We start from the raw sequence: 69,671 nt of genomic DNA, 5'->3' as shown, positions 1-69,671 counted from the left end.
GACTGGTTGTTTGGCCGCCTTGAGTCGATTCATCTCTCGTCTCGGTGAAAAGGCCTTGCCTCTTTACCGATTGATGAAGAAATTTGATAAGTTCGAGTGGTCTGAAGAAGCTGACGCAGCGTTTGTAGAGCTCAAAGCCCTGCTTTCCACCAAGTCGGTGCTCGCTACGCCAATCAGCAAAGAGCCTTTACTGCTTTACATTGCAGCCACTGGTCAAGTTGTCAGTACAGTACTCATGGTCGAGCGAGAAGAGGAAGGAAAGGCTTACAGGGTTCAACGCCCAGTTTATTATCTCTCTAAAGGTTTGACTCCGTGCAAGCAACGCTATCCTCATTATCAAAAGCTTGTCTATGGAATTTACATGACCATGAAGAAGGTTGCACATTACTTCTCTGATCACTCTATTACAGTCGTCAGCGACGCACCATTGTCTGAGATCCTGAATAACAGAGATGCAACTGGTCGAGTGGCAAAATGGGCGATTGAACTCCTTCAACTGTACATCAAGTTTGAGGCAAAGAAAGCTATCAAGTCCCAAGCAATCGCGGATTTCCTTGCCGAGTGGATTGAACAACAACTACCGACTCAAGTTCACTCGGAACATTGGACTATGTTCTTCGATGGCTCCAAGATGCTAAACGGATCAGGTGCTGGAGTAGTATTGGTGTCCCCCCGTGGAGACAAGCTCAATTACGTTCTCCAGATTCACTTTGATTCCTCCAATAATGAAGCAGAATACGAAGCACTTCTATATGGGTTGCGTATGGCCATTTCACTCGGCGTCCGTCGCCTCATGGTGTATGGCGATTCAGATTTGGTGGTTAACCAGGTGATGAAGGAATGGGATGTCAGAAGTCTAGCCATGACTGGTTATTGCAATGCTGTCAGGAAGCTGGAAAAGAAGTTTGAGGGGTTGGAACTTCACCATGTGCCCCGATTGAAAAATCAAGCTGCAGATGAGTTGGCGAAGATAGGTTCCAAGAGAGAGGCCATCCCCGCAATGTGTTTCTGGAACATATTCATTCACCTTCGGTTCAGGAGGATCCCTTCACAGAAGAGTCGCCACAGCCCAAGAGTGCTACAGATCCGACTGAAGTTGACATCCCAGCCGTGGTCGACTTAGTCATGGAGGTTCTGGTCATCACTCCTGACTAGACAGTGTCGTACATCGCATACATACTTAGGAAAGAACTTCCGGAGGAAGAAGAAGAGGCTCGACAGGTCGTCCGGTGATCTAAGGCCTTTACTGTGATAAAGGGGTAGTTGTTCAGAGAAAGTGCAACTGGAGTTTGCCAGAAGTGTATCACGCCAGAGGAAGGTCGAGTGATCCTCAATGATATTCACTCGGGAACCTGTGGTCATCACGCGTCCTCTCGGACCAATGTGGCCAAAGCATACTGAACCGGATTTTACTGGCCGCGGGCCAACGAGATGGCTAAGGAAATAGTGGACAAGTGTGAAGGCTGCCAGCTTTACTCCAACATGTCTCATAAACCTGCGTCGGCTCTAAAAACAATTCCACTCGTCTGGCCTTTCGCCGTCTGGGGACTGGACATGGTTGGACCTTTGAGGATAGGCAGGAGTGGATTTACTCATGTGCTGGTAGCAGTCGACAAGTTCACCAAGTGGATCGAAGCCAAGCCCATCAAAAGCCTTGAAGCAAGCACAGCTGTGAGTTTCATCAGGGAACTTATATTCAGATATGGCGTTCCGCATAGCATCATCACGGATAACGGCTCGAACTTCGATTCTGAAGAATTCAAAGCCTTTTGTGCCACCCAAGGCACGAGAGTCGACTACGCTTTGGTCGCTCATCCTTAGTCGAATGGGCAGGCCGAGCGGGCAAATGGATTGATTCTCAAAGGATTGAAGCCTCGGTTGATGCGTGTCTGAAACATGCAACAGGAGCCTGGGTCGACGAGCTCCCATCCGTGCTGTGGGGGTTGAGGACAACCCCTATCCGGTCGACTGGAAGGACTCCATTCTTCTTAGTCTACGGAGCTGAAGCCGTGCTCCCCAGTGATTTGCTCCACAATGCACCTCGAGTCGAACTCTTCTCAGAAGAAGAAGCAGAACAAGCTCGGCAAGATGCAGTCGACCTCTTGGAAGAAGAAAGAGAGATGGCCTTGATCAGGTCAACCATTTATCAGCAAGACTTGCGTAGATTTCACACAAGAAACATGAGGGGTCGAGCATTTCAAGAAGGAGACCTGGTTCTTCGAGTGGACCGGCAAAGACCTCACAAGCTTGCTCCTGCTCGGGAAGGCCCTTCCGTCATCACCATGGTGCTCCACAACGGAGCATACCGCCTCTTCAACGTTGAACATAATAAAGATGAGCCGCGTGCCTGGAATGCGGATCTGCTCCGCCCTTTCTATTCTTAAATATTTAGAATGATGAGATGTAATAAGAAATACCTTTTAGTTCGACTATCAAAAGACATAATTTACTTCTTCCGAATGATTGTTGTTTATTTATTTTGTACGAATTACCTTAGCTGTGAATCTATTTCGCCTAAGACGAAGTGATAAAAATCCTATCGAGTGGCGAGTCTGCCTCTCACTCGGGGGCTTAGCTGCAGCCCAGCGTTCGCCTAAGTGATAAAAATCCTACCGAGTGATGAGTCTGCCTCTCACTCGGGGGCTTAGCTGCAGCCCAGTGCTCGCCTAAGTGTTAAAAATCGTACCGAGTGATGAGTCTGCCTCTCACTCGGGGGCTTAGCTGCAGCCTAGTGCTCGCCTAAGTGACAAAAATCCTACCAAGTGATGAGTCTGCCTCTCACTCGGGGACTTAGCTGCAGCCCATTGCTCGACTAAGTGATAAAAATCCTACCAAGTGATGAGTCTGCCTCTCACTCGGGGGCTTAGCTGCAGTCCCGTACTCGCCTAAGTTTGAAAAATCCTACCGGGTGGTGAGCAATCCTCCCACTCGGGGGCTTAGCTACAGTCCCGTACTCGCCTAAGTTTGAAAAATCCTACCGAGTGGAGAGCAAACCTCCCACTCGGGGCCTTAGCTACAGTCCCGTACTCGCCCAAGTTTGAAAAATCCTACCGAGTGGTGAGCAATCCTCCCACTCGGAGGCTTAGCTGCAGCCCAGTGCTCGCCTAAGTTTGAAAAACCTTACCAGGTGGTTGACAGGAGCGTCAAGACCATTGTTGAGTGCCTTGCTAATGAGCTGATCGATGCTTCTCAAGGTTCACCCAATCGGTTGACAGGAATGTCAAGACCATTGCTAAATGCCTTGCTGATGAGCTGATCAATGCTACTCAAGGATCACTCGATCGGCCGACTGGAACGTCAAGACCATTGCTGAGTGCCTTGCTGATGAGCTGATCAATGCTACTCAAGGATCACCCGATCGGCCGACTGGAACGTCAATACCATTGTTGAGTGCCTTGCTGATGAGCTGATCAATGCTACTCGAAGATCACCCAATCAGTCGACTGGAACACCAAGACCATTGCTGAATGCCTCGCTGATGAGCTGATCAAGGTTGCTTAAGGACCACCCGATCAGTCGACTGGCCATCCTTCTCCAGAAGCTGCAGCAAGCAAACAGACAACAATTCGAGGGAAAAACGATTTTCGTTCGAAGACAGACGCAATTTATGAGATGACAAATCCAAAGTTTCTTAACCGCAGGATAAAGTGCTCAGGCATCAGGCCCGAAGGAGTTTTAACGGTTACAAATTCACTCGGCATTCCGAGGCAAATAAAAGTGATAGCATAATGTTTTTTATCACTCGGCGGGAGAAGGACTGGCCGGGTCAGAGAAGCTGTCGAGGTCGATGCTGTCGGCGATACGAGTGGTGCCTCGAGGAAAGTGTCCATGAAGTCCTGGAAGGAGTGCTTCTTAGTGTTTGCCACTTTGAGAGCTGCCAGCTTGTCTTCCTTAGCCTCCTTGCAGTGCACTCGGACCAGAGACAAAGCAACATCAGCACCACAGTGGGCAGAAGATTTCTTCCACTCTTGCACTCGACCTGGAATCTAGTTTAGCCGAGTCATCAAGGACTCGAGGTCTTGAGACATTTCCTCCCGAGGCCAGAGCTCAGCGTCCACTCGGGCCATCGCCGCCTTCAGCCGAGCCAAATAGTCGACTGCACCGTCCAAGCGTGATTCTAGTCGAAGCAAGTTCATCACAACTTCATCTTTCATGGGACAGTTGATGGGGTCGAGACCTGTCTCGACCCGCCCAGTTTCAGCCTCAAAGTCCTGACACAGTTCTGTCCCATTGCAAAAAGTGATGAATCGACGTCGAGATAACAAAGTTCAATCGGCAACAAAGTGATGAGTCGGCTGATCATACCTTCAAGCTTCAGAACAAGTTTGGCGGCGAGTTGCTCCAGATAGGGCTCTAGCTTGTCGGTCTTGGTCTTAAGGCCGCCAACTTCAGTGGTCAGATTTTCCTTGTCCTTCTTCAGTTGCTCGACTTCCCGATTGGCGTCTGAGATGGCAGCCTTCAGCTTCGCGTTCTCCTCCTCCAGTTTGCTGACCGAAGCCAGCTTCTGGTCCGCAAGCTTCGTCTTCTCGCGTGCTTCCTTCTGAGCGGCTGCCAGATCCAGATCCTTCTGCTCCAAAGCCTCCTTCATCCTCTCTAAAGAAACAACACTCTTCAGACAAGACTGAAGTTGAAGATTTTCACTACGCACATCTGCTCGTGTGAAATCACTCGGTTCAAAGAGACTGAAGGAAAAACTAGCGCGAAGTATGAAACTACAAAACAGACAGGATGGTCGAGTGATTACCTCCCATAATGGTCGTTTCTTGTTGGGCAGTCTTCAAATTCTTCTTTGCAAGTTCGAGGTCAAGTTCAACGCTGATATGCTTCTTCTTTAACTCGGTGAGCTGAGCTCCAAGATCACAAGACCTCTGCAGCCAGAAAGACAGACATGTTAGTCGACAGATCAAAGCGCCGAGTGAAAGCAAAGAATTACTCTAAGACTACTGCCGAATCAAATATTCAACAGTAGTCTCGGGGACTACACCCAGTGGGTGCACTTAGCGTGCCCCCATTGGATCAGATCAATACTCGGCATGAGTTCAAAAAAAGAAAGAAAGAGAGACACATCATTAGACCTTGGTCGACTGCCAGCAGTAGACCGTGGTCTCGGAGACTACACCCAGTGGGTGCACTCGACGTGCCCCCACTGATTCGAAAAGTGCAGAATTGAAGATTTCCCGAGTTCTAAGCGAAGGAACACCCACTGGGTGATCAGATATAAAGCGACATTCAAAAATTTCAGTCGGAATTTTGCTGACCTGAACATTGGTCTGAAGAGCAGTGCTGGCATTGTAAGCTATCTGACTGGCTTCATGCATCACTTTCACCTGCTCCATGACAAGGTTTGCCTGGCGAAGAGCTTCCCTAGCAGCACCCGGCGAGTCGTCTGGAGTTTGATATGTAGCAAAGAGGGATGGCTCCAGAGGGGTCGAAGTAGCTGTCGGGTCAGATGAGTGGAGCTGCACCAGTGCAGCAGGTGTCTGCGTAGTGAACCCCGATGGACGATCAGTCGTCAATGGGTTAGCGAATGTGACGTTGGTCCGGACTATCGCTTCAGGCGTCAGTGTCGACTGAGGGACCTGGACTTCAAGCTTCTTCCTGCTTGAGCTTCCACTCTTCTTCCTCCTCTCCTGTAGAGGCACTTCTTCTTCGTCGTCATCAGGAAGCACAACGATATCATGTGGAGCTACATAAGAAGAGAAATGTCAAGTTTTTAGTCAATTGGCCATCCACTCGACTAAACAGAACTCGGTCGAACGAACTTACCAGCTCGTGAGGTGGCCTCTTCATCTCCTGGTGCCTTGTCGACGTCCATGTCAGTGGCAGCAGAGGTGGGGCTGGAAAGACACAAGGATTGGTTGGTCAAATCAAGAAAATCTTCAGTCGACTTACGGAAACACAAACAAGATACCCACCCTGAGGCAACGGGGACGTCCATCTTGATGCGCGGCAGTGTCTTCCGGGCTTTGGAGGGAGCAACTTTAGGCTGCTTGGTCACCTTCTCTGTCGGCTCCAGAGTCGACGTCCGAGTGCGCTTCTGAGTATTGGCACTCGGACCCACACCTTTCCCGCGCCCGCTGGCCGGGTCATGCTACTGTTTGGATCGACGTTCGGAGCGTGGCGGCGAGTCGACTTCCTCCTCCTCGTCGTCGTCTTCCTAAGAATCCCACTCGTCACTATCTTCCGCGCTGTCCTCCCCCTCCTGGGCCTGCTCCAAAGCCTGCTCGCCATTGGGCATCGAATGCATCTCAGTGAACACTTGTGGAACAAATTGGTTGAACGAGAGTCGGTCAATCTCAAGTGCAGTCAGATCATGAATGAGAAGCAGTCGGAGCGAAAAGCGTACCTTGTCGGGTGGGTTGCTGCTGCTAAAGGGAACGACTCGCCTAGATCCTCTGGGATTTTCCTGATTGCTCGTGATGCTCCTCAGCCACAAAGCTACTGTTGCAGACGGTACTTCTTCTGGATGGACCCGAGCGGTGTCGTCCGGTCCGGAATACAGCCACATCAGGTGATCGCGGGCCTGGAGAGGCTGGATGCGTCGACTGAGGAACACCTCCAACAGATCCAGACCCGTAACACCATCATTGATAAGCTGAATCACCCTATCCACCAACATCCTCGTCTCCATGGTCTCTCCAGTCGTCACTTTCAGCGGAGCAGGAGTCTGGACTCGGTCAAACGAGAAGTGGGGGAGCCCGGTCGACTGACCTGGAGCCGCGACATCCTGGCAATAGAACCAAGTCGATTGCCAGCCTCTAACGGAATCAAGAAGAGTCATGGCAGGAAAGGCACTCCCTTTCCTCTTTTGGATACCTAAACCCCCGCACATCTGGATGACATGGGTTTTCGAGTCACTCGACTTCGCCTTTTTTACCGATTGGGAACGAATGGTGACGATGTGCTTGAAAAGACCCCAGTGTGGTCGACATCCCAAGAAGTTCTCGCACATCGACACGAAAGCAGCTAAATACGTGATGGTGTTGGGGGAGAAATGGTGGAGTTGAGCACCAAAGAAGTTCAGAAACCCCTGGAAGAAAGGGTGCGGGGGAAGCGAAAAGCCGCGGTCGACGTGGGTGGCGAGCAGAACGCACTCACCCGGTTGAGGCTGAGGGCCCATCTCCCCCTTCGGTAGCCTTGCCGCTCCCTTGGCGATTAACCCCGACTCCGCCAGCTCGTCCAGGTCCGCCTGCCGAATCGAAGACCGGATCCAATCGCCCTGGATCCAGCCCGGCGGCAGCCTCGCACGCGACGACGACCCGCGCTGCTGCTGCCTACCCTTTGCCACCTCCTTCGTCTTCTTTGCATGCTCTAGCGCCGCCGTCTTGTCCTTCACCATGGAGACGGGGCAGCGGCGTCGGAGCAGAAGAGTAAGGTGCGGCGAAGAAGCGGAGAAAGAAGAAGGAAGAGAAGATGTGCACAGTACAGACGCCTCGGTCCGGCCACCTTATAAGAGATTGTTTCCGAGTGACTGACGCGTGGGACCAGGCGATCCCGTCAAATCCCGCAACAGTCGCGTGCAGCGTACGTGGTGAAAAAGGCGGCACGGGAATCGAGAAATCACTGTTTATCCGCTCCGCCCGCTTTGGCACTCCCCATCTGACGCGCTTCCCCGAAATTTCGTATCCCGCGGAATCCGGGATACACTGCAGACGATCGCGCCCACGACCCCGCTCTCCAACACAACACTCGGCACATAAGATCAACAGATTCACTCGACTGTCCAATGAATGGATCAAGGCGGCTGAGTCGACACCAAACATCGACGCGGGCGCTCGGACTTGCAGAAAACACTCGCGAGATCCCAAAGCTCAGGACAAGTTCAATTTCAGCCTATTTTGCACTCGCACCTTAATTCATTCGGGGGCTACTGATGAGGATACAGACCTGGGGTAGGGTCATAGGCCTGACCTATACGTCCTACCCAAGGTCACTACTCCAGAAGATAAGAAGACCAAGAATCCACTCGACGGTATAATCACTCGACCGTCGATCCCCACTTTCACTCGACCGTACGGGGAATGACTCGACCATATCGAAGACCAGGAGTCGGAAGAACGCACAACGGTCGGGCATTCACTCCTTAGTCTTCATGAGCATTAAGAGTATTTAAGACTGCCGTTACCAGTAATGCCTTTACTTTATGTACATTAAGCTCCTTGTAATGGAGGTGGGCTGGGGTCCTGGCGCACTCTATATAAGCCACCCCCCTCCTCTGGGACAAGGGTTCGCACCCCCTGTAACACAACACACATAATCCAATCGACCGCCTCCGGGCACCGAGACGTAGGGCTGTTACTTCCTCCGAGAAGGGCCTGAACTCGTAAAACCTTGTGTGTACATCTTCGCCATAGCTAAGATCTTGCCTCTCCATACCTACCCCCTTTCTACTGTCAGACTTAGAACCACGACACCCACCCCTCATGTTGAAGTACCTATCCGACAACTCATGACCGAGCGAAATCTAGGATCTCGCCTACGTCGTACAAAAGAAAAATGAGACTGTTCGGTAATTCTGGACGCGGTTTCTTTTTGTAAAAAAGAAAATTTCAGATTGCCGTGACCAGGAGGCCTTAGCGGCGTTCCGATACAATTGTTACGAACGAAGGAATCTCAAAAGTCGTTGCTCGGAAATGCATTAGAACATTTGCCGAGCTATCCGACACAGAACCGACGCATCCTTCGCGCCGCCAACGATGCTTCGTTGGAGCCAGTGGCATGACTATCGTGCTGCCCCATCCACGCCCATCGTCGACCTCACGTCCACCAGCGGCAAACAGGTCGTGGCCTCTGAAGTGGATGGGAGGCGGCGGGGCCTCGAGTACCAAGTGGGCCGCTATGTGTCCCATGTCCTACTCTTTCTCGTCGACGACCACACCTTCACTTCATAGGTCTCATCCCCACCATGTACACGACCAACACCGAAGGGTAACAACAAGGACTTGGAGGATGACCACCACCTTGGATTTAGAGTAAGTTAGGTCCGGTCATGTAATGAATGTGCTCAGATTTAGATGAAAATCGTCCGATTGCACGTAATTCATCCGGTTTGTTGAATTCAAATGTATACGGACACAGTTTGATGTTCAGGTTCCGCATCACTTTTCAAAAGACTGGCCCCACCGCTGCACCGCAAAGCATGAGCCAGGTCGGAACCGTCGGGACGCAACAGCTGACACCGGAAACTAGCTGGACAGCAGTTCCAAACGTGCATCGAGCCAAAACCAACCATCAAGCCCGAGAAAGCCGTGCCGCTTCCCCACTGATGTCCTTGGCCCACAAAACTATGGATGGTAGTACTGGGAAAAAACCGTATAACATCATCCGTCCAAGTCCAGCCTGCCGTGCCGTCGCTGCCCAGTGGACTGAACAGAAAACAGGACACGGGCAGAAAGGCGTGAGCTAACCGGAAAGCGACCTCGCAGAGCGACAGCGCATGGGGCTATCGCTAGCTAGGCGCTCGCGTTCGGTTGCGGGAATCTGCGGCGAGTCACGGAAAGGGACGCGGCGCACCACTGTCTCGACGGGCATCCGGAGCGAACCCGAGCCCAGCGACCCCATTTCCGTCTTATCCCAAGGGATCGGACGGAGGGCGAAAATGGAGAATCCACCAACCCAACCAAGTTGCGCCCCGCCTGCCTGAAATGGATTCACCAGTCGCAGCAGCGGTCCATTTCGGCGTCTGGCGCAGTCAACCGCTCGGGTCGTCCACCCACGCCTCCGCCTCCACCTCCCTCCACTCGCGCACTGGCGGCGCCGGCGGTTGCGCAGGCTGACTGCTTCCTTCGGAAGGAATCCTTCCCCAGGCGCGGTGCGGCGGCTGGCCAGGCTGATTGGTAGCTGCCCCTCTCCCCGTGCGTGTATGCTTGCTAGCCGAGCGAGCGAGCGAGCGAACGAGCGAAGAGAGCGCCTTACCCTCCCGGGCGAACGGCCAGAGTCCTTCCCGAGGGCGGCAGCTAGGGTTCCTAGCCGCCGTCGGCCCTCCGCGGCGGCGCGCCCAGCCGCCGGTACAGGAGCTACGCCGGCGACCAGTCCGTAGGCAGGTAGCCGCCTCTTCCCTCACCCCCCCCCCCCCCCCCTCTCCCTCCTTCCTTTTGCATCCTTTGTTTGTTCATTTTTTTCCTGATTTTTGTATTGGATGAGCACTTGCTGTAGTTTTTTTTTTTTGCGGGGACACTTGCTGTAGATTTGATTTTGTGAGAATACAATTTTGATTATTCCTTGATGAGTACTTGCTGCATGATTTTTCCAGTGCATGTTCAAGTTTACATGTGAAAGGATTTTGCTTGATCAGGTGTTTGTGATAATGCTTCTAGGGGCAAATGTTTACAAATTGTATGTGCAATACTCGAATTAATGTCTTCAAGGCAAGTGAACATTGATTTGTACTGGTTTATGTTGTAGCCAACCATCTTCTTCTCTGATGATAGTGTACTTGAAATACCCATGCTTTTGTTTTTCTCTTATCGTGTGCTCCACACTGATCTGATTTTGTTTAACCAGGTAGCCGATGGATTGCTGCTACTGTTATTAATGTGTGCATATTTTCTAGCTGGGCAACTTCTCATAAGGAAGTCAATTGGTACTACAGTGACTATATAAGGAAAGATGGAGCTGATCGGCATCATTATGTTGGCATTTCTGCTCTCATTTGCAGCGTCTGATCGCCAAGGTCCACTTGCTTGTCTATCATCTGTAGTCATTCCATCCTTTTGGAGCACATTCACAATCATGGATTAATTAAGCAACATATTTTCTTATGATTAACAAGGAAATATTTTTTTTCCTTAGGTGATGCATTATATGATATGAAGCTGAAGCTGAACGCTACTAGCACACAGCTTACAGACTGGAATCAAAATCAAGTTAACCCTTGCACTTGGAATTCTGTTATTTGTGACAGTAACAATAATGTTGTGCAAGTGTAAGTTGCCGTTGTTGATCTCTCGCCACTTTGCTTACTTTGTGTACTGCCAATATTGTCCTATAGATCACGTAGCCAGAAGCTGGGATTTATTTAGTTTGCATTCCATATCCATTTCTGGTTAGCTCTTACGATTTGTACAAACAAGTACAAGTATTATTTTAGGTGCGTCTATTTTTGAAACAGAGGCAAAAGATTTGCCTCATCCATTAGTTAAGAAGAGAAGACAAGGTTTGGAACATAAGAGGAACCAAACTATATTAATACAAAGCCACTACTCCCCCGACAATAAATTACTCCAATGCTTCGACCCCGTGAAAACCCAAAGCTTTGCCTTGCACTTAATGTTTGCCAAAATAATTAGTGGAGGCATAGATTTCTTACAGAATACTCAGGCGTTTCTCTCATTCCAAATGGCCCAATTGGTGAACATTATGAGGGATGCCATCGCCTTGCTTCTTGTAGCCGTGTTGATCCACCAACTTCCGGTAGAATGATGAGTCGCTTATTGGGAGGGGTCGATGTCTGCGAGTCCTAACCAATCATTGGGCATCCGCCAAACCCTCAACATGAATCGACATTTGAAGAAGAGGTGAGCGGCGGACTCGTACTCATGCTTGCACAAAGGCAAAGGCCACAATTTTGGCAACCGCGCCGCTCCAAGCGGTCGGCTGTTCACACCCTATTTTGTATAGCAAGCCAAAAAAATTGACCTTTGGGGGAGCCTACACTTTCCAAATGACGTTGTTCATTGGAGTGAGGATAACTCCCAAGAATTAAGCCTTGTATGCCGCCGCCGAAGTATTCCCTGTTAGTGGAGAACTTCCAATGGATGGAGTCGTCAACATCCTCGTTCAAAGAAACTTGAGCAAGATGAGACCAAAGCTCGACGAATTTGCGGACGTGGTTCCGGGAAAGACCTTTGCTCATGTCAATCACTTTTATCCAAGCATCCTCATTCATGGCCAAGCTGACTTTCCACTTTTTGCGCTTGGGGGCTTTGAAGATGAGAGGGGCAATGTCTTTTGGCTTGTGCCATGCAACCACGGGGCGTCCCAAAATGGAGTCCCGTTCCCGTTCCCAATGGTGATGGTGGTGGGTGGGTCTGCAAACGGTCTCTCAATTAACCTTGCACTTTCGCCTGTCACCTTATCTTCCTCAGGATGGCAAGCGGCATGAGGTGGTGGATCGTTTGCGAGTTGAGGATCGATTTCATGAGCACCCCATGACCCGCCGAAGTGATGTTCATGCCCCACCACGATTTTGTCCTCGAGGTTTTGAAAGTCTATCCACCTGCGCTGCTCTCCCAGGGAGAGCGGCAGGCCTAGATATCTCACATGGAAGGACATACTTATGGCAGGCTGCCCCTCGAGGATGTTCTCCAAGTCCAAGTGCCTACACCATATAGGCACAACCGAGCTCTTGTGGAAGTTTGTTTGCAGCCATGTCACCTCACCAAACCCATGTAGAGTACGGGCAAGGTTTTGGACATCTTCCTTTATTGACGCCACGAAAACAGCCGTTTATTCCGCGTATAGGGATGTCCTGAAGGTAGCACAGATGGTGCCACGTCCCTGGATTTTATGGAGGGGGCCAAGCCTCATGGCCAAGTCGAGAATTTGTTGCAGCGGGTCGATGGCAATGGCGAAAAGCAGCGGCGGTAGCGGATCTCCTTGTCTAAGACCCTGGCCATGCGTAATTGAAGAGCCCGACACCCTATTGAGAAGGACCCTTGATAAAGAAGTGCCAAGGAGGGCGGCAATCCAATCCTGAAATCTGCTAGGGAAGCCCCTCCGTTGAAGAATGTCAACTATATAGTCCCAACTCACCGAGTCAAAAGCCTTCCGGATGTCGAGCTTGAAAAGGAGGGATGGCGTTTTGTTTTGTGAAGATGTGGGGCAAGGTTTCTAACATACATAAAGGTTTCTAACATACTCGTTATGAAACTATATGACACACATATATACCTCCACTTTCTATAAATGCATTGTAACACTTGCTAAGCCTCCATATGGTTCTGTTTACCGTAATACCGTGTTATTCATATTTCTTACGAAGACATTCAATTTTACCATGAGTTAACCTGATACCCTCCTGCAGAACATTGGCTTCTATGGGGTTCACTGGAGTTCTGTCGCCAAGAATTGGAGACCTCGAGCATTTGAATGTTCTGTAAGTGTACTCGTCTAGAGCAACAGAATATCTTTTAGATGTTAAGTGGTTGTTGTGATGGAATAGCTACTGTATCTTACTCTTTTATTTTGCTGAAAAGACCACTCTATGTCTCTATCTTATGATTCTATAGGAACAGGTGTGAGAAATGCTGACTATATTTCTATGCTTGCTAGATGAAGTGATGGTCGTATTGTGTCATGTGATCGCGTTCTCCAACTTTTATTAATCTTTGCGGTACATGACATTGCAGGTCCTTGCCTGGTAACAAGATTACCGGTGGCATACCCGAGCAGCTTGGCAACCTATCTAGTTTGACAAGCTTAGATTTGGAAGAAAATCTACTGGTTGGAGAAATCCCAGCTTCTCTTGGCCATCTTTCGAAGCTCCAACTCTTGTATGCATCGGAATTGTTACTACTTAATGTCATGAACATCAGTCATTTAACATTCCCTGATTCCCATTCACCTTTTGTTCTGTAACCAGGATACTAAGTCAAAACAGACTAAGTGGAACTGTTCCTAATACACTGGCAACAATCTCAAGCTTGACAGACATGTAAGGAGCAAACTAGTAATATTAATATTCATGATTTTTGTCCACAAGAGCTCATATCTATTTTTCTTAATCTCCTACCATATACAACTAATTTCTTTCTTATGATGGCAGTCGGTTGGCCTACAATAATCTCTCCGGTCCAATACCTGCTCAACTATTTCAAGTTGCACGTTACAAGTAATGGGGGGTCATTATAACATTTAATTCTATGTGTGTTAATTAGAAGGTCTAACAAAGGTTCATTTGTTTCACAGCTTTTCTGGCAATAACTTGACTTGTGGAGCAAACTTCGCTCATCCTTGTGCATCAAGTTCGCCTTACCAAGGTAACCAGCCATATTTTCTTTTGTTTTTTCCCTGGGTCATATTTTTCTGTTCTGCATTGTACACTTGTCAAATAGCACGAAATGCAGAGTGTTGATTTGATGTCTGTAAAATGATTTTGAGGCATATGCTAATTTTATCACTCTTTAATAGGTTCATCTCGTGGTTCGAAAATAGGCGTTGTCCTTGGAACAGTTGGTGGAGTGATAGGGCTGCTCATTATAGGGGCTCTGTTTATTATCTGTAATGGAAGGAGAAAAGGTCATCTGCGTGAAGTTTTTGTGGATGTATCAGGTAGTGTATATGGTGCTTTGTTTGTTTTCATCTTTTTTCCCCTGTAGTCTTGTTCATTAGCTTATCGGAACAAAGATGTGGTTTACTGGTTTATGTATGCATACACAGATTTTTTGTTACTGGCATATTATGGTTACTGAACCACATGTAACAGTGTTTCTGGCTATATGGAAATAGTTAGTGTCCAGCATCTTTTGCGACTTCTCTGTAGCACCATCTGTGTTTTTGAGGCACAATGTCCAGCTTACAAATTTGAAGTTTTCATGTGTTGCATTACATTGAACTGACCAATCATATGTAGCTGAATGCATTCCTCATATGCAGAGGCCGAGAGATTTTCTTTCATTTAACTAACAGATCTGATAACTTCCACAGGTGAGGATGACCGAAGAATTGCATTTGGGCAGTTGAAAAGGTTTGCATGGCGAGAATTACAACTCGCTACTGATAACTTCAGTGAGAAAAATGTTCTTGGACAAGGGGGCTTTGGAAAAGTATATAAAGGAGCACTTCCAGATGGCACTAAGATAGCCGTAAAGCGGTTAACTGATTATGAAAGTCCTGGTGGGGAGGCTGCCTTCCTGCGTGAAGTTGAGCTGATTAGTGTTGCAGTTCACCGGAATCTTTTAAGATTGATTGGGTTCTGTACAACACAAACAGAACGTCTACTTGTTTATCCTTTCATGCAGAATCTTAGCGTAGCCTACCGATTGCGAGGTACTTTCTTTCTTCTTAACCAATCGACCAGTTGATTCATCTCCTGCAATCCTACACTTGTGCTACTCTATGAATTTCTCAGATCCTTCATCAATGTGCTTAAAGATTCTGTAACTGGTCTTGGATCTTCATTTAGGCTTAGTAACTTCAATTCTAATGTGCTTCTAAAAATTTAGGTAGCTTCCTGTTGAAATCTTTATATTTCGTATGCTCAGTTTGCTTTACCGATGCAAGATGCCAGCATGCATAGACTTGTTTCTAGTAAGTAGTAAAATGATCTAGACAGTTACTTGGTAGGCATTATAAATCCTGAGTAAAGAATAGATAGACCAAAATGCAATATCAAATAATCTTCCGAGAAATACCATCCAGGTAAGTGATGAAAGAAAGGAAAAAGGCCAGTCAGTAAAATCCAACATCCAGTGTTTATTAAATGATTAAAGTGAGTGAAATGCAATTTGCTTCTACATCCAGAACATGATTTTTCTTAAATGTTTTTCAGTCTACTTTGTTTTTGTTGTGGACATTCGTTACCTATCCGTTTACAATGACTAAATCTATTTGTTAGTTTTTCTGTTTTCCTTCCATCTGTATACTTTTCTCTTATGTGCTCCTTGTGTTGAAATGTTGAATGGTGCAGAATTTAAACCTGGGGAACCAATATTAGATTGGAACGCAAGGAAACGAGTGGCTATAGGCACAGCGCGCGGACTGGAGTACCTGCACGAGCACTGCAATCCTAAGATCATACACCGTGATGTCAAGGCCGCGAATGTCTTGCTTGATGAAGGTTTCGAACCAGTTGTTGGCGACTTCGGCTTGGCAAAGTTGGTGGATGTACAGAAGACATCTGTGACCACTCAAGTCCGAGGGACTATGGGTCACATTGCACCAGAATATTTGTCCACAGGGAAGTCATCTGAGAGAACAGATGTTTTCGGCTATGGTATAATGCTTCTTGAAGTGGTCACCGGGCAGCGCGCCATTGACTTTTCACGTTTGGAGGAAGAAGATGACGTGTTATTACTTGATCATGTAAGTCAACCCCACTTCCCACCCCAACTTGATTGATTCAAGCTGCTACAGAGTTAACTTTGTGTATGAAGAACTCTATGGACAGCAACTTATTAAGAGACTCTCACTTGTTGAACAAAAGGACATGCATTCTTGGTACACTATAAATCCTGGACGCCGAAGCATATGGTCTAAAGCATAATGCTCGTGCCGCAAATGTGCAGGTCAAGAAGCTACAAAGAGAAGGGAATCTAGACGCCATCGTGGACCGCAACCTGAACAACAGCTTCGACAGGCAGGAGGTGGAGATGATGATGCAGATCGCGCTGCTGTGCACCCAGGGGTCGCCCGAGGACCGGCCCTCCATGTCGGAGGTGGTAAGGATGCTGGAAGGGGAAGGCCTGGCGGAGCGGTGGGAGGAGTGGCAGCAGGTCGAGGTGACGAGGAGGGAGGACTACGAGCGGATGCAGCAGCGATTCGACTGGGGCGAGGACTCCATCTACAACCAGGACGCCATTGAACTGTCCGCCGGCAGATAGGGGTGCCAGACTGCTCTGCTCGCTGTAGGTAATAATGCCATTCTTCGTAGCAGAATTGGTCGGAGTCTTGTATATTGTGATATTGTCGTAAGTAAAAAAAAAGAGAGTAGAGTTGGCTTGCAATGAAAGTTAAAACATTTATAACTCCCATCTGCTTGGCGAAGCCAAGCCGTACTGTTCGGTGCAGCACGTGCTTACTGTATGTAAATCGATTTGTTTTGCATAGCCATCTGCTGAACCTTCATGCGTCGCCCCATAAGTCCATATGGAGTTGGTTGTGCTGCCGCGCATCTTGCTTTGCTCCATGGCCGTGCACACCTACAGGCTACAGCAGCACTAATTTTCGTACTCCATCCGTCATATAATATAAGACGTTTTTTGACACTATGGACGGAGGGAGTACTTGGAAAACAAGATGGTGAGATGCAGCTGTGGCTATCTTTGCTGAGTGTGTTAATATTGATTCAACCATCGGGTTTAAACATTGTTATCGTTTGGCTAATCAAGTGATGCATGTGCTAGTTAATTACAGCTTTTGTAATCATTTTTCTAGTGTTTGGACAAATGAGTCACTAGATTATTGGTTCAACCATCGGGTTTAAAAATTGTTATCGTTCGGCTAATCAAGTGATGCATGTGCTAGTTAATTACAGCTTTTGTAATCATTTTTCTAGTGTTTAGACAAATGAGCCACTAGATTGTCTGGTTAGTAAGTTCACAAATGATGTATCTTTATTATGTGATTAATAAAGCTAGCATTGATGACCTTTCCTAAAGAGATCTCTTGGTCACACTACTACTGGCACTAGTGGAACACACTTTCACCCAATTTCCACCCATCATGGTCATGCTATCCCTTTTGGCTCTGATATCATGTAAAACTGCACACATCAACCCCTTCACCCGAAAGATTAAGTTGATAGAAAATATTGAACTATGTATTTATACGTCAACATGGATGAGATGCTAGGCACCAGGGTGATCGTGCTCAGCATGAGCCCATACACTGCTCCGTTGCTCCCGTGATAAAGAAGGATGGAGATGGTGATTCTGCATCGACTAACGCCACTTGAACACTGTGACAGTGAAGAACAAGTTTCCCCTTCAAGAAGAAGGCTGATCCCCATCCCACGCTGGCGTACAAGTACGTCGGGTTGTTCGCTGTCGAAGAGCATGTCGGAACGCTCGCCTACCGCCTGAAGCTTCCACTAGGCAACTGCATCCACCTTGTCTTCCACGTCTCACAGCTCAAGTCCTTCATCCTTGACTATGCGCCAGTGTTCTCCGAGCTGCCACGCATCCCCGACCTCACAGCCACCTCGCTGACACCGGTCTCCATCATGGATCGCCGCATGATGAAAGAAGGGCAACACCCCGGTCTTCAATGGGATACGCTGCGAGATGACACCACGACATGGGAAGACTATGACATGACATGCTCCGACGGCGGCTGTCACGCCTGTAGTGCGGATTGCAGAATACTTGTGAGGATCTCTCTTGCTAACTATGGATCTGAGGATTTCATGGGGATTCGAGCTAAGATATTTGAATTTTCGGATGAGGATTCCTCCCAGCCATCCGCACCTCTATCCGTTACAACCGAGCCGCGGCCGCAGCCGTCCAATTCCTAGCCAATCCTTACAAGTAACCCGGATCAGTATATATACTATTATACCCACTTAACGGGCCCAGTTTGGGCTAGCAAGCCACTGGGGTGGTCTCTTGGCCTGTGTGGACTTGGGCCTCTATTCCTTGACGCGCTCTGGATCGCTGTTGCCGGCAACCGCTGGATCAGCTACAGGGCTTGGCGCTCCTCCTGCAGGGACATGGGCTACAGGGCTGCTGACATCCCCCCTCCGTTGAGAGACGGCTTGCCCCAAGCCGTAGCTCGAGGAAATTGCTGGCGCAGAGAGTCCAGGTCTTCCCAGGTTGCTTCATCTGGCGAAGAGCCACTCCACTGGATCAAGCCTTGAGCGATCGTACGTTTGCCATGCTGCCGGACTCGTTGCTGGAGCACGCGGAGTGGTACCTGAGGAAGCAAAAGAGGATGGCAGTTTGCGAAGAACGGTGCAATTGGGCAGCACTACCTTTTTAAGCTGAGACACATGGAAAACCGGATGAATTCTACCGTCCGGAGGCAATTCCAATTTGTAAGCCACTTCCCCAATCTTGTCAAGGATGGTATAGGGCCCAAAGTATTTGAAAGCCAGCTTGTGGTTCGCTCTATGCACAACTGAAGATTGCACATACGGTTGCAGTTTCAAGAAAACTTGTTCTCCAACGTTGAAAGATCTCTCAGTCCTGTTTTTATCAGCCATGTGCTTCATTCTCTGTTGAGCTCGGAGCAGATGTTATTTAACAGAAGCTACCATAACCTCCCTGTCTTGTAGCCACTGAATAATATCCACAGGGGCAACAGTATCACTGGCAGCAATCCCAAAGTATCTAGGAGAGTGCCCATAAAGTACCTCAAAGGGAAACTTGCCCACAGCTGAATGCCAATTTGTATTATACCAAAACTCACACAGGGACAGCCATTTGCTCCATTTGGAGGGGTGAGAACTAATAAAACTTTTGAGGTAGCATTCAATTTGCTGGTTGACTCTCTCAGTCTGACCATCAATAGCAGGGTGATATGCAGTACTCATGTTAAGCCGAGTACCAGTCCTGTGAACAAGAGTTTGCCAAAATTTGCTTGTGAACACCGGATCTCTGTCAGATACAATGTACTCTAGCATGCCATGCAGTTTGTAGATATTGTCCAAGAACACTTCAGCAACCTTTTGTGCAGAAAAGGGGTGTTTGAGGGCCATGAAATGCCCATATTTTGTAAACTTGTCAATGACCACAAATATGCAATCAAACAGATAGGAAGGAGGTAATCCAGTAATAAAATCCATGGTCACAGTTTCCCATGCCTTGCTTGGAACTGGTAAAGGAGAAAGCAACCCTGGATAACTCTTTCAGGTTTAGCTTGCTGACAAACTAAACAAGACTATACCCTATCCTTAATAAATTTCTTCATGCCTATCCATCTGAATAAGGAGTGAATTCGATGGTATGTGACAGGAAAACCAGAATGTCCTCCCAGGGGGCTATCATGAAAGGCAGCAAAATTTTTCTCCTGCAACTCCAGATTGTTGCCAACCCAAATACAACCTTTGCACCTCAGCAATCCTTGCACTAATTGATACTGAGAATTAGCAGGTGGTTTGACCGCAAGCTCTTGCAACAACTCTTTAGCTTTGTCATCTTGAGAATAACTGGCTACAATTTCTTCTATCCACACAGGTTCTGATTTGGATATGTGAAACATCTGGGAATGTGATGGTCTTCTAGATAGAGCATCAGCAGCAGAATTTTCTGCTCCCTTTTTGTAAACTATAGTATAGTTCAAACCCATAAGTTTGGTTAGAGCTTTCTATTGCCACACCGTGTGTAACTTTTGATCTTGCAGATGTACCAAACTCTTCTAATCAGTCCTAATGGTAAACTGCTAGAACTGTATGTAAGGTCTCCACTGCTCCACAGCTAGCAAAATAGCTAGATACTCATGTTCATAAACTGAGAGGGCCCTATCCTTGGGCCCCAAGGCCTTGCTGACATAAGCTATAGGATGACCTTCTTGCATGAGTACAGCCCCAATTCCTGAATCACAGGCATCGGTTTCAATGACAAAAGGCTTGTCAAATTGTGGCAGAGCTAAAACTGGGGCTTCCACCAGGGCCTTCTTGAGAGTTGTGAATGCAGTTTCAGTCACTGTAGTCCAGACAAATGGCACCCCTTTCTTAAGCAGCTCAGTGAGAGGTTTACTGATCAGACCATAATGCTTTATGAACTTCCTGTAGTAACCACTTAATCCAAGGAATCCTCTCACCTCTTTTACACTGGTTGGGGTAGGCCACTGTTCTACTGTCTGAATTTTACTAGAATCAATAGAAACTCCTGCAGAGCTGATGGTGTGGCCTAAATACCAATTTGTTGTTGAGCAAAAGCACATTTGGACATTTTCACTTTCCACTGATCAACTCTGAGTAGGGCCAACACCTCTCTAACATGTTGCAAGTGCTCCTGATAAGATTTGCTGAAAATCAATATGTCATCAAAGAAGACTAAAGCATTTTTCCTGTTAACTGGAGACAGTGTGGTGTTCATTGCTCCTTGGAAAGTGCCTGGATCTTCACTGAGTCCCATGGCCACTACTAAAAATTCATAATGGCCTAAGTGAGTTTGAAATGCAGTTTTATACTCCTCCCCAGCAGCTAACCTGATTTGATGGTAACCTGCTCTGAGGTCTAGCTTAGTGAACCAAGCAGCACCAGCAAGTTCATCTAGAAGTTCATCAATCACTGGCACTGGAAATTTCCCTTTTACAGTGTTAGCATTTAACATCCTGTAATCAACCACTAGCCTCCATTCTCCTCCTTTCTTCTTTACTAGCAACACAGGAGATGAAAAAGGACTTTTACTGGGTCTAATTATACCTGACTTCAGTAACTCTGCAATTTGTCTTTCAAGCTCATCCTTTAACTGAGGAACTATTCGATATGGCCTGACAACAGCAACTGGCCTTGCTCCTGGAATTAGAGGGATTTTGTGGTCACAACTCCTCCTGGGAGGTAACTGAGTAGGAGTTTCAAAAACATCAGCAAATTCATCTAGAATGGACTAAATTTCTAGAGGAATTTCGTTTTTCTCATTCATGTGCACTGCAGATATGGCTATACAAGTGTATGTGCAGTCCTCAGCTCCAAACCCATGCAAGGTAACTGTATGTCCTGCCTTAGTGAAAGAGAGCCACTTTTCCACCTAATCGATGTATATGGGGCTATGTTGGGCGAGCCAATCCAGGCCTAAAATCCCATCATAAGTATGCAAGGGCAACAACTTGAAGTCAGAAGAAAATGTGGTTCCATTGCATTCCTAGAGACATTCTTCAATTTGTTGCTGGCAGTGTATTGTTGTACCTCCAGCTACTGTGACAATGAGAGCGTTGATTGGGTTGACCCCTTCTAAGTGCTTGTACTGTGCATCCAGGAACGAATGGGTGCTGCCAGAGTCAACAAGGAATTGTAGTTTGTGCCCTTGTAGTTCAATTTCCAATTGCAGAACAAGAGCTTCAGGTTCCTTCCCCATTGCAGCAGCTGATAACCTGATAGAATGGACTGAAGATTGGGTTTGCTGTTCACTTTCAGAGTCTGAACTTTCAACTGACTGGGTTTGTAATTGATCAATCAACTCTTGGACGAAATGCAGTTGGACAGTGAATTTGCACACATGGTCTTTGGCCCACTTTTCTCCACACACAAAACATAAACCCTTGGATTTCCTATAGTTTTTCAGAGCTGTCCATTTGTCCTCTTGGCTAGTACTACTGACAGATTCTGCTTTCCTCTCTTCTGGCTTCGGTGGCTTGGAATTTGTAATTCCTGTGGAAGGTGTTGTTCTTCTGGTAGTTGCGAAGCTGGTTGGATTATACACTTCCCCTAGCTCCTCATGGAGCAGAGCTAACTCATAAGCTGCATCGAGATCTTTGGGTTTCTGCAAGGCCACTGCCATTCGAACTCCAGGCTTCAGCCCATCCAAAAATCGAGTGATATAGTGCAAGGAATTCGGCGCTTCTTCATATGATGTCAGCTGGTCATACAATTCCGCAAACCGTTCAACATAGTCTTCGACAGTCGTAGTCTGAGCAATCCTGAACAACCATCTGAGCAGTGTTTGATGCTGATTTCGGCCAAAACGACTCTGCAAGGCTTCACAAAATTTAGTCCAGCTGGAGTTGGGCATACGCCTCTGAATCGACTCAAGCCAACGCGCTGCGGCCCCCTCAAACTGAGCAGTTGCCAATGACACCCAGCGGCTAGCGGGCGTGCCCCAGAGTTTGAATTGATCCTCGCAGCAATTTTGCCATAGTCGCGGATTTGTTCCATCAAATTTGGGAAGTTCCAAATGCAGAGAAAACGAATTGTGCTCAGCAGTATCAACTGACGGATAATCCCGAGGGGAAAACTTTCTAGGGGAGAAACCAGAATCGCGCGCACCTCTAACCGGAGGAGGGACATAAATATTATGCACCTTCCCCCGGTGTTCGTTGTCGAAGCCAAGGGCGCCGGTCGCGGCGGCGCCACGACCCAGCCCAGCGTTGCGCGAAGACGTGGCGGCGTCGAGCTTGGGTTCGTGCTCCTGGGACTCCGTCTTGTACAGGTCGGATCTGATTTGCTCGATGTCGATGGCGAGCTCTTCCCGGATGCCGTCAGTTCTTGCTGACATCAGCCCATCGAGCGTCGTGTTGTTCCTCTCCATCATTTTGCTCATCGATTTGAGAAGCGACTCACCATGCGTTCGAAGCTTGTCATCCAAGTCGTTGGCGAATTCATGGCGAAGGATCTCGTAAACGGAGTGGCCTTCGTCGCTCAGCCCTTCCATCGCTTGACGTCGCCGCCGGTCGCCGAGACGCGTCGGGTAGCGGTGAGGGGGCAGCTCCCGGACGAAGGCTCTGATTACCAGATGTGAGGATCTCTCTTGCTAACTATGGATCTGAGAATTTCATGGGGATTCGAGCTAAGATATTTGAATTTTCGGATGAGGATTCCGCCCAGCCACCCGCACCTCTATCCGTTACAACCAAGCCGCGGCCGCGGCCGCAGCCGCAGCCGTCCAATTCCTAGCCAATCCTTACAAGTAACTCGGCTCAGTTTATATACTATTACACCCGCTTAACGGGCCCAGTTTGGGCTAGCAAGCCACTGGGGTGGTCTCTTGGCCCGTGTATACTTGGGCCTCTGGTCTTTGACGCGCTCTGGATCGCTGTTGCCGGCAACCGCTGGATCAGCTACAGGGCTTGGCGCTCCTCCTGCGGGGGCATGGGCTACAGGGCTGCTGACAGTACTGAACCTGCAGCGGACTGAAGATTGCAAGAGAGCTGTCTCTTGCGGCGGTGGGCCGTCGGCCTTGTAACGAGGGACCGAGAGTGGCCCAATGGGGGATCGGCCTAGTGGCTATTTAAGTGTGTGGCTGTGTTCTTCTCAAAGAAAAAAAGAACTTTTGTGTGGCTGTGTTGTAAACTGTAAAGTGTAAACCTTGGGGTTTAAAAAGAAATGAGAAGCGTGTGCTCTCCTCTCACCTCCGCCGTCTCCTTCCTCAGCTGCTCTCCTCTCCTCTCACCTACCCTCCAGATCGGGTCGTAACAGGGAGTGGCGATGGCTCCGGTGAAGCTGTACGGCATGACCATGTCGTGGAACGTGACGAGGTGCGTGGCGGCCCTGGAGGAGGCAGGCGTCGAGTACGACGTCGTGCCCATCGACTTCGGCGCCGGCGAGCACAAGACCCCCGACCACCTCGCCAGGAACGTACGTAAGCTTACCGCATTCAGTTTGCAATGCCCTCCATATATGCTTCTAGTCTCAAGAGGGGTCTCCGGTAGGCGTTTCCGGTGCAGCTCATTGAAACCCATGCCTGCTTGTTCTTCTTATGAAGTCCTGACTAGAATTTCAGAAACGAACACATGCAACATATGATCTCAGCAGGAGATCTAATCAACTGGTCATCAAAACAAGCCTTGTTCTGATGACTGCTAGGTTAACTAGTCCCTCCGATTCATATTAATTCACACTGCTTTAGTACAACATTTGCGTCGGGAGTACATTGCGTCTGCAGGTCTGCAAGTAGCACCAAGCTACCAAGAACCTGATCAACTGTCTCCATACAAACCATCCAGCCTGTTAAGATACACGCACTTGGTAACTTTTTCCCTCCTATTGTAACCATCCATTCGACGATTGGTACTATTCGAAATTTCAGACTTGTCTTCTAAGCAATTTTTTTTTTTGCCTTTTGAGCAGATCTTTCCACACTCTGCTTTGTCGATCCCTTTAGTAGCTACAGTTTCGTTGAACGCAATTAACCATGAATTTGAATGTGGAATTATCTATACATACAATTAGTCTGCTACTACGGGGTATGTTTGGCGGCAAATTTTCTGCTCGCCAGTTCTATACTAAAAGAAGCATGTACTCCCTCCGTCCCAAAATAAGTGTCTCAATCTTAGTACAATGGAAATGTATGCATGTTATCTTATTCACATTGGTTTATTCAACCGATCTTAGTGTTATATTAACTGTGGCATTTGATTCCTGTTTTTAAGAGGTGTGACATCTGATTGACAAAAACCTCACTGTCTTCATATGGTCCTCTGCAGCCCTTTGGTCAGATGCCGGTTTTGCAGGATGGTGACTTCTACGTCTGGGGTATGATGCTAACTCTTGGAGATGTCTCTCTTTTCCATCCATCGTTAATATAAACTTAAAAGGGACAAGATGCTCTGACATTATTGTTGCTTTGCTGTTGATGTTGCTGCCTTATTTCCCAAAAGTGTGTCTAAGCTGGCATTTCCAGTTTTCCACCTTGGTTCAAATGGTACCTAAGCTGTTCAGTATAAGATGACGTGATGCAAAATATATATCAATTATGTATAAATTGTCAGCTGTTATTGTATTAGGAGCCCCATTCCCTCCCTTTACCAGCTCTTGTTTTGCCTTCTCGATTTTATTATTTGTTATGCCTTTTCACTTTGGCAGCAAGCTCCCATTGTTTCATAAAAAAAAGGAGTACATATTTTGGGACTTGGTTGCTATGTGAAACAATGTTTCCACTAGGCAAATAATGAAATGTTTTTTTTTCCTCCTTGTTAGAATCGCGTGCTATTTGCAAGTACACATGCCGCAAGAACAATCCGGAGCTTTTGAAGGAGGGCAACCTCAAGGAATCAGCAATGGTAGATGTGTGGCTCGAGGTGGAGGCCCATCGGTACACGGCCGCAATGGAGCCTATTATCCTTGAGTGCCTCATCCGTCCTATGTTCGGGCGAGCCACTGACCAGAAAATTGTCGAGGATAACCTTGTGAAACTGAAGAAGGTGCTGGAGGTGTACGAGGCGCGCCTGACCAAGTGCAAGTACCTTGCTGGAGACTTCCTCAGCCTAGCGGACCTTAACCATGTGTCTATTACCGCATGCCTGGCGGCTACACCCTACGCTTCTTTGTTTGACGCGTATCTGCATGTGAAAGCCTGGTGGTCTGGTCTGATGGCGAGGCCGTCCGTCCAGAAGATCACTGCACTGAAGAAGCCGTATTTTAAGAATAGTGTCTAGCACAGTTTTCGCCGCGATCCACGAAATAAGCCGGGTTGTCTTCCGATGTTTGTCTGTCTAGGTGCGTGTTGGTGTAATAATTAGATAACACCCCGCGCGTTGCTGTGAGATTTTTTAGCAATAAACTGTGAAATGATTTGTTGCTAAAAGGTAAAAGAATCTAATGACGTGGAGGGTTTGCTTGTGTTTGATGATGTAGAGGGTTTTTCATGTGTTAGAAAAGATTCAATGTGATGGACTTGCATGTTGATTGATGATGTGGAGGCTTGCATGTGCTAGAACGAGAATCACAACAACAGCGCAAGCGCCCCCATCCCCCCACCCCCCAAGGGAATCTTCAGTATGTTCCACAAGATATACATCGCAACAATAGTTGTGCATTTTCTCTCCTTGCATTTTGCCATTGTTTTGTTAGATCATCCAACAACCTCCCAATAGACGAAGCCTGCTAGGTTGGAATGATGTTCAGGTAATGCCTCCTGTCTCCACCCTACGATAAAACATCATGGTAAAAATTACGGTTTACCAGGATTGTGTGGTAATAATTAGATAACACCCCTTTCTCCTCTTCACAAAATAATCGATCAACCACACAATCCTATGATTGACATATCTTTGCCATGGACCTTCCCACACTTGACATCGAGTAAATGCGCGACGAAGAGGCTTGACACCATAACAAGGCATGGGCTCTTTTTTTTGCAATTAACATTGCATGGCCTCTTTGGCATGAGATTTGACACCATAGCAACGCATGAGGTTTGACACCATAACAAGGCATGAGGTTTGACGTCCATTTGATGCGCGATGAAGAGAGGTTTGACACCATAACAAGGCATGAGGTTTGACGTCTAGTTGATGCACGATGAAGAGAGGTTTGACACCATAACAAGGCATGTGCTCTTTGTTGTGTCTGAGTTGTTGAGGTGGCATAGCAAGGAATGAGCTTGAGGTTGGGACGAAGTGTGAGCTCAATGGCCGGACCAGGTGGGGGGGAGGGGGGCGGCCCTGTGTCTCCGCCCTCTGATAAAGTATTAGGGGTGTAAAGTCAGACCTACCGACTATGTGCAAGAAATATTGTCCCTTTTTTCCTCCACAAAAGAATCTACCAAGTACCAACCATACCATCGTATGATTGATACAACTTTGCCATGAGGATCCCTACACTTACATTGAGTTGACACACAATGAAGAGGTTTGACACCGTAACAAAATATGGACTATTTGTTGCGTCGAGGTGTTAACATGGCATGCCAAGGAATGCATGAGGTTGGGACGAGGTATGACTTGTGAGCTCTAAACCAAGGCGTGAGGTGAATCAACGTGTGTGTGTCTGGAGGGGCGGGGGGGTGTTGCCCTCTGTCTGCGCCCTTTAATAATAAACATTGGAGGTAAAAAGTCATGCCCGCACCCTCTAATAATGAGAGAATTGCCACTATACCACTAATGGAAACCACGAGTGCCAAAACACCACTATGAAAAACCAAAGTGTCAAAATAGCACTCTTCTCTCAGTTTTTCAGGCCAAAATAGCACTCCCGTTATATGTCAAACAAATTCTGTTAGTCAAACTGTTAGCAATTTGTCACTTTTTCTAGTATTCCCAAAATGCCCCCTGTAAACCTAAAGAGATATCCTCGTACACATCTCTCCCGTATCCTCCTCCTCCTCCCAGCCCACTCATGGCGGCGAGCCGGCGCTTGCTCCGCCGCCCTTCCGCTCGCCCCACCTCCCTCCCCTAGCCTGACCGCCCAGCACCGCGTCCTGTGGCCTCGCCGCCCTCCCCGGGCCCCCGACGCCGGCCTCCAACGACCCCGACGAGGCCCGGCGCCGACCTCACAGGACCCCGGTGAGGCCCGACGCCGTCCTCCCAGGTCCTCCACGGCAGCTGCTGGGGCGGCCTCCCAGGCTCCCGACGCTGCCCTCCCTGGCCCTCGCAGCAGCTTCCGACTCGGCTCTCCCCAACAGCTCAGCGCCATCCTACCAGGGCCCTCAACCTTGTATGATTTCCCCCATGTTACCTTAGTATTTTTCATTTCAAGTGCAGCAAATCCCTGGTATTTTTCTTGCAAGTGGATGGGAATATTTGGTGTTTTGTCAGGTATAGATGATGTATTGTCTCTAGCAACTAGTATCTACTGTGAATGGTGCTAGTATCTACTGTCAATGGTGAATGCTCCTAGATGATGAGCCTCTGTTTGTGTGTTTCAGATTCGATGGGCGATTTCAAAGTAGAAATAGATGTCCATTCTTACTTGATGATTGTAGATGGCAGAAGAGTGTACACAAGGGGCAAAACATGGAATTTTATGGCCGGTCGGGGCTTGTCTGTGGCGCGGATAAAGGAGGTTGTGGAGGAGAGGTACAAATGGTCTGCTGATCAGAGAATGACCATTTGGTATGGATCCGGAGATAACGCCGTCCCATTGATCTCTGAATCAGAGATAGCCCAATTGTTTGATACATGTTCTAACACAAAAGTAGTAAGGTTTTCAATAATTGGATTAAGGACATGAAGCAGCTTGCATTGGTTGAGCTTTTGGACAACCTTAGGGAAATGATAACGAAATTGTTAGAGAAAAGGAGAGCCGTTGCCGGTGCGCTTCTAGGTTACATACTACCTAGTGTGATAAAGGAGTTGAATTTGAAAAGCAAGGGGCTGCATTATTTGGAAGCAAGAGCATCGCCAAATATAGCTGAGATTTCAGGAAATGGATGGAGGCACACCGTTAACTTGGAGAAAAATGAGTGCTCTTGTAGGAGATGGCGGATTTGTGGTAAGCCATGCACACATGCTCTTCGGTTCATATTCTCCAAAAAAGCCAAGCATGAGGATTATATTGATGAGTGCTTCTCAGTGGCAAGGTTCAAAGCGGCATATGAGGGAATTCTCATGCCAATTAGGGGCAGGTCCCAATGGCCCAAGGTAAATCCTGGATTTGATATGATCCCTCCCAAGCTTACCAAGAGTGCTGGACGTCCAAGAACTAGGAGGATAAAGAATGACACCGAAGGTGGAACCGGCAGAAAACATAAATGCAAAAGGTGTGGAGCATTAGGTCATCTTTGGAAGACATGCAAGGAGCCAGAGATTGAAAGTGACGCGGACCGAGATGCTACTCCTCCTCCACAATAATTATTTCATGAGTCTAAATTCCTTTCACTTGTTGCCAAATGTCTTGCATATTAATTGCTAATAATGTTGTATTGAACTGTAGGAAAATTCAAAGGTTGAAGCAAGCATTGCAGCTACTTCTTCTCGTATTACACCAACAAGGTACTCAACTTGTTACTCCTACAAGTCCAATGACAAGGCAAAGGGCAGCAGCTATTGCAATTGCTTCAACACCTCCTAGTGCCTCTACAAGGAGCAAAACTGCTGCTCCTAGCCCTCTTCGATGAGTTTAGTTCATTTGGTTGTGAGAACCATGATCTTTTGCTTATGGTATGAGTTTGCTGTACTGGAATGCAGATTATACTAGCCACTTGTCTTTTCCGTTCATTAATTTTCTCTAAAAACATTTGGATTCTAAATTGCCTTCATCCTGATCCTTACTCCATTCTCTCTAAAAACAACAATGCCATGTGAAGGAGGATATCAGCAAGCTTTGGGATGTTGAGCGCTCCAGATCAGGTTGCATACTTTGTTCTTTTATGTTATGTGACTTGTTGGTTATTCTGCTGTTGCTCACAACCTTTCTTTTCTGCTATCCTGTGGTTAGTACTAGAAAGAAAACATCCAACACTAGGATATCTACATTCAGGAAATGTCATAATACTAACTAATACCATTTTCAACTTGCAGATATATGGATTTTGGTTCGTCAATCAGGGAGAGCAGAGAGCTGCATTTCCTTAGTCAGTTATAGTTCTAACTGTTTTTATTATAATTTGTAGCAGATTAATTAGATGCTATGTAACCGGAGCAAGTACTCCTATCCTATGGTACGATGACTGTTTGCAACTGTGCTTGCATGCTTAGTAGCAGAATGGTGTATGTGATCAGGAGGTGCTCTTTTGCTAATTGCTATATTGTGTTGTGAGAACCATTTTGTGTCCATGTCCATTTTGTGTTGAAGAGGTAAGGGCATGCAAGTCTTTTTTTGGATGATGTTAGTCTCAGTTATGAACTAGTGGTATTTTGGCTAGAGAAAACTGAAGTAAGTGCTATTTTTTGGCAAGTTGGCTTTTACTAGTGGTATTTTGGCATGTTTGGTTTTGACTAGTGATACTTTGGCTATTGTCTCTCTAATAATAAACATTGAAGGTAAAAAGTCATGTCCGTGCCCTTTAATAATAAACATTGGAGGTAAAAAGTCATATGTAAGAGTATATGCAAGATATTGTCTCTTTTTCTTTTGGGCAAAAGAACCTATCTACCATACCATCATTAGCTTATATACCGCTTTGCCATTTCTTCCTTTTCCACGGAAAAAAAATACAAGGGCCCTCTGGGTCTGGTAAGCACTACCACTACGAAAAAAGAACAGCACATCACATGCCACAGAGCTCACACACAACTTTGCAACCTTCATTGCCTTTACTTTTGGCGATGGTGGCTCGCATACCCGGCGTAGCTAGCTAGAGCAGCCCGCAGTATCAACTAAGGGCATGTACAATGGTTCTATCTTAAGAGTGTCACGTAGGATAAATGGTGAAGTGGAGGAGAGAGAAATCGTAAGATAAGGCTTGTCTTCTCTTATTTAAGGGAAGACAAGAGATGATCTCTTAACATAATTTGTCTCACCATATTTTTAGGAACAGCTAATTATTAAAGATAAGGCTAAGAAATGATCCATTGTAGACATGTTTTTTTGTCATCTCTAATTTACATGCAGGACTTAAGATAAGACTATCTTATCAACCATTGTACATGCCCTAACAGGTGTCCCGTGTGACATGGCTCGCCACGCAAAACTTCGCGCCTAAGAAATATGGCAGCTCGGCCCAAAGTCGACACCCAGCGGAATGGTCGGAAAGAGCGGAAAGGAGAGGAGAGGAAAAGGACGTGGCCGGCCGGCTGCCGATATAAAGCATATAGCCGAAGGAAAGCTCACCCCGCACTACTTCTCGGGCGTACGTAGCGCGGCCACACACACACCAGCAGCTATCGTCGTCGAACACTCGACTCAGAGCCAGCCAGCGGAGGAGAGCGCGCGCGCACGAGCTCTAGCTCGGACCTCCACCAACACTTCGCCGATCGTTACGATGGCGAGTCCGGCGTTCCTGCTGCTGCTCTTGCTGGCCGTGTCGATCACGGGATCAGGTGAGTGAGATGTACGTGCATGGATTTCGCCGTTGTGGCGCGGTGGTGAGTGGCTGCATGTATGTGACGCCGGTTGTGTCGTGTGTGTGTGTTTCCGGCGCGTACGTGCAGACGCGGAGTGGTGCGTGTGCAGGTCGGACGCGAACGAGACGGCGCTGCAGGAGACGCTGGACTACGCGTGCGGGCAGGGCGCGGACTGCGCGCCGGTGGCCACGGGAGGGAGCTGCCACAGCCCCGACTCCGTGGTGGCGCACTGTTCCTACGCGGTCAACAGCTACTACCAGAGGAGCAGCCAGACCAAGGGCGCCACCTGCGACTTCGGCGGCACCGCCACCCTCTCCTCCGCCGATCCCAGTACGTACCGTGCCTTCTACCTTCTACTCTCTTTTTCTGAGGGACTAGGACGATCACCATGCTGTTTAGTTCTATCGGCCTCACCTCACCATGCATATGTGTTTGTAACTGCTGCAGGCTCGGGAACCTGCAAGTACCCTGCAACCGCAAGGTAATAATCCCTTGTACCCGGGCAAATCATAACGAGTACTTACCAAACATTTATCATTGCATGATGAGCTGACGTATTTTCCCTATGTAAATCGCGCAGTGCTGCAGGGACGAGCACCGGGAACGGCACGGCGACAGGCACAGGCACCGGCACCAACTCTTCTTCCCCGGGCTCAACAAACCCAGCTACCCCCGGCATGGGAGGGAGCTTCACCACGCCGATCGGCAGCGCGTCCGGCCCTACGGCGAGCATCATAGGCCCCGAGAGCAGCGGTTTAGGTGCCGCCGCGGCCGCCTTTGCTGGCGTCCGCGGCCTCCTCGGCGTAGCCGTGGCCTCCGTCCTCGCTTTCTAGGTGCGGTGTTGATCATGAAGCAGCGAGAAACGTAGTGCATTCTTTTTAATCATCTCCAATCCGTAGTGCGTTGTTGCTTTGGTGGAGATGTGGCTGTCGTTTTGCTTTAGTGTTTGTACGCCTTTAATGCTCTTTTAGTCCATGTATATGGAGTTTAATTTCTTTGCCTCATGTCGATGTCGTACTTGTGTCCCGTGAAACAATTTGCATCATGGATGTGATGTTACTGCATTTTTTGCCTGGCGGATGATGTTATTGTGCCTTTTTCTGAAAACCAAGCTCACTTTATATATTCAAACGGGATTGCTAAATCTCAGTTGACTAAGACTTAACCAAATCTCAGTTGGTGCTATAGTTTATGTTTTTTTTATGTTATATGCCATTTGAGACTTGACTAAGTTCTAGCCACTCCCTATTCAAAATGTTACACAAGGTGGTGCACGAACCAGACATGATGTCCAAAATTACTCAAAGCATCTCCATTGAAAGGCCTTGTGTAGGCGCTTAAAGAGGAAAAGATAAATATTTAAAGAAAAAACTGCGAAGCGTCTATTAACCCAACGTTGAGGGCTAGCTATAGGCGCTAAACTAGTCACTGATCAATCACTGCACACACGGGGTTTCTACAGTCACGAAGAAAACAAATGTTAAGCGGCCGCCTCCACATGTTGCATCGATGCCTTGGTAGGCGTCAGGATTAGTTAGCCGATAATACTACACACATAGACTCTCTTGACGGATTTTTACGGATCCTGATGCGTGCCCTTCTCTAATTGGTAAACATTTGTGAACGGCGGGCCGGCGGAACGCTTTGGCCGGTCTGTTGGGGAACGTAGTAATTTCAAAAAATTTCCTACGCACACGCAAGATCATGGTGATGGCATAGCAACGAGAGGGGAGAGTGTTGTCCACGTACCCTCGTAGACCGTAAGCGGAAGCGTTAGCACAACGCGGTTGATGTAGTCGTACGTCTTCACGATCCGACCGATCCAAGCACCGAACGTACGGCACCTCCGAGTTCAGCACACGTTCAGCTCGATGGCGATCCCCGGGCTCCGATCCAGCAAAGCTTCGGGGATGAGTTCCGTCAGCACGACGGCGTGGTGACGATGATGATGTTCTACCGGCGCAGGGCTTCGCCTAAACTCCGCGACGATATGACCGAGGTGGAATATGGTGGAGGGGGACACCGCACACGGCTAAGGAACGATCCGTAGATCAACTTGTGTGTCTATGGGGTGCCCCCTGCCCCCGTATATAAAGGAGCAAGGGGGGAGGCCGGCCGACCCAAGGGGGGCGCGCCAGGAGGAGGAGTCCTCCTCCTAGTAGGAGTAGGACTCCTCCTTTCCTACTCCTACTAGGAGGGGAAGGAAGGGGGAGAGGGGGAAAGGAAAGAGGGGGGCGCCGCCCCCCTCCTAGTCCAATTCGGACCAGAGGGAGAGGGGGCGCGCGGCCCACCCTGGCCGCCCCTCTCTCTTCCCACCAAGGCCCATGTGGCCCATTAACTCTCCCGGGGGGTTCCGGTAACCCCTCGGGCACTCCGGTTTTCTCCGAAATCACCCGGAACACTTTCGGTGTCCGAATATAGTCGTCCAATGTATCAATCTTTATGTCTCGACCATTTAGAGACTCCTCGTCATGTCCATGATCACATCCGGGACTCCGAACAAACTTCGGTACATCAAAACTTATAAACTCATAATAAAACTGTCATCGTAACGTTAAGCGTGCGGACCCTACGGGTTCGAGAACTATGTAGACATGACCTAGAACCATTCTCGGTCAATAACCAATAGCGGAACCTGGATGCCCATATTGGTTCCTACATATTCTACGAAGATCTTTATCGGTCAAACCGCATAACAACATACGTTGTTCCCTTTGTCATCGGTATGTTACTTGCCCGAGATTCGATCGTCGGTATCCAATACCTAGTTCAATCTCGTTACCGGCAAGTCTCTTTACTCGTTACGTAATGCATCATCCCGTAACCAACTCATTGGTCACATTGCTTGCAAGTCTTATAGTGATGTGCATTACCGAGAGGGCCCAGAGATACCTCTCCGACAATCGGAGTGACAAAACCTAATCTCGAAATACGCCAACTCAACATGTACCTTTGGAGACACATGTAGTACTCCTTTATAATCACCCAGTTACGTTGTGACGTTTGGTAGTACCCAAAGTGTTCCTCCGGTAAACGGGAGTTGCATAATCTCATAGTTTCAGGAACATGTATAAGTCATGAAGAAAGCAATAGCAATATACTAAACGATCAAGTGCTAGGCTAACGGAATGGGTCATGTCAATCACATCATTCTCCTAATGATGTGATCCCATTAATCAAATGACAACACATGTCTATGGTTAGGAAACATAACCATCTTTGATTAATGAGCTAGTCAAGTAGAGGCATACTAGTGACTATATGTTTGTCTATGTATTCACACATGTATCATGTTTCCGGTTGATACAATTCTAACATGAATAATAAACATTTATCATGATATGAGGAAATAAATAATAACTTTATTATTGCCTCTAGGGCATATTTCCTTCAGTCTCCCACTTGCACTAGAGTCAATAATCTAGATTACATAGTAATGATTCTAACACCCATGGAGTCTTGGTGCTGATCATGTTTTGCTCGTGAGCGAGGCTTAGTCAACGGGTCTGCAACATTCAGATCCGTATGTATCTTGCAAATCTCTATGTCTCCCACTTGGACTTGGTCCCGAATGGAATTGAAGCGTCTCTTGATGTGCTTGGTCCTCTTGTGAAATCTGGATTCCTTTGCCAAGGCAATTGCACCAGTATTGTCACAGAAGATCTTCATTGATCCCGATGCACTAGGTATGCCACCTAGATCAGAAATGAACTCCTTCATCCAGACTCCTTCATTTGCTGCTTCCGAAGCAGCTATGTACTCCGCTTCACATGTAGATCCCGCCATGATGCTTTGTTTAGAACTGCACCAACTTACATCTCCACCGTTTAATAAAAATACGTATCCGGTTTGCGATTTAGAATCGTCCGGATCAGTGTCAAAGCTTGCATCAACGTAACCATTTACGACTAGCTCTTTGTCACCTCCATATACGAGAAACATATCCTTAGTCCTTTTCAGGTATTTCAGGATGTTCTTGACCGCTATCCAGTGATCCACTCCTGGATTACTTTGGTACCTTCCTGCCAAGCTTATTGCTAAGCATACGTCAGGTCTGGTACACAGTATTGCATACATGATAGAGCCTATGGCTGAAGCATATGGAACATCTTTCATTTTCTCTCTATCTTCTGCCGTGGTCGGGCATTGAGTTTGACTCAACTTCACACCTTGAAGCACGGGCAAGAACCCTTTCTTTGCCTGATCCATTTTGAACTTTTTCAAAATTTTATCAAGGTATGTGCTTTGTGAAAGTCCTATTAAGCGTCTTGATCTATCTCTATAGATCTTGATGCCCAATATGTAAGCAGCTTCACCGAGGTCTTTCATTGAAAAACTTTTATTCAAGTATCCCTTTATGCTATCCAGAAATTCTATATCATTTCCAACTAATAATATGTCATCTACATATAATATCAGAAATGCTACAGAGCTCTCACTCACTTTCTTGTAAATACATGCTTCTCCAAAAGTCTGTATAAAACCATATGCTTTGATCACACTATCAAAACGTTTATTCCAACTTCGAGATGCTTGCACCAGTCCATAAATGGATCGCTGGAGCATGCACACTTTGTTAGCACCTTTTGGATCAACAAAACCTTCTGGTTGCATCATATACAACTCTTCTTCCAGAAATCCATTCAAGAATGCAGTTTTAACATCCATTTGCCAAATTTCATAATCATGAAATGCAGTAATAGCTAACATGATTCGGACAGACTTAAGCATCGCTATGGGTGAGAAAGTCTCATCGTAGTCAACCCCTTGAACTTGTCGAAAACCTTTCGCAACAAGTCGAGCTTTATAGACAGTTATATTACCATCAGCGTCAGTCTTCTTCTTAAAGATCCATTTATTCTCAATGGCTTACCGATCATCGGGCAAGTCAACCAAAGTCCATATTTTGTTCTCATACATGGATCCCATCTCAGATTTCATGGCCTCTAGCCATTTTGTGGAATCTGGGCTCATCATCGCTTCCTCATAGTTCGTAAGTTCATCATGGTCAAGTAACATGACTTCCAGAATAGGATTACCATACCACTCTGGTGCGGATCTTACTCTGGTAGACCTACGAGGTTCAGCAGAAACTTGATCTGAAGTTTCATGATCAATATCATTAGCTTCCTCACTAATTGGTGTAGTTGTCACAGGAACCGGTTCTTGTGATGAACTACTTTCCAATAAGGGAGCAGATACAATTATCTCATCAAGTTCTACTTTCCTCCCACTCACTTCTTTCGAGAGAAATTCCTTCTCTAGAAAGGATCCGATTTTAGCAACGAAAATCTTGCCCTCAGATCTGTGATAGAAGGTGTACCCAATAGTCTCTTTTGGGTATCCTATGAAGACACATTTCTCCGATTTGGGTTCGAGCTTATCTGGTTGAAGTTTCTTCACATAAGCATCGCAGCCCCAAACTTTAAGAAACGACAACTTTGGTTTCTTGCCAAACCACAGTTCATAAGGCGTCGTCTCAACGGATTTTGATGGTGCCCTATTTAACGTGAATGCGGCCGTCTCTAAAGCATAACCCCAAAACGATAGCAGTAAATCAGTAAGAGACATCATAGATCGCACCATATCTAGTAAAGTACGATTACGACGTTCGGGCACACCATTTCGTTGTGGTGTTCCGGGTGGCGTGAGTTGCGAAACTATTCCGCATTGTTTCAAGTGTAGACCAAACTCGTAACTCAAATATTCTCCTCCACGATCAGATCGTAGAAACTTTATTTTCTTGTTATGATGATTTTCCACTTCACTCTGAAATTCTTTGAACTTTTCAAATGTTTCAGACTTGTGTTTCATTAAGTAGATATACCCATATCTGCTCAAATCATCTGTGAAGGTGAGGAAATAACAATACCCGTCGCGAGCCTCAATATTCATTGGACCACAAACATCAGTATGTATGATTTCCAACAAATCAGTTGCTCGCTCCATAGTTCCGGAGAACGGCATTTTAGTCATCTTGCCCATGAGGCACGGTTCGCAAGTACCAAGTGATTCATAATCAAGTGATTCCAAAAGACCATCAGTATGGAGTTTCTTCATGCGCTTTACACCGATATGACCCAAACGGCAGTGCCACAAATAAGTTGCACTATCATTATCAACTCTACATCTTTTGGTTTCAACACTATGAATATGTGTATCACTACTATCGAGATTCAATAAAAACAGACCACTCTTCAAGGGTGCATGACCATAAAAGATATTACTCATATAAATAGAACAACCATTATTCTCTGATTTAAATGAATAACCGTCTCGCATCAAACAAGATCCAGATATAATGTTCATGGTCAACGCTGGCACCAAATAACAATTATTTAGGTCTAAAACTAATCCCGATGGTAGATGTAGAGGTAGCGTGCCGACCGCGATCACATCGACTTTGGAACCATTTCCCACGCGCATCGTCACCTCGTCCTTAGCCAATCTTCGCTTAATCCGTAGTCCCTGTTTCGAGTTGCAAATATTAGCAATAAAACCAGTATCAAATACTCAGGTGCTACTGCGAGCATTAGTAAGGTACACATCAATAACATGTATATCACATATACCTTTGTTCACTTTGCCATCCTTCTTATCCGCCAAATACTTGGGGCAGTTCCGCTTCCAGTGTCCAGTCTGCTTGCAGTAGAAGCACTCAGTTTCAGGCTTAGGTCCAGACTTGGGTTTCTTTTCTTGAGCAACAACTTGTTTGCTGTTCTTCTTGAAGTTCCCCTTCTTCTTCCCTTTGCCCTTTTTCTTGAAACTGGTGGTCTTGTTAACCATCAACACTTGATGCTCCTTCTTGATTTCTACCTCCGCAGCTTTTAGCATTGTGAAGAGCTCGGGAATAGTCTTGTTCATCCCTTGCATATTATAGTTCATCACGAAGCTCTTGTAGCTTGGTGGCAGTGATTGAAGAATTCTGTCAATGACACTATCATCAGGAAGATTAACTCCCAGTTGAATCAAGTGATTATTATACCCAGACATTTTGAGTATGTGTTCACTGACAGAACTATTCTCCTCCATCTTGCAGCTATAGAACTTATTGGAGACTTCATATCTCTCAAACCGGGCATTTGCTTGAAATATTAACTTCAACTCCTAGAACATCTCATATGCTCCATGACGTTCAAAACATCGTTGAAGACCCGGTTCTAAGCCGTAAAGCATGGTACACTGAACTATCGAGTAGTCATCAGCTTTGCTCTGCCAGACGTTCTTAACGTCGTCAGTTGCATCAGCAGCAGGCTTGGCACCTAGCGGTGCTTCCAGGACGTAACTTTTCTGTGCAGCAATGAGGATAATCCTCAGGTTACGGACCCAGTCCGTGTAATTGCTACCATCATCTTTCAACTTTGCTTTCTCAAGGAACGCATTAAAATTCAACGGAACAACAACACGAGCCATCTATCTACAAACAAACATAGACAAGCAAAATACTATCAGGTACTAAGTTCATGATAAATTTAAGTTCAATTAATCATATTACTTAAGAACTCCCACTTAGACAGACATCTCTCTAGTCATCTAAGTGATCACGTGATCCAAATCAACTAAACCATGTCCGATCATCACGTGAGATGGAGTAGTTTCAATGGTGAACATCACTATGTTGATCATATCTAGTATATGATTCACGTTCGACCTTTCGGTCTCCGTGTTCCGAGGCCATATCTGTATATGCTAGGCTCGTCAAGTTTAACCTGAGTATTCCGCGTGTGCAACTGTTTTGCACCCGCTGTATTTGAACGTAGAGCCTATCACACCCGATCATCACGTGGTGTCTCAGCACGAAGAACTTTCGCAACGGTGCATACTCAGGGAGAACACTTCTTGATAATTTAGTGAGAGATCATCTTAAAATGCTACCGTCAATCAAAGCAAGATAAGATGCATAAAGGATAAACATCACATGTAATCAATATAAGTGATATGATATGGCCATCATCATCTTGTGCTTGTGATCTCCATCTCCGAAGCACCGTCGTGATCAGCATCGTCACCGGCGCGGCACCTTGATCTCCATCGTAGCATCATTGTTGTTACGCCATCTATTGCTTCTACGACTATCGCTACCGCTTAGTGATAAAGTAAAGCAATTACAGGGCGTTTTGCATTTCATACAATAAAGCGACAACCATATGGCTCCTACCAGTTGCCGATAACTTCGGTTACAAAACATGATCATCTCATACAATAAAATATAGCATCACGTCTTGACCATATCACATCACAACATGCCCTGCAAAAACAAGTTAGACGTCCTCTACTTTGTTGTTGCAAATTTTACGTGGTTGCTACGGGCTTAGCAAGAATCGTTCTTACCTACGCATCAAAACCACAACGATAGTTCGTCAAGTTGGTGCTATTTTAACCTTCGTAAGGACAGGCGTAGCCACACTCGATTCAACTAAAGTGAGAGAGACAGACACCCGCCAGCCACCTTTAAGCACGAGTGCTCGTAACGGTGAAACCAGTCTCGCGTAAGCGTACGCGTAATGTCGGTCCGGGCCGCTTCATCTCACAATACCGCTGAACCAAAGAATGACATGCTGGTAAGCAGTATGACTTGTATCGCCCACAACTCACTTGTGTTCTACTCGTGCATATAACATCAACGCATAAAACTTAGGCTCGGATACCACTGTTGGGGAACGTAGTAATTTCAAAAAAATTCCTACGCACACGCAAGATCATGGTGATGGCATAGCAACGAGAGGGGAGAGTGTTGTCCACGTACCCTCGTAGACCGTAAGTGGAAGCGTTAGCACAACGCGGTTGATGTAGTCGTACGTCTTCCTGATCCGACCGATCCAAGCACCGAAGTACGGCACCTCCGAGTTCAGCACACGTTCAGCTCGATGACGATCCCCGGGCTCCGATCCAGCAAAGCTTCGGGGATGAGTTCCGTCAGCACGACGGCGTGGTGACGATGATGATGTTCTACCGGCGCAGGGCTTCGCCTAAACTCCGCGACGATATGACCGAGGTGGAATATGGTGGAGGGGGGCACCGCACACGGCTAAGGAACGATCCGTAGATCAACTTGTGTGTCTATGGGGTGCCCCCTGCCCCCGTATATAAAGGAGCAAGGGGGGAGGCCGGCCGGCCCAAGGGGGGCGCGCCAGGAGGAGGAGTCCTCCTCCTAGTAGGAGTAGGACTCCTCCTTTCCTACTCCTACTAGGAGGGGAAGGAAGGGGGAAAGGAAAGAGGGGGGCGCCGCCCCCCCTCCTAGTCCAATTCGGACCAGAGGGAGAAGGGGCGCGCGGCCCACCCTGGCCGCCCCTCTCTCTTCCCACCAAGGCCCATGTGGCCCATTAACTCTCTCGAGGGGTTCCGGTAACCCCTCCGGCACTCCGGTTTTCTCCGAAATCACCTGGAACACTTCCGGTGTCCGAATATAGTCGTCCAATATATCAATCTTTATGTCTCGACCATTTCGAGACTCCTCGTCATGTCCGGGACTCCGAACAAACTTCGGTACATCAAAACTTATAAACTCATAATAAAACTGTCATCGTAACGTTAAGCGTGCGGACTCTACGGGTTCGAGAACTATGTAGACATGACCTAGAACCATTCTCGGTCAATAACCAATAGTGGAACCTGGATGCCCATATTGGTTCCTACATATTCTATGTAGATCTTTATCGGTCAAACCGCATAACAACATACGTTGTTCCCTTTGTCATCGGTATGTTACTTGCCCAAGATTCGATCGTCGATATCCAATACCTAGTTCAATCTCGTTACCGGCAAGTCTCTTTACTCGTTACGTAATGCATCATCCCGTAACCAACTCATTGGTCACATTGCTTGCAAGGCTTATAGTGATGTGCATTACCGAGAGGGCCCAGAGATACCTCTCCGACAATCGGAGTGACAAAACCTAATCTTAAAATACGCCAACTCAACATGTACCTTTGGAGACACCTGTAGTACTCCTTTATAATCACCCAGTTACGTTGTGACGTTTGGTAGTACCCAAAGTGTTCCTCCGGTAAACGGGAGTTGCATAATCTCATAGTTTCAGGAACATGTATAAGTCATGAAGAAAGCAATAGCAATATACTAAACGATCAAGTGCTAGGCTAACGGAATGGGTCATGTCAATCACATCATTCTCCTAATGATGTGATCCCATTAATCAAATGACAACACATGTCTATGGTTAGGAAACATAACCATCTTTGATTAATGAGCTAGTCAAGTAGAGGCATACTAGTGACTATATGTTTGTCTATGTATTCACACATGTATCATGTTTCCGGTTGATAAAATTCTAGCATGAATAATAAACATTTATCATGATATGAGGAAATAAATAATAACTTTATTATTGCCTCTAGGGCATATTTCCTTCATGGTCGCCTCGCGCGGTCAACTCGTTGCCAGTGGCCCACACACCGCTTTTTGATGGTTTCCCTTATCTCTTCATGCGATGTCGTTCTCCTCCACTCATTTCCCCCATCCTGAACACTATCTCTCTTCCCCTTCTCTCTTCTTCTTCTACATGCCGCTGCTAGATATCCATGGCCACTTGCGTTGCAATACGGGGAAGGAGCCGGCTGCTGCGGGCGGGTAAAGCGGCACAAGTGCTGCAAATCGGCCAACGCAAGTGCTACAAGCAGCGGAGCCCCCTGTTTTGAGGGGAGGCAACGACGGGCTACAAGCTGGGCGGCCAACGCCAACCACTGATGTGATTCGCCGGCGGAGATGCTGCTACCCTGGCGCAGCGGAGCTGCAACCTTAGTTCGGCGGAGCTACAACCATAGGCTGGTGGAGTTGCAACCAACAAAACAAATGCTGGAACCGGCGACAGCCGTGGTGCGACGGTGATCCATCCTTGCTGGAACCAGCAATTTTTTTTGCTGGAAGCGATGATTTGTTTTGCTACGACCCAGTGACAATAATTCATAGTTTTGCTGGAAGCGGCAAGTGCTTTTGCTGGAACCATTTTCTTTTTTTGTTGCAAGCATTATTTCTATTTCTTATCTACCTTTTGATTTTTGCTGGAACAAACATCCGTTATTTTTGTTACCATCACCTTGGAGTTTTGCTGGAGCCAGCGTATTTTTTGCCACAACTGTTCTTCAGTTATGTTGGAACCAGCGCACCTTTTTGTTTGTGATTTTGGCAATGGCGAGTGTGCCGGTGGTGAGGGTTGACGACGAGCGACGGGGGCGGCTGGGCATGAGGGGAGGTACCGCGTGCTGCACGGTGCAGGGGAAGTGGGAGTGGGCGGCTGCCATGGTTTTGTTTTCGTGGTTTTTTTCGTTTATATGTGGAGGTGAGGATGTGAAAAAGACAAGGTGAGAGAGATATCGTACGACTGCGTGTGGAATGATCTGAGGGCTGCGCAGGGACCAGCCCAAACTTTGGGCCGGCGTGCCGGCGCCTAGTACTAGCATCTCTAATTTGGCTCCCCTGATTTTCACGGATGGGCCCGCCTCACTTAATCAAATTTCAACCAATCACTCTTAACCACCCCGTAAACCCCCTTAGTAATCCCGTGTGTGTAGCATCTCTCTTAGTTGGCTTAGCTACCGATCAGGATTGTCTAAAAAAAAGCTACATACCAGGAGGATATAAATCATAGCATTCACCCATAGCGCCCTATGTTGTACATGACTCGAGGGCCTATTCAAAGAAATTCTAGTTGACGGGATGGTTTGTGCATTCCGAATTCCATGCTCCATCATATGGCATTTAAATCGAATCATGAGGGCGGACACAAGATTTCAGTCAAGCCCAAGCCGTCAATCATCACGGTCATCTAACCCTAGGCGGCACGGGCGGTGTCCCCAGCAGCGCGTCGCCGGCCTCCTCCCCTCATCGCCGCCGAAGGCCATCACCAGGCAAAACCTGGGTCGTGGCGGCGGCGGGGTCTCTCTCCTGTGGCGTAGCACCCTCTCACACCCCGGCGCGGCACGCGATCCAGTGGCGTTCCCCGGCAGACAGTGGCTCTTCCAACGCCATGTAGCTCCTCCGGCAGCCGATCGCCCCCCCCCACCGTGCTATGGCTCCATCCCCCCTCACCCGCGCGAGCTTCAGGTCAACCCCCTCCCACCCACCCCGCCCATGATCTGGTGATGCTCCCCGGCCGGCAGCGACTTTCCCGGCCCCTCCGGCGGCAGGGAGACCCACCAGTGCTGCTGCTCCCTCCACGACCAACACCCCCTGCACCCCCTCGGGCGGCGGCCTTGGAAGCTGCTGGTGCTTCCCAGCGGTGGCCGCCCCTTCAGCGCGCTCGCCAGGACTTGGTTGTGCGTGCGCCCACCTCCACCCCCCGACAGGGGCGTCTTTTGCCCGGCGGCCATGTGGACACCCTCCTGAGTCCATGGTCGGCCGGGGGGCTCCGGACCCGGCGTGCCTCGGAAGCTGCGCCCTTTCCGGCTCCTTCGGCTTGCCGGCACCTCGGTGCCTCCGCACCCCCACCCTGCTGGTGTCCTTGGTGGCCGTCCATACCGACACATCTTTGATTTCGGTGCACTCCGGGAGCTGCCCCCCCCTTTCCAGCTCCTTGGGCTCGTCAGCATCCTCGTTGCTCCGGTCCCGGTGATCCAGATCCCCGCTACCCTCCGGATCCTGGTTCATGCCAGCATCCGACCATCGTCACATTCCTCAACACCCCTCATTCCACCCAGCCGCCCACCTTCGTGCCCCGTCTGTCTCTCCCCTGCTCCACTGCTCGTGGGTCCAGCGGCGCCCATTGCCTCTTTGTCGGCAGGCGTGGCTCCCCTTCCTATGGTCATGGTTTCGGCCTATGCCTGACTTCCTCTTCTCCGACCCATACTCCGATGGCTTGGAATTGCTCGGACTCTGTCCAGGAAGAAATCCCTGCATTCTATGCTGGCAGCGGCGACACCTGCGGGTGTCGTTCCCTCTTGGAGGTGTTGCACGGTCCCTATCTGGGCCCCTCTTAGAGCATCAGGGGAAACCCTAGGTTCGGCTTTCCGGATCGGACGATGACGACGTCTCGGCGCCATACTCCTTCATGAAAGCGCTGTCTTGGTTGCTCGCGGCGTCCTCGGGTCTGGATCTGGAGATCTTGGTCATCGTGCTGTTGGTCTGAGCTACTTCTTAGGATGGCGAGTTTAGCTGTGTTTTTCTTGTTTGGGCCGAGCATCCCATCTCTCTCTGCTCTTGACACCATGTTCATGCCTCTTGCATCTGTGTCATGTGTCGTACTTGTTCTAACTTATTCTATGGATGGAATGATACACATGCGTATTCGTGAAAAAGTTATTTCAATCAAGAGAGTTGTTTTTCTAAGCCCAAGCACATTGTAGCCCTTATCCTTATCCTCCAACATTGCGTTAAGATATGTGCTAGTCAACTAATTTACTACATGAATGTTTTTTTTGTTTTTCTTAAATAAAATAATATTTAAAGAAACAAAAAAGAGAAAAGCTTATGAATGAACCGTGATGCAGAAAATGGATGGCTAAGATAAGGGGCTTCCTGTTCCTGGGTTCTACCACACCTTTCCCTTAAATCAAAGAAGACAAGTGCTAGGGTACGATCCGAAGGAGTAAGCAGAGGCACCGCAAACATATCTAAGCTAAGTTAGTCCAAGTGGATTTGGCCCACACCTTAGATGCCGTCACAGTAAAAAAAGTCACAAGAGCATCGTATTCATACTCAAGACTTATATCACTTGATACTGATATGTGAATTAAAATTCAAAAAAAATTTAACAAGTGTCATAGATGACTTTAATCTCTTTAAAATCCTTCATCCACTCAATATCACCGAGTTGTTGCGCATCTATATCAAAGGTTAGTCTTTCAGGATTAGCCAAACTTAACATTGACAGTTGTCGAAGCAAAGCATGTCAAACAAACACTAAGATAGGTACAAATTATTTGTGCAAACAAAATCATAATCCACAACAATACCAAACACTACCTCAGTTGCTTCACTCAGTTAGGTGATTGATATATAGTGTTTGCTGCATCTGCACTCAAGTCCTCTTTGCTTTCACTTTGATGTCATATTGAATTGCCAACACATTCAAAAGTCTTAACTTATGATAGCCAGGGTCACGTGTTACACTCCAAAACAAGCACACATATTCATCTAGGTGAAGTGCGAACAAATAATCAAATTTTAAACTGGTATTTTTGAAACGTGTCCTACACCTGTCTGGCCTTGGTTGATGAGCCACTTGCATAAATTGTACTTGTCTCTGTGCTAAAGTAAGAGCTCAATGAACTCCATCCTTGTGGAGGCCACACAAACGTTGGTTTCTTAGGAGGCACGGCCGGCGGTAGCTTTAACTTGGTGATAACCTGCACCACTTCCACCATGCTTGGCCGGTTCGACGGGTTTGGGTTGGTGCACGCCAAGCCAAGCAGCATTAGGCGTTTGGCGTCATCATCATCGAACCCCGCCATGGCAAGCACGGGATCCATGGCATCGAGCAACTTTTCCTCCCAATGGAAACGCCATATCCAGTCTGTGATGTGACCTTCAGACGGGACATCCCTGTCGAGCGCCCGTCTGCCGGTCACGATCTCGAGGACGACGACACCGAACGCATAGATGTCAGTCTCTCTCGTAGCTCTGTAGCTACAGGCGTACTCCGGCGCTATGTAGCCATGTGTCCCGGCGAGGCCGGTGACGGAGTTACGGTCAAGAGGGACCGTGCAGGCAATGCCGAAGTCACCCAGGCGGGCACCAAAGGTGGAATCGAGCATGATGTTTCTCGCCTTGATATCACGATGAAGAACTGTGGGCTCATACTCATGATGAACGTAGTGCAGGCCGGTGGCTATGTCCCTCACGATGGCATAGCGGGTGTCCCATAGGAGAATTGGTGTTCTTAGATGGAAGAGATGTTGGTCCAAGCTGCCATTGGGCATGAGCTCAAAGATGAGGAGGGGCTCCCCATCATGGTAAGACCAACCTGCAATATTAGTTGTTACAAAGTGAACCCCTAAAAAAGAGTTGTTACAAAGTGAAGCAAACTGGTTATTTGTAAATATGCATAGTGATCAGGGCTGCAAATTTGAAACATTTAGGGTACCTCGGACCTTTCTTAGTTAAATTAAATAAACTAAATTGTCAAAGAACACATATTTCTGCAAATTTAGCTGTTTTTTTTAATAAATAGGGTCCCAGGGCACCCTAAAGGTTCCAAATATGAATCCTGTCATGTTATGGTACATTCATCAAATAGAGCAAGTTTTAATTTCAACCTAGCAAGAAAAAAAATCATCAACCCCATTGAAAATGTGATGTTCTTTTTTTTGGAAAGGAGCACACAATCATATATTATTGATTATTCAATGATATACAAAACTCAGCATCGGTACTGAACAAATTGATTTACAACAGAAAGACGATAGAAAACCTGATACTCCCTCTTTTTCACAATGTAGTGCGTCCGCGCTTTCGAGATTTAAGTTTGACCATATATTTAACTTAGATCTCGAGAAGTACGGAATGGAGGGAGTACCATTCAACGGGAACCTACCACAAACCCTACAATAACGACTGGACAACGGAAAAATGATACTCCTAGGTTTGGCTACCGAAATCCAAAGAATTACCAAGATGGGGCGAGAAATAGAGTTACCGAAGAGCGTAGACACCAGAAAATACCAAACAAATACGCTCAAAAAAATCTAAACTAAATTTGAATTCAATGTTAATTGAGGCAGGTATTTATTTGTATTAAACTCATATTGTTTTGAAACTCGCTACCAACGCAGTGGTAGTCCTCCGCACGTGCCCTTAACGTTTTGAGTATGTGAGTTCAATCCCCCGACTGGCCTTTAACCTTTTACATGTTTACCACTACACCATTTTACTGCTTATTACTCTGAGAGTTTCCGTATTATTTAACTATACGTGCATTTATCAAATTCAATAAAATTTAAAAAATGGATTTTTTGTACATATTTTTCTTGTGGGGTAGCCAAAAACACACCGGACGGCATCCGTGTTTTTCGCCCGGTGCCCAAATCCTTTCCTAGACAAAGCCATTCAAGAAGGAAGGAAAATGTACTCCCTCCGTTTCAAATTACTCGTCGTGGTTTTAGTTTAAACTAAAACCACGACGAGTAATTTGAAACGGAGGGAGTATATAAATAAAGGAATGTTAACGTGTGCACGTGGCTACGTACCGATGAGAGGGACGATGTTCTTGTGGCGCAGACGGTTGATGACGCTGACCTCGTCCAGGAAGTCGTCGAAGCGCCGGTCGTCGTTTCGCGTGAACTTCTTGACGGCCACCTCCATTTCTGGACGGCCCGTTTCTAGTGCCGCAGGAAGCCTGCATCTGTACACGGAGCCAAAGGTTCCTGATCCCAACTTCATTGTGCCGTCAAAGTTCTTCGTGGCCTTCTTAATGTCGGAGAAGTCGATCCGACATGGCATCCCCGGGAGTCGTTGCATGGACTTGGCCAGCTGCTCCAGATCCTTCTTCCACCTCCTGTACCTGGAGTTGTAGTAAAAACCGACGGCGGCGGCACAGCAGCCGTGGAAGCCACAGATCCTAGAACGGCGAGCAGTATCACCAGCCATGACTTCTTATTATCATCCTTCTCGGCAGCCGGCGAGAGCCTCTCCACCGTCAGATCCCAGCCGCGGATGCCGGCGAGGACATAGGCCACCCTGGAGGCGGAGAAGCCGACGAACGCGGACTGGTTGGTGCGACCCGTCAAGTTGACGGCCGAGTCGCCGACGAGCTGATCGCGGGGCTTAGTCCGGCCGGCGGGGGCGACGAACACTCCTAGGCGGGACAGCACGGCGTTGTAGTCGATCCACACGGTCACGGTCGGCGTCGCGCTGCTGGGCGTGACGGTGACGTTGAGGCCCACGCGTGGAGACTCCGGGGCGTACGACTTCACCGTGCCAACCTTGACGGCGGCAAAGCGGTTGCTGCCCCGCTGCGTGGGGTCGCCCGGGCCGGAGATGAACGTCGTCACACTAATAAACTTTCCCTTATACGTCGGGAACCTGTCGAGGAGGACGACGAACGCCACAGGGGAGGTCCCGTCCATGGTGAAGCTTGTGTTGAAGGATGCCTGGCGGGGAGGTCCCTGCCGGCCATCACCGCCGCGCCAGAGCTCGACCGTCCGCGAGAGGACAACGAACCAGGCGGACTCGTTCACCGCGGAGAGGGTCGGGTGGTCGATGCCGAACAGGGTTGGACCTGACACTACCTGTGACTGGTTGGTGACGACCGTCAAGCCGTCGGCCGTGGTACTGTTGATGGTGGCGAAGCTATAGGCCACGACGTCGTCCCGCGCCGCCCAGGAGGAGCTCATCACTGAGCAGAGCAACAGGAGAGCTGCTAGAAGAAGGTTATGGTATCCCAGGCCCAACATCTTACTACTCGTCTGTTTTTAGAAATGGAATTCGACTGTGGATTAATCATCATGAACAGAACGGATGCGGTTTTATAGATGAGATTGAGACCTATCTGCATGGTTAGTCAAGAACCTAGGATTGGCTCCAAAGTAGATGAAACGGTCCAGACTCTTTTTTGCAAAACAGAAACGGTCTGCCCATGATACTTGTCCCACTAACTTCTGTTCATTCCTGTATTTTTTTTCCATGGTTAGAATAGTTGATGACAAGTTATACATGTACATATCCTAATAAAAAAATTACGAACACATCACAAAGTTTACACATGGGGGTTTAGTATTGGATTGCTTATATCAGTAAAAATGTCTGAGACAAAATTCTCATTCATACCGTAGAGTTGACTCTGGAGGGGCCGAGAGAAACAACTGAATTGAGTTTTTGTATATGTCAGTGGTTCGGTTGAACAGTATGGATATATACATATACTAGATGATCTTTAACTTTTCATTGTTAGAAGTTAGAACCCTGTCGAGGTCATTGTCCTGATGCACAAGATTATTCCAACAATGAATCGGAAAAAGTCTAAGCTCAACTATTTCGTGCTAGACGAAGATTCTGAAAGTCTAGCTAGCTTGGAGGCAAAGGATGCTATATTAAAAATGGTGAGCATTAGCAAGCTCTTCAGCTTTTGCAATGTCTACTCTTTGGTGAAGTCGTTGTCACACCTAGTAGTAAGGACAACGCTGAATCCGTCATGGCCGTAAAAAATGATTAGTCCCAACAATTTTGTGCCGTAGGGAAGTTCCCAAAGCCTAGCTTCCTTTACCACATACATAGTGCCTATTCAGTACTGGGTATTGCACATTAAAAACTCGACTGCACAAAAAGCTCACTATGCACGTAACTACTCCCTCCATTCATAAATATAAGATGTTTGGGATATTTCAGTATACGTCCGATTCTAAAAAAAGTTAGTACATCTTATATTTGTGAACGAAGGGAGCAAGTGGAGCAAGTGCTAATTATCTCATCTACATGATCCACATTGGATATGCACAATGCAACCATCATGTAGGCTCACACATATGAGGTTCCTACAAACTATTAATCACAAAAGGCAGCAGTAGGTTCACCAAACTTCAGTATGAACAATCAACTCTACAGCCACTACAAAAGGTCAAAGATCACCATGCTAAGACAATTGACAGATAAGCAGTCATGCAGTTGTAGGATCTTTCCCAGGCACGGTAAACCAATTAAGTTAACAACTTGCACCATAGTAACCACCATAATAAGTTCAGATAAATACGGTGGTTAAATTGGATACATACTAAGGCAATTTATTGGCTTGGTAACTACTGATCACCATACCAACTTGGAAGCAGCTGGAACAGCAATAACATCTTCACTTCAGTGATTCAGTCCTGAGGGAAGAGCCATGCTGCAAGACACATCTCATCACAACGTTTCCAGGAGATCATTGGATGAGGGGAAGAGACCTTGCCGTCTCTCATGTTATAGGCACTGCAAAAGGTGTTCTCATCATAGCCGTATTTCACACGATTCACTTCGTCATCATCCAAGAAAAAGATGTGATCACCGGGCAACCCATACTGAGACACAGAGACAGCCCTGGAGCACCTTCTCCCAAGAAACAGCACCTGGTCATCCCCCACAGTTGTCACCTTCACCCACCGTGAATGCGCAAAGTCAGCCTCGAATACCTCAAACTCATTCCCGAAAGAAAAATCTCCGTCTTCAAGTTCAGGAACCCAAATCTTCCTGCATACCATCAGCAATTTACCGCGTGATTCAACCAGGTAGAGCTTCTTGCCGGGCGTATTGTCGTCTTCGGACGCAACTGTCTGCCAGGGATCACCCTTGATGACCTGTCCAACTCGAGAGACCTGTGGATCCCCGGTGCATTGGTGCTGGCTGATGTTCACCACAAAGAGGTTCTCATCATTGGCAATGGCATAGAGCTTGCCCTGGTAGAAGGCCATGTCTTCGTAAAGCTTACACTTGTCATACGCGCGTACTGACCACGACGAGGCCCCCGGCTGGCACATTAGAATCTGACTGGCGCCTCCTGGATGGCATATTGGAAGGTGACAGGGTCTTCCAACACCGACCAGCGCAGCAACAAGGTTGGGGGAGCACAATATTATCTTGCTCATGCGCAGCTTCCCTTCCATGTCCTCTATATGCATCCATGTGGTGTAAGGGTCGGGGGAGCGCTCCCCGTCTTCCCATTTTGTCCATTTCTGGACTGCGTTTGGAGGACGCAGCCGGACGCGCGAGAGAGGAGGGAGCCTGACGGTGGCCCTGGCGAACGGGTCATGCAGGAAGCACCCGTCGTCGCGCGGGAAGACGAGCCAGCTGCCGCAGACGCCCTGGTACCCGGCGAAGCCGAATCCCGGGAAGCGGAAGGGCTTGGCGTAGGGGAGGCTGTAGAAGGTGCCGTCCGGGAGAGCGAGCAGCGGCAGCGGCGGGTGCAGGCGGAGGAACTGCTGCGCGACGTTGCGCCACTGCGGGCACACGGCGGCGAAGAGGGCGCGGTCGGCGTACGCGGGGAGGAGGCGGAGCACCAGGCTCGCCAGGTCCAGCGGGATGGCCGACCACGACGGCGGCGGCGAGCGCGGCTGCGTCTCCGCCATCGTTCCTGCGAGAATACTCAGTAGGTGAGATGAGATCCTAGTTCATCGCAACCGACCAAGCACGCGAAGCGTCGAGCACTTGGCGTGCACGGTTCAGCGGATGGGATACCACCATTCCACCACCGGAGTTTAGAGGAGAGGGAGGAGGAAGAGGCGCATACCGGATCTTAGAGGCGGGCACCAGATGTCATAGGCTGGTGGCGGAGTCGGCGTCGATCGCGCCGGCGAGGAACCTAATCGTACCGCCGCCGCTGCCGCCGCTGCTGTGTGGAAGTTAAGGTAGGGTCTGCTCTGCCTTTTTGTTGTTGTAGTGGAACACAAAGGTCTGCTCTGCCGGGTGAGCCGTGTGCTGTTTCGAGAAATGGGCCGCGGCCTGGTCTGGTCCAGGGCGCTCCCGGCGAGACGCTGCTGCATGCATGCAGGCAGCTCCCGCCTCGCCTCGACCTCCGGGCTCGGCGGGATCCACTAATTCCTCGCTTCCAATGCATGGCGTCCTGCTCCTACATGTCGTCCCCGACCTTCCCTCTCCTCTCGTTCCTTCCTCCCCCCTGTTTCTCTCCCTTCCGCTCTCCTGTCTGTTCCGCACAGCGCGTCGGGCGTCCTGCTCCCGTTGGCCGGTCGGCATTATTGATGCGGTGGTGGTCGTGTCATGAGGAAGCTGTGCCCGAACCATGACCGCGACGACTCCCAGCTGGACACCGTGCTGGAGGTGCCCATCCCCGATGAGATGCTCGCCAACGCCCCCGGCGCCGACAAGCGCCGGGGCGGCGGTCCCAACATGCGCGCCTGGCTCAAGACCCAGGCGTTCGACCGCGCAACCGCCGAAGGGCCCGCCGCTGCCGCCGCCAACGCCGAGCTCCAGCTCTTCCTCAACGTCGTCGGCTCGCCGCTCATCCCCTGCCCCGTCCCCCACGACCGCGCCTTCAGCCGCTCCATCCGCGACTCCTCCATCGTAAGCCTTGCATGCATGCTCCGTGCACGCCACATCAACAGCAGCACAAACGATTGAATTGATTCTTGACACGCGTAGCGTACGTGTGTTTGGTTGTGTGGATGCATGAATGAAGCAAGCGTCGACGGCCAAATACATCATGCAGCAGTACATCGCGGCCACGGGCGGGCAGGCGGCGCTGCAGGGCGTGCAGAGCATGTACGCCGTCGGGAAGGTGAAGATGTGCGCGTCCGAGTTCCACCTCGGCGACCAGACCGTCACCGCCGCCCAGGGACGCGCTGAGGTCGGCGGCTTCGTGCTCTGGCAGAAGTGCCCCGAGGTCTGGTACTTCGAGCTCATCATGGCCGGTCACAAGATGAGCGCCGGCAGCGACGGCAAGGTCGCCTGGCGCCAGTCCGCCGCCGAGAACTCCCATGCCTCCCGCGGCCCGCCCCGCCCACTCCGCCGGTCCCTCCAGGCACGCCCACGTATCCTACCACCGGATGCATCGATCAATTCGAGACCTTCTTGACGCATGCATGCATGGCCTGCAGGGTCTGGACCCGCGGTCGATCGCGAACCTCTTCTCCGACGCGGTATGCATCGGCGAGAAGGTCATCAACGGCGAGGAGTGCTTCATCCTGAAGCTGGAGGCGAGCGCCATGACGCTGCGGGCGCGGAGCGCGGCGGCGTTCGACATCATCCACCACACGGTGTGGGGATACTTCAGCCAGCGCACGGGCCTGCTCATCCAGCTCGAGGACAACCACCTGCTCCGCATGAAGTCCGGCAAGGGCGCGCGACGCAGCGAGAACATCTTCTGGGAGACCAGCATGGAGTCCGTCATCAACAACTACCGCCACATCGACGGCGTCAACATCGCGCACGGCGGCAAAACCACCGTCACGCTCTTCCGCTACGGCGAGGGCTCCGTCAACCACAAGAGGAAGCTGGAGGAGACGTGGACGGTGGAGGAGGCCGACTTCAACGTGAAAGGCCTCACCTCCGACTACTTCCTGCCGCCGTCAGACCTCAAGAAGGAGGGCGACGACCAGCCCGGCGGATGACCGGACACCGCGAATAATCAAGTGCTCGCGGTAGTGCTAATTTGAAACAACGTTAATCCAAGGACATCGAAATCCATTCCAGGCTAATCTTTTCTGTAGACGTGGCCATAGCTGTATGTGTGTTGATTCTTCTTTCAACCAATCGCAAAGTACGCCATGATCCACGAATAGAATTACTTAAGTTTCTTCTCTCTTCTATGGGAAAGCATGGCTATGAAGTAGTAGTACATAAATATTAATATTTTTTAAAATTGAAGTAGTACATAAATATGTACTTGGAAATTGCTGTGGTAGATACTCTAGGTCCTCCCAGGTAGCCGGAGCAGCATCAGCACCGCTCCACTGAACGAGTACTTGAGGAATAGTATGAAGTCTACGCTGTCGACCCCGGTGCTGGAGAACCTGGACAGGCACTGCTTGAGGTAAAGCATCTCAGTATGGAAGAGATGTTTGTACCTCAAGTGGAGAAGTAACATAGCGTTTCAACTGAGGAACATGGAACACTTGATGAACTCTGTTTGAACTAGGCAATTCTAATTGATACACCGGTTGGCCAATCTTTTAAGTAATGGTATATATGGCCCATAGTACTTGGAGGGCAATTTATGATTAGCTAACCTGACAAAAGGATTGGACATAAGGCAGCAATTTCAAAAACACCTTGTCACCAACTACAAACTGTATGCTAGTTATGTTCTTATCTGCTTGAAATATTATCTTTTGCTGAGCTCATTGAAGATGTTGTCTGACTAAATCAACAACAAGAGCTCTCTGTTCCAGCCAAACAACAATATCAGGAAATGCTACAGTGTCAGAAGCAGAGATATCAAAGTATCTTGGAGCTTGTCCATATAAAATCTCAAATGGGGTCTTGCCAACAGAGGAATGTCATTGGTATTGTACCAGAATTCACAAAGAGAAAGCCACTTGGATCAATAGGATGGAGATGAAGCACATGAAATAGTGTTTTATCTGCTGGTTTACCTTCTCAGTTTGGCCATCTATTTCAGGATGGTTGGTTGTACTCATTTTCGGTTCACTTCCGGTTGCCTTGATTACAGTTTTCCAGAAGGAACTATATTTGGCATGATATGTAACTTGTATACATCATCAATGAAGGTTTCTGCAACAACTTGAGCAGAGAAAAGATGATGTAAAGCGATAAACCGGCCATATTTAGTGAAATTATCAATTACCACTAAAATGCAGTTATACCCCCCATAAGTAGGCAAGCCACTATAAAAATCCGTTGTGACCATCTCCCAAGCTTGACGAGGAATGAGTAATGGACATAACAACCCAGGATAAGCAACTCTTTCAGTTTTAGCTTGTTGACAAATAAGACAAGCCTGAACGATTTCCTTAATAAACTTCCTCATGCCAATCAAATAGAAAAGACTATGAATTCTCTTGTAGGTTGTTGGAGAACTAGAATGACCATCTATAGGACTGCCATGAAAAGCTCTGACAATGGAAGCATGGAGAGTAGGTGTATTACCAATCCAAATCCTTCCTTTGTACTTAATCATACCATTTTGCAAATAGTAACATGGTTGAGAAGTAGGAGATACGCTTAAGTATTGGAGTAATTCCCGAGCTTTAGAATCATTGTCAATCTCTTGAAACCGCAAAGGAGTTATTGCGGAGAGTGCCAACACATGAGAATCACTGTGTGGCATTCTGGAAAGAGCATCAACAACTGAATTAGTAGTACCTTTCTTGTACACAATTGCATGCCCATCATTTTAGTGAGGGCTTTTTGATGCCAAGTTGTATGCAAATGCTATGTTTCCAACTCTGCTAATTTATTTTGGTATGTTTTTAATTGTGAGCTCCATAACCTGCAAATATGGCCTCCAATATTCAAGTGCTAACATAGTAGCTAGATATTCATTTTCATACACTGACTGATTGGTCCCAAGGTCTTTCTCACATAAGCTAGAGGATGACCTGGCTTCATTAAAACAACACCAACTTCTTTGTCACATGCATCAATTTCAATAACAAAAGGCTTATGAAAAAGGAAGAGCCAAAAGTAGTGCAGTCATAAGTGCCTTTTTAGTGTTTGAAAAGCTAATTCAGTTTCAGATGTCCACAAGAATTGAACTCCTTTCTTGATAAATCGAGTGAGTGGTTTGTTGATTAACCCATAATGATGAATGACTTTCTAGCCTGTAATACCCATAAACCATCTGATTTCTTTCCCATCCACTAGAACAAGGCCAAGTAGCTATAGTGGCAATTTTGCTTGGATTTGTAATGACTCCCTCTTGACTAATAACATGTCCCAAATAACCAATACTTCTCTGAGACGTGATACTGTCCACTATTCAACTACTTTGGATTACTCTGATAACCCGAATGTTGCTGCTGCTGAGCCCCCTGACCAGGCTGCTGATTATAACCACCCCAATTGCCTTGATTGCCCTGGCCTTGAAAACCGGAATTAGAACCTCCACCTCCATAACCCGGACCGTGAGAACCGGGACCTGAGCCGCCGCCCGACTCATGATTATTTTGGAAAAGACCGGAATTTTTGTACTCTTTCATGATGAAACAATCTTTCCAGAGGTGAGCAGATGGCCTTTCCTGTGTACTATGCTTCGGGCAGGGCTGATTCAACATCTGCTCAAGATTGAAACTTGACCCTCCAAACCGGGGAGGCAACTTTCCCTTACGACGTTGACCATTATTCTGCGTGTTGGTATTAGCCACAAAGTCCAAACTGTTATCAGCCTTGCGCTTACCATTGCCCCCCTGATTCACCGGGTTACGATGTTGGCTCTTGGTGCTGCTACTCTTCATTACCTTTCCCGGCTTTTCATCATCAGACTCGGGGTCCTTGGTACCATCAGAGTCGGCATACTTAACCAGAGCCGCCATCAGTTCCCCCATGTCGCTGCAGTGGTGCTTGAGCCACCCTAGCTTCTGTTTAAGGGGCAGAAAACGACAATTCTTCTCTAACATCAATACTGCTGAACCGGCATTGATGCGATCCGACGAGTGCAGGATAGTTGAGACCCGGCGCACCCAATGGGTTGTCGACTCACCCTCTTCCTGGACATAGGCGTCCAAATCCACAATTGACATTGGCTGCTTGCACGTATCTTTAAAATTCTGAATAAACCGGGCTTTTTAACTCGGCCCACGAGCCAATGGAGTTGGCAGGTAGCCCTTTCAACCAAGTGCGAGCCGTTCCATCCAACATCATGGTGAAATACTTAGCACATGAAGCATCGCTAACATCCAGCAGTTCCATGGCCATCTCGTAACTCTTGACCCAAGCTTCAGGGGGTAAGTCAGCGGTGTAGTTAGGCACCTTGCGAGGACCCTTGAAATCTTTAGGCAAATACTCATTACGTAGAGCCGGCACTAAACATGGCACACCCAAAGTTCTGAAGGTCAAGCCTGTTTCCACTGAATTTGTTGGATGAGCCGGAGAATGCTGACGAGCCGCGTATTGAGCCGCCAACTCAGCCTCCCGACACACTCTACCCTGATCCACAACATTCTGAGCATTACCTCCACCACGCGTCGGCTCATGCCCACGAGGCGGGTTGCGGTTTCGTCCACTGCTTGACACGGATGGGTCATCAATATGCCTGCTATAACTTTTTCTCGGACGTGGCGTGGAGTGGATACGGTCCCGACTATATGAATAAGCGGCCTGTTGGGCCACAACCGTCTGGAGCAGCTCCCCGGCTCGTCGTATTTCCACCGCTGCCGGTGATTCGCCCTCAACCGGCAGAGCCACCAGCCATGTCGCCGCGACAATCATGTTATCCAAAGGATTAGAATAATGACCCGGTGGTGTTGGTTCATACTGAGGCGGAGTAGTATTCAGACGAGGCGGCTCCGTCGTGCGTGGCTGGGTTGGCGCTCCAGCCCTAGGTGCTGCAACCTGGTTTATCTCTAGTTGGTTACTGGTCCCCGCTCCAGGTGTGCAAAAGAGGTTTCTCGCCTCGTAAACCGGAGGTAGACGACACTGATGCCTCCTCCTCATGACTTCATTTGAAGCGTTGACCCATCATAAAGCCGAAAGGCCTCTTATTGAATCCGATGTTCCTGAGCATCTAAAGCAGCCCGCTCTGTGGCCATCCTGACATTCTCTACGTTCAGCTCCTCCTTGGCCTATGCTATCTCATCATGCAACTTTGTAACTTCCGCGTTATGCTGAACTTGATTTGTCGGGTTAACCTCCGCTATTAACAATGCTGTCAGATTATCCAGCAAATCAGTCAAAACCTGAGCCGGCGGACGCACATGACCTCCTGCCCTGGCTGCCATTGCCGTTGCTGACACGGAGACCATTGCTGCCGTAGTCGAAGAATTCTGCGCTGGCTGTGTACCGGCCATGAAAATCACAACCCTATTTGGCGGCTCATAGGGGTCTGGAATACTATCGCCATCGGAATAGCCCCCAAGCTGGCCATCTTGCAGTTGGTACAGCGAATCAGTGTCACCAATGGACGACTCACGATCGGAGTAGACAACCTTCTCACCAACAGACACTGATCTATCCTCAGATTCCGCCCCATGGATGAATCCCACGAAAGCGCGCTTCACGGCGGGCTGAACTCGGGCGGATCGTGCACGCTGAGCCATCTTGATGATGTCGGTGCAGATGTCCGGCTCAGGGCCCGGTTCACCGATCTTGCCGATGAAAACGTGGATTCCGCCGAAGGGGACCCGTACCCGTACTCAATTGAGCCGGCCTCGGGCCCCAGCCCGCATCGTCGATGTAGAGCTTGCTGCGATGACTCTTGGTTATCCGGCCCACAGTGTATCCCTTGATCCCTTTGAAGCTTCCCTTCAAGAACTCGAAAATATTGTGCGCTGGCCCCATGCTGGGCGCCAACTGTCGTGGAATTGTCACGACAGATGTCCTAGTGTGAGGACTTAGTCGTGGAGCCATCGCAACTAGGTTAGCTTAAAGGGGTTAAACGGGACAAAGGACACATGAGTTTATACTGGTTCGGCCCCTTGCGGTGAAGGTAAAGGCCTAATCCAGTTTGAGGTGGTATTTCTTATGTCTCGATTACCAGGGATCGATTCCGCTTGACCTAGCTTTCGATCTCTTGTTTTCTTGCCCTGAACCGCCGTCGGGTCATCCCTTTATATACACAGGTTGACGCCCAGTGGCTCATAGAGTCCCTGCCGACTCATAAACAACGTGTCCGGCTCGGTGACTAAATATTCTTGCCTTACAATATAAGTCATACATATGGCGGTTTACCCCTATGGACCTTAAGTTGCCTTTGGGCTTTGGGCCCTTGCTTCATGAACCGCCATCTTCAACATCTTCATGGGCTTCATATTGATGAACCACCATAGGTATAACCCGGCCCCTCCTGGGTGGGTCATACCCAATAGTAGACCTGGCCATCCTCCGGGCCGGGCCGGGCTTCGGGCCGGGCCTGACCAAGCCCGAGGTAGAAAACTCAGGCCCGAGCCCGGCCCGGCCCGGCCGTCGGGCCTAGTTTTCAGGCCCGAGCCCGGCCCATCACAGCAAAAAACACGTCGGGCCTCGGGCCTCGGGCCGGGCCTCTTCAGTAAATGGCATAAACAGCGGGCCCAGGCCCGGCCCGACCTAGTTTTCGGGCTCAAAACCTAGGCCCAGGCCCGGCCCGGGAGCAGCGTCGGGCCGGGTCGGGCCGAGCTTTTTCGGGCCGGGTCAGGCCGTGCTGTCCGGGCCGGGCGGCCCATGGCCAGGACTACCCAATAGTCATATCCCAAACAATAAGTGTCGTGGAATTAACACGTCAGATGTCCTTAGTGTGAGGACTTAGTCGCGAGGCCAACGCATCTATGTGGTAGCTTGGGAGGGGTTGAGTGGAATCGAGAGACGCAACACAAGACAAGGGTTTAGACAGCTTCGGGCCCCGGGAAACATCATCCGGTAAAAACCCTACATGCTATTTGAGGCTAGATCTCATTATCATCATGAGGGAGTCGTCGTAAACCAGCTCTCCTCTAGTTGTGTCTAGCCCTAGAGATTGTTTCTTGCTTCTCCCCCTTTGAGGAGCCCTGGCCCTCCTTATATATGTTGAAGGTGCGGGTTACATGTGGAGTCCAACTCGGACTTTAACTTAAACTATTTTGACTTCCCTTCTTGGGCTTCTTAACGTCTGCCGGTTTAACATTGTCTGCCGGTTTAACATTGTCTGCCGGTTTAACACTCGTCGGTTTACCGTCTGTCTTAGCCATCGGTCTTAACTGTCTGCCGGTTTACCACCAGCCGGTTTACCGTCTATCTTAGCCATCTGTCTTAACTGTCTGCCGGTTTACCACCAGCCGGGTCATACCGCGGGGTATATCCCCGACATTAGCCCCCAGTTTAATTTGGATTTATCCATGTTAAACTGACTCTGATCATCCTTAAGTCCTTTTTAATTCCTTCTTCTAGGAAATCCGGTTTAATAGGCCAGCTTCGTAATCAATTTGCTGACATTGGTTTGTCACAGAGAAATATTGTGAAGAATAACTTTTTTGACTCAGCTCCCAATGACTTTAACAAAAATAATGGTCCTTGAAATCCTCATCTGATCTTCAGCCGGTTTAAGAATGTAGAACTTGCCGGTTTATAAATATTGATAGCACAGGGTCATACTTGTAGTTAACATCTAGCTTGAAAATATACCTCTTATATGACTATCATTTGTAGCCCTCAAGTCTTAAGAAGGTAGCATAGCAACAGCTTAAGACTTGCTTCAATATAAATATCATAATCTTGAAGAAATCCAGGTTGTTCATCTCAATCACTAGTCAGAATTGAGTATTCCACATATGTAGCCCCCAAGTGTCGGGTTGTCGTGCTTGCAGCAGCCTGGGACTTGTAATTTCCTGATGCTCATAAAAACTTCAACCAGTGTAGCCCCCAAGGGCAGGGTCATTATGCAATAATGAGCAGGGACTTTGTAAATATAATCATGTAAACTTTGAACAGCAACGGTGTAGCCCCCAAGGGCCGGCTCAGTAAGATAATATTGAGCTGGGACTTTGATATATACTTCAATGAAAATAACATCATATGATGTAACCCCCATCATGGGGCTTGAATTCACGTCCACAAGGTTAAGAGCCTTGTGCTTTACCAACTGAGTAGGGATTTTGTAAATATAATGGATAAAAAGCTTTGTACCTTAAATTGTTGACAGAGGCAATATGTAGCCCCCAAGGGTCGGCTCATTACAATGTGATGAGTCGGGTCTTCAATAAGGTGAGCAAAAAACGACTTTGCATTAGCCCCCAAGTGTCATGGTGCATGCTTGCAGCGACATGGTACTTGCATACTTGATGTAATCTCAACTTAAATAATGTAGCCCCCAAGTGCCGGGTTGTAAGCCTGTAGCAACTCGGGACTATTCCTTCCATTGTAGAATAAATTATACCATTGCGCTGAAGCGACTTTGGAAACCTCAATCATAATACTGGTTATTGATAACCATAATAAAAATCCAGCCATGTTGGCTATTAAAGAGTGGAATAATATACCCAATGATTTATAATCGCATGATTCCAATGGCGCAATTCAAATATATACTGGCGACTTATAGTCCAAAGCCAGGCCGGGTTAATAAACACCGGATTATAAGTGATTATGCACTGACAACTTGTAGTTGAAAGTCGAGCCGGGTTAAAGAACACTGTGTTAATTTGATGACTGATAGTCATGTCGGGTCAATAGACACCGGTTCAACATAAAAGTTATCAAAAGAGAAAAATCTTGACAAAGGCAAATAAAACCGTGTAGTCGAGGCTTTTCAAGGGCTGCCAGGCCCAAATTCGAGGCTTTTCATGGGATGCCAGGCCGCTGAGGTAAACCATTTGACAAAGCCTTTTAAGATGGACCTCCAACTAACTAATCACCGTTTTAACTTTGACAAGTTCAGGGTCTCAATGAGAGTAACTGTCAAACGTTCGGAGGGTCATGCCAGGATTCCTGGATAGGAGTGTCTTACTTGATGAAGGCAGGTTAACCCAGGATTTTAGGTAAATATACCAGGCTTCCAAGCCGTGGGTCGATACCAAGCTACAAGGGTCCTTTCAAACTCCTTGGTATTTGACACAAGGAGCCCCCAAGTAACGTGATGAGCTGTGCTCATTGGGTGCCTATGTTTGAGTTGTGCATAGCAACAAGACTCTCTTTGGCCCCTTGGGTGTGAAGCTCCCAAGCTTTATTGTGGCGTGATAGCCGGATTAATGGACAGAACTCCGCTTTGTCAGCTGAAGCCCCCATGTAACCAATAATATGATAAGCCAATAAGGCAGGATACCCATGTTTGAACCGTGCATCATGGCAACAGATCCCCTTCGGCAACCTTTAATTTTTTGCAAGAGATAAATTCTTCTTGAATCGGGATTTTAAATTGGATATTGAGAGCTTCAAAGCTTTGTGAGGGGCAGTTTCCTCTTAAACCGGATTTTGAACCGGATATTGAGAGCTTCAGCGCTATGTGGGAGACGAGATTTCCCTTGAACTGGACTATAAACCGGAAGCATCCTTGTGAGCCGGAATATTTCTGACGGCCTTTAAATTTTTATCAATATAATAGTAGCCTCCGGGACCGGGTTATCTTTCCCTCCATCGTCCTGGGGTTCTTGAATTTGCTGAAACTAGCAAGACTTGCTGAGTCATATCATCGTAGCCCCCGAGTCATAAGATGACTCAAGGAGTTGTCTTGAGATTCTCCGTACTTGACCATAGCAGAAGGTATATATCATCAGTGTTAATAACGCGATGTAAATCCACAGAAGATTGAGGTGACTGTGGTGGGTTATAACTGATCCCGTATGAGCCGTGTCAGCAACTCGGCCAATGGTTCATCCCAGCTGGTTGTTGAAGATAAACCGCAGTGGCAGTGATTTGTGTGCCCTGTCCACTGAATCATCCGGCGCAGGCAGAGGCTAAATTGTCATGCCTTGCTTCAGAGTTGTTGGAATAACTCGGACCGCGGTGCGGCGGTTTGTCCGTCTCCATTGGGCAACGACATAAATGTTGTCCGGGTGAATCGATGTAGACCGGACCACTGCATGTGTTGCCTGTGACGTAGGTCAGCCCTTGGCATGTTGATAGTTGAATGCCCATCTGTTAAAAACTGTGGTGATGACGTATACCAGTACGGCCTCCATATATCCTTGTAGATTGGACCGCTGGATGATGCACACAGGATTTTTATACCCGTAGCGTAATGGTTTCTTCTATATGGAAGAATTTTTCTGCATAAAAGGCAATGCGAGAGTAAATGTTTTCAAAGAATAATATATATATATATATATATATATATATATATATATATATATATATATATATATATATATATATATATAGACCTGCTAAACTCAGCGTGCGCGCATTATAACTTAGCCTACGCTCCAGCCGCCCATCGACCCAACTGGGCCATACGTGCTAATTAGCCGGAGTGCGCTCACTCCACCAGAAAATCAACCGTAAAGAATTTACGACCATCGTCTTGTACATGCACTTAACCAGGCCCGCGTTCCTCCAAAAAAAATCAATAGTAACGCGTTACGATCAAGTTAACATATCCAACACCTCGCACTTGGACCATTAATTTATGGTAACTGACGATCGTCGCATCGTAAAAGAGCCCAACAGTTAATTGCTACCATCAGTAAATTGGGCCTGCAGTAGTAGTAATGATATTACCATCTAGTAATTTGCATGCACTCCATTTTTTTCCTACTGTGAGCATGTAGTAATACATTTTGACATGTCCACACTAGGTTTACTACATATCTCACTGCCCATCTGTTTGCTTTACGATCCACTACAAGAGAAATTACTACTGCCAGTTTGTGAGCATGTAGTAATACATTACTACATATCTCGGCCAGGTTTACTACATATCTCACTGCCCGGTAATAAAACTAACTTTATTACCGTGTACACTACATCTGTTACTTTCAATAATTAGTAGCCACTTTCAAAAAAAATAATAATTTGTAGCCCAAAAGAATGAGGTAACGGACCAGCACATGGTAACAGAATTAAATGCATTACTTTTCCTAGAACTGTCGGTTACCCCCAAAATTTCTGTGGTGGTCAGCGCCATCCGCGCGCCTAAGTTGGTTCGTCCGGAGCGTAGATTAAGCAGAATGCGCGTTCGCTTACAATAGCGCAGCCGTATATATATATATATATATATATATATATATATATATACTGGAAAGTAGATAAGGCAGATAGCACCTGATATTTTCATCATATGTACAGAGACGCTGGATAATGCATCGTAATGCTTTTGGCACCCAGCATGATTGAGGTCTTTCACGCGGGGAGATAATCCCTTTTTTTAAGCAACCTTTGATTTTAGCTTTCATATAGGTAGCCGGCTCCAGCCTTTTATCTGGTACCCAAACCTGCGGCCCCGCTTGGAATGTCTGTGAAATTTTACAACTGTAAACGATTACCCCCGGATATTACTGTACGCCAGTAAAATACAAACGGATATATTACCCCTGTAATCCGCTGCCGCCGGCTCAGCCAGAGAACGAGGGCAGCCCTGCACGTCCAAGACCGATGCTGCACAATCCGCACTGGCACATCGACTGGGGGAAAGCCCTGCGTAATGGTCGTCGGAATCCAGTTCGGCTGTCTCTGGACGACAAAGTCGCCAAATCTACTGCCGTCTGCCACACACCAGAGACGAGGCAAATCCGGCGGCCATGACTGAGATCCGCCGTTTGAGATGCGTCAAGGCAGTGGTCCCATGATGCGAGTCGCTTCAACCATGACTGACCATGGCGGCCGTTTCGCGCAGCTGGAGTAGCTCTCTGCCTGGCCAGGACCTCGGGCCGCCTGCTCGTCGTCGTCTGAACCCGCCGGCCGACACGAACTCTCCGTGCGGCGGCGCCCAAACAGGGAACCTGCTAGGCAGCTCCTCGCCGGGCCGGCGGTCCTCGGCTCGTCCCCTGTTGCTCCGGCCTTCCAACGTAAAGCAGCTGTGAGCTGTCAATCGAAAAGAGAGAGATACGGAGCAGAAACGACGGATCGAGGTGTGTTTCAGAAACCGGCGAAATACCGTTGTAACTTGGAAATAGGGTGTAAAGTTTACAGCCCAGAAACGACGATCCAAGTACCTAACAGAAGACCACCCCGGTTTTTATACGGAGGTATGTTTTCCGGGTGTAAGTCGCTGGAAAACGACGATCCAAGCGGGGCCAGGCAACTTGCCAGTGACAGTAGTTGAAGCGGGGGAATCTCACGGCCACACTGGCGAAGGCGGAGGTAAGGGCACTGCGGCGCAACAGGCCAGCGGGCGGAGGGCGCGGGGCCAGCCCCGGACGGGCGCGGACGGAGGATATTCGAGGCCACCCAGGGCGCGCGCCGGTGAAGGCAGTAGAGCGGCTCACATGCAGGAGTGGAGACCGCGTCAGAGAGATGGCTCAGCGCGGAGATGGGCGGCCGGGCATGACGCATGATGGCGAGGGTGGCTTTAAAACAGTGATAGCAGCGGCAGATGCGGCGAGGACAAAACTGCCACGGAGACAAGCTTGAGGCACGGCGGAAACTCCATGAGCCGCGGTGACTCAGGGAGGCGCGAAGCCAAGGCGGCCGGCGGCTCATAGGTAGAAAAGGGGCGGCTTGCGAGCAAAAGGGTAACCGCAGCGGCGGGACAACGAAGCTGTGGACGTGGAGGTGTGGCCGGCTTGAGGTTGCGGCGACTGAAATGGCAATTCGGACGCGGCAGCGTTCAGCGTAGCGGCGGCTCACAGGCGGTGTCTGTGGTCGGGGCGGCTCACGGCGGTGAAGCACCACAAGGGCCAGTGTACAGCCGTCTCCGGCAGCTCAGAAGGCGGGGTGCGACAGCGGAGTGTTAGACTATGTATAGCTTCTGTACCTATGTACGTATATGGTACATATTGTAACACAACCATTATATATAATGAGATAAGTCACCCCTAGAGGGTTGTGCTGGTTCCCCAAAACTTATTGTCTTACATGGTATCACGCTAGGTTACGATCGCTTCCGCTTCTAAACCCTAATACCCGCACCGCCGCCGCAGCCGCCGCCGCCTTCACCGCCGCCGCCGCGCCACCGATCGCGCCGCCGCCATGTCGAGCGCCGCCACCACCGGTTCCACTGCTGCGGGCTTCCTCCCGGCCTCTCTTGCGGCTCTGCTCAACCTCCCGCTCGATGCCGTCTCTGTTCCGGCTCCGATCGGGACAAGGAGCATCGGCTCCGTCTTCTCCACGCCGCCGGCGCCCTCGCTTGGGCGTGACCTCGTGGTCCACACCGCGGCGCCGCCGTCCGCTGCGGACTCCGCAGGCGTCGTCCCGCCGCTCCTGCCGCAAGCGGATCACACTGCCCCGCTGGCGGGGTTGGCGGCGTCCGCCCCGGCCGCGGGCCTTGCGACGTCCGCACCGGCCGCGAGCTTTGCGGCGCCCACCCTGGCTGCGGTCCCGCCTCCTCCCGCATCGGCTTCGGTGCCTCCGGCTGCCTCCATGGTGTTTGCACCCCAGGCAGCCTCCTCGATGGGATTGTCTTCGCCGCCGCCGTTTCACTTCGGTCATCTCATCACCATCAAGCTCTCCGCCGACAACTACATCTTCTGGCGTGCGCAGGTTCTCCCGCTCTTGGGGAGTCACTACCTGCTAGGCTACGTCGACGGATCGCTTCCCTGCCCACCCGCGCTAGTAGACAGCGTGCACGGTCCGGTCTACAATCCGGCCCATCGCGTCTGGACGGGGCAGGACCAGGCGAACCTCTCCTCCATCCAGGGGTCGCTCTCGCCGGCAGTTGCCGGCCTTGTTGTCTTCGCGAAGACGTCTCATGAGGCCTGGACCATCCTTGAGCGCACCTTCGCAGCGCAGTCCCAGGCTCGTGTCTCTGCACTCCGTCGTCAGCTTGGAGAGTGTCAGAAGCTTGACTCCACTGCCACTGAGTTCTACAACAAGGTCAAGGGCCTCGCCGACACATTGGCCTCCATTGGACAGCCCCTCACCGACTCCGAGTTCAACTCGTTTATTGTCAATGATCTTGATGAGGAGTATGATGCCTTAGTCGAGATCATCAACGAGCGGGGCAACTCGACACCCATGCTGGCACACGAGGTTTTCTCTCGGCTCCTTCTCACTGAGCAACGGGTCGAGACTCGCCGCACCAGGGGCACTGGCTCCCTCTCGGCCAACGCCGCCACCAAGGGTGGCCGCTCTTCTTCATCACCCCGGTCTCCCTTGGGGCTGCCACCGTCGCCCGCCTCGGCCCCCCCCCCCACCTACTGCGACCTTACCGGGGGCTGGCGGTCCACGTGTGTGTCAGCTTTGTGGCCGCGATGGGCACTGGGCCTCCAAGTGTCATAAGCGCTTCCAGCGAAGCTTCCTTGGTCTTGGCAATGACGGCAAAGATACACGCAACAATGCCCGTCAGGTCGCCATGGCTGATCGTCCCGCGCCGCAGAAGCAACATGGACACACTCAGTCCTACTCCATCGATCCACACTGGTACATGGACTCTGGGGCGACAGAGCATCTAACCAGCGAGATGGGGAAGCTTCACACTCGTGAACCCTATCATGGCTCCGACAAGATCCACACCGCCAATGGAGCAGGTATGCACATCTCTCATATTGGTCAAGCATCTCTTCTCACTAGACATGCCAATAGGAGTCTTCAGCTTCGCAATGTTCTTCGAGTTCCATCTGTGACCCGTAATCTTCTTTCAGTTCCTAAACTCACACGTGATAATAATGTGCTTTGTGAATTTCACCCTTTTGATCTTTTTATTAAGGATCGGGGCACGAGGGACATTCTTCTTAGTGGGCGGTTGTGCCAGGGCCTCTACCGTCTGGAGCATCCTAGTGTCGCTCGTGTTTTCAGTGGAGTTCGGGTCTCTCCGTCACAGTGGCATGCTCGTCTTGGTCACCCGGCCACACCTATTGTCCGTCATATTTTGCGTCGTCATGAGCTTCCTAGTTTGTCTAGTCATAAAGATGTAGCAGTGTGTGATGCTTGTCAGCAGGGGAAGAGTCATCAACTTCCTTTTTCGGAGTCCAGTCATGAGGTGAAACATCCTTTAGAACTTGTGTTTTCAGATGTATGGGGTCCTGCTCAGACTTCTGTCAGTGGTCATAATTACTATATCAGTTTCGTTGATGCTTATAGTCGCTTTACCTGGCTTTACCTTATTAAACGCAAATCTGATGTGTTTGATATTTTTGTTCAGTTTCAAAAACATGTTGAACGTCTTCTCAAGCACAAAATTGTTCATGTCCAGTCAGACTGGGGGGGGGGGGCGAGTATCGCAACCTCAACTCTTTCTTTCAGTCGCTTGGGATAGCTCATCGTTTAGCATGTCCACATACACATCAGCAGAATGGTTCAGTCGAACGTAAGCATCGTCATATTGTTGAAGCTGGTCTTACTCTTTTGGCCCATGCATCTGTTCCATTTCGGTTTTGGAGTGATGCTTTCACCACTGCATGCTTTCTCATCAACCGTACTCCTACTCGTGTTTTAAACATGAAGACTCCCATTGAGGTTCTCCTTAATGAACAACTTGATTATACCTTTCTCAAGGTATTTGGGTGTGCTTGCTGGCCGCATCTTCGTCCATATAACAAGCGCAAGCTTGAGTTTCGTTCTAAGAAGTGTGTTTTTCTTGGCTATAGCTCTCTTCATAAAGGTTACAAATGTCTTCATGTTCCCACTAATCGTGTCTATATATGTCGGGACGTCGTGTTTGATGAGCATGTTTTTCCCTTTGCCAACCTTCCTGTGTCCACTGTCGAACCACCATCCCTGCATTCATCCTCTGTTGCTTCTGACCAATTTGATGATGTTGCATACTCTCCTTTGCTGTTACCTAACCATGGTGCAGGAACCGGACGTGGAGCTCGTTTGAAGCTGTTGGAGGATTCACCATCATCATCGTCGTCTTTTGGTGGGCACGTCGATCGCCCTATGTTGCATGGCATCGATTCGCGTGCCCATGCATGGTCACCCGACGAGCCCGTCGCGCCGAGCATCTCCACTGCTCGGTCCGTTTCGCCAGCGGCCGCCGAGTCGCCCGCGGCTCGGCCCGTCACGCCGTCTTCGCCTGCGGCTCGGCCCGTCACGCCGTCTTCGCCCGCGGCTCGGGTCCTCACGTCGCCTTCATCAGCGGATCGGCCCGCGACACCGGCCGCGCCACGGCCCACTATGCCGAGCTCGCCATCGGCCCGGTCTGTGATGTCGGAGTCGCCAGCTGCTTCGTCTGCTCTGCCGGTTTCGCCGGTGGGTCGGCCTTCTTCGCCAACCGAGTCCGAGGCTACCGTGACTGGCTCCTCGTCACCGGATGACTCGTCAACGTCGCCGTCCTCCAGCCCGTTGCAGGCTGCTCCATCGACCTCGGTGGTTCCTGTGTCCCGACCACATACACGCAGTCGCAGTGGTATTTTCAAACCTAAGGAACATAAGGATGGTACGGTTGCTTGGTTGGCTGCTTGTTTGGCTGCTGCTGTTGCGGATCCATCTTCTGAGCCTCGCTCATATCAGGCTGCCCTGCGCATTCCACATTGGCGAGAGGCTATGGAGCAGGAGTTTCATGCTCTTCTTCGTAACAAGACATGGACTCTCGTTCCTCCACCACCACGGGTAAATGTTATTGACTCAAAATGGGTATTCAAAGTGAAGAAGCATTCAGATGGATCTATTGAGCGTTACAAAGCGCGACTTGTTGCTCGCGGTTTTCGGCAGTGTCATGGTCTTGACTATGAGGACACCTTCAGTCCTGTCGTCAAGCCTACCACTATTCGGCTTCTTCTCTCCATTGCTGTTTCTCGTGGTTGGTCACTTCGTCAACTTGATGTGCAGAATGCTTTTCTACATGGATTTTTGGAGGAAGAGGTTTATATGAAACAGCCGCCTGGTTTCTCTGATCCTGATCGTCCTGACTATATCTGTCGTCTTTCCAAAGCACTATATGGTTTGAAGCAAGCTCCTCGTGCCTGGCATGCCCGCCTTGCCTCTGCCCTTCGTGCTCATGGGTTTGTGCCGTCTACTGCTGACACTTCGTTATTTCTTCTACAGAAGCCAGAAGTCACTATGTATCTTTTGGTATATGTCGATGATATTATCCTTGTCAGCTCTTCTCAGTATGTTGCTGATGCTCTTGTCTGCTCTCTTGGTGCTGATTTTGCGGTCAAAGATCTTGGAAAGCTTCACTACTTTCTTGGAGTTGAGGTCACTTCTCGTGCTACTGGTCTTGTCCTTACGCAGAAGAAGTACTCCTTGGAGTTGTTACAGAGAGCTGGCATGCTGAAGTGCAAACCGACCACCACACCCATGTCGTCTACCGACAAGATAACAGCTGTTGATGGTGAGCTTTTGTCTCCTGCGGATGCCACAGAGTACAGGAGCATTGTTGGTGGACTTCAGTATTTGACGATCACGAGACCAGATATCTCTTATGCTGTTAACGGGGTTTGTCAGTATCTCCAGGCTCCCAGAGATACTCATTGGGCTGCTGTTAAACGCATTCTTCGTTATGTTCAGTTCACCCTGACATTTGGTATGCATATTCGGCCGATTTCCTCTCGGGTCCTTTCGGCCTTCTCTGATGCAGATTGGGCTGGTAGCCCAGATGACAGGCGATCCACGGGGGGTTATGCAGTATTTTTTGGCTCTAATTTGATCGCCTGGAGTGCTCGGAAACAGGCTACTGTGTCACGTAGCAGTACTGAAGCTGAGTACAAGGCTGTGGC

General features: G+C 48.6%; 5 protein-coding genes and 1 long non-coding RNA gene across 8 annotated transcripts; 5 read left to right on the top strand and 1 right to left on the bottom strand.

Annotated features, from left to right (window-relative positions):
• The first annotated feature begins 9,543 nt into the window (after positions 1–9,543).
• Positions 9,544–16,785, top strand: LOC123070874 (LRR receptor kinase SERK2). 3 transcript variants are annotated; one of them, XM_044494254.1, is made up of 12 exons: positions 9,544–10,039; positions 10,504–10,672; positions 10,792–10,924; positions 13,025–13,096; positions 13,350–13,493; positions 13,583–13,654; positions 13,766–13,831; positions 13,909–13,979; positions 14,131–14,271; positions 14,647–14,988; positions 15,629–16,023; positions 16,227–16,785. In XM_044494254.1, exons 2-12 carry the CDS (start codon positions 10,609–10,611, stop codon positions 16,539–16,541), a joined length of 1,815 nt encoding a protein of 604 aa, XP_044350189.1. In that variant the 5' UTR covers positions 9,544–10,039; positions 10,504–10,608; the 3' UTR covers positions 16,542–16,785. The 3 variants fall into 3 exon arrangements, with proteins under 3 accessions (XP_044350189.1, XP_044350190.1, XP_044350188.1); XM_044494255.1 differs by having other exon boundaries at positions 9,544–10,043; positions 10,508–10,672; XM_044494253.1 differs by having other exon boundaries at positions 9,544–10,043.
• A 6,854-nt stretch (positions 16,786–23,639) lies between these two features.
• Positions 23,640–25,883, top strand: LOC123065702 (glutathione S-transferase 1). The gene is made up of 3 exons (XM_044488936.1): positions 23,640–23,893; positions 24,742–24,790; positions 25,235–25,883. The coding sequence occupies exons 1-3, from the start codon at positions 23,744–23,746 to the stop codon at positions 25,690–25,692; spliced, it is 657 nt and encodes a 218-aa protein (XP_044344871.1). The 5' UTR covers positions 23,640–23,743; the 3' UTR covers positions 25,693–25,883.
• A 1,431-nt stretch (positions 25,884–27,314) lies between these two features.
• On the top strand, positions 27,315–29,487 carry LOC123070873 (uncharacterized). Its single transcript, XR_006433973.1, has 3 exons — positions 27,315–27,691; positions 27,903–29,136; positions 29,283–29,487. It is a non-coding gene; the product is annotated as an uncharacterized lncRNA (long non-coding RNA).
• A 1,192-nt stretch (positions 29,488–30,679) lies between these two features.
• On the top strand, positions 30,680–32,045 carry LOC123070872 (PLASMODESMATA CALLOSE-BINDING PROTEIN 3). Its single transcript, XM_044494251.1, has 4 exons — positions 30,680–30,957; positions 31,069–31,311; positions 31,429–31,462; positions 31,562–32,045. The coding sequence occupies exons 1-4, from the start codon at positions 30,900–30,902 to the stop codon at positions 31,812–31,814; spliced, it is 588 nt and encodes a 195-aa protein (XP_044350186.1). The 5' UTR covers positions 30,680–30,899; the 3' UTR covers positions 31,815–32,045.
• Positions 32,046–47,112: 15,067 nt separating this feature from the next.
• Positions 47,113–51,520, bottom strand: LOC123070870 (uncharacterized). Its single transcript, XM_044494249.1, has 4 exons — positions 51,128–51,520; positions 50,114–50,971; positions 47,764–48,151; positions 47,113–47,491 (listed from the first exon to the last, which is right to left on the bottom strand). Exons 1-4 carry the CDS (start codon positions 51,378–51,380, stop codon positions 47,113–47,115), a joined length of 1,878 nt encoding a protein of 625 aa, XP_044350184.1. The 5' UTR covers positions 51,381–51,520.
• Positions 51,489–53,246, top strand: LOC123070871 (uncharacterized). The gene is made up of 3 exons (XM_044494250.1): positions 51,489–51,918; positions 52,034–52,375; positions 52,452–53,246. The coding sequence occupies exons 1-3, from the start codon at positions 51,616–51,618 to the stop codon at positions 52,962–52,964; spliced, it is 1,158 nt and encodes a 385-aa protein (XP_044350185.1). The 5' UTR covers positions 51,489–51,615; the 3' UTR covers positions 52,965–53,246.
• The last annotated feature ends 16,425 nt before the right edge of the window (positions 53,247–69,671 follow it).

The sequence above is a fragment of the Triticum aestivum genome, chromosome 3B, assembly GCF_018294505.1.
Source record: "Triticum aestivum cultivar Chinese Spring chromosome 3B, IWGSC CS RefSeq v2.1, whole genome shotgun sequence".
In the NCBI taxonomy this organism is placed as follows: Eukaryota; Viridiplantae; Streptophyta; class Magnoliopsida; order Poales; family Poaceae; genus Triticum; species Triticum aestivum.
The sequence above is the reverse complement of the archived record's forward strand: the minus strand, read 5'-3'. Positions and strand labels throughout refer to the sequence as shown.

What these genes read in the sequence shown, in the direction of transcription:
- LOC123070874 (XM_044494254.1), top strand. Translation starts at nt 10,609, where the DNA reads ATGGAGCTGATCGGCATCATTATGTTGGCATTTCTGCTCTCATTTGCA. An exon ending in ATCAAGTTCGCCTTACCAAG is followed by an intron (nt 13,980 to 14,130) that starts GTAACCAGCCAT and finishes ACTCTTTAATAG; the next exon opens with GTTCATCTCGTGGTTCGAAA. An exon ending in ACGTGTTATTACTTGATCAT is followed by an intron (nt 16,024 to 16,226) that starts GTAAGTCAACCC and finishes GCAAATGTGCAG; the next exon opens with GTCAAGAAGCTACAAAGAGA.
- LOC123070870 (XM_044494249.1), bottom strand. Translation starts at nt 51,380, where the DNA reads ATGCAGCAGCGTCTCGCCGGGAGCGCCCTGGACCAGACCAGGCCGCGG. An exon ending in GTGCCCGCCTCTAAGATCCG is followed by an intron (nt 50,972 to 51,127) that starts GTATGCGCCTCT and finishes GTATTCTCGCAG; the next exon opens with GAACGATGGCGGAGACGCAG. An exon ending in GCGACGCCGACCGTGACCGT is followed by an intron (nt 47,492 to 47,763) that starts GTGGATCGACTA and finishes TCGCCGTTCTAG; the next exon opens with GATCTGTGGCTTCCACGGCT.
- LOC123070872 (XM_044494251.1), top strand. Translation starts at nt 30,900, where the DNA reads ATGGCGAGTCCGGCGTTCCTGCTGCTGCTCTTGCTGGCCGTGTCGATC. An exon ending in CCTCTCCTCCGCCGATCCCA is followed by an intron (nt 31,312 to 31,428) that starts GTACGTACCGTG and finishes TAACTGCTGCAG; the next exon opens with GCTCGGGAACCTGCAAGTAC. An exon ending in AAGTACCCTGCAACCGCAAG is followed by an intron (nt 31,463 to 31,561) that starts GTAATAATCCCT and finishes TAAATCGCGCAG; the next exon opens with TGCTGCAGGGACGAGCACCG.
- LOC123065702 (XM_044488936.1), top strand. Translation starts at nt 23,744, where the DNA reads ATGGCTCCGGTGAAGCTGTACGGCATGACCATGTCGTGGAACGTGACG. An exon ending in CCGACCACCTCGCCAGGAAC is followed by an intron (nt 23,894 to 24,741) that starts GTACGTAAGCTT and finishes GGTCCTCTGCAG; the next exon opens with CCCTTTGGTCAGATGCCGGT. An exon ending in TGGTGACTTCTACGTCTGGG is followed by an intron (nt 24,791 to 25,234) that starts GTATGATGCTAA and finishes CCTCCTTGTTAG; the next exon opens with AATCGCGTGCTATTTGCAAG.
- LOC123070871 (XM_044494250.1), top strand. Translation starts at nt 51,616, where the DNA reads ATGAGGAAGCTGTGCCCGAACCATGACCGCGACGACTCCCAGCTGGAC. An exon ending in CCATCCGCGACTCCTCCATC is followed by an intron (nt 51,919 to 52,033) that starts GTAAGCCTTGCA and finishes GCATGAATGAAG; the next exon opens with CAAGCGTCGACGGCCAAATA. An exon ending in CACTCCGCCGGTCCCTCCAG is followed by an intron (nt 52,376 to 52,451) that starts GCACGCCCACGT and finishes CATGGCCTGCAG; the next exon opens with GGTCTGGACCCGCGGTCGAT.